Below are 72,089 nucleotides of genomic sequence, written 5' to 3' on the forward strand. Positions count from 1 at the left end.
TGAATATGGAAAATGTGGAGGAGGAGTAAAACCAAGGTGTTGCAATTATGGAGGAAATCACAGCATAGCTTATTGGGGATGTGAAGTGTTGAAAAAGAGATGGAGATGCAACAGATAAGAGTGATGGAAAAAATCTCATATGCTGAGGCAGTTAAGCTGGCTAGACAGGAAAAACAGAAAAAGAAGGGGAATGTAACAATAAGTGGCAACAAAAAACAGCAAGATAAGTTGAATGCATGGATAGAAAAAAAGAAATTGGTGACTGTGGCAGCAAGGGTGTGGTTGAGCATTGGCTGTGAACAGCGAGGAGTTGGGTTGAACCTGCAGGTAATGTGATGAATTACACCTGTGTCTAATTACTGGCTGTCTATTAACGTGTGTCTCTGTATGTGTTGCAGATAGCCAGTAATGAGAGAGAGAGCGCATCACCCTGTGTGTGTGTTTGTGTGCAGTATACCTACATAGCAATGAGAAAGTCACTGAAAAGTGAAAAATAAATTAAAGTGCACCTTGAATTGTCACATCTGTCTCCAGTTCCTCATTATCCCACCTCAAGGAATTGAGACGCTGGTGCCGAAATCCAGGAATTGAGGAACAAATACTGCCGTGGAGTCCAAACCAGTCAGGGAGCTTCTCCAGACCCTCACTGTCGACCTCCAATGCCAGCACCAAGAGCCGCTTGCAGTGTCCATCGAGCGGGGGCAGCAGTTCCAGGCCCTGTGTGAAGCCCAGGTGAAGGACTGGCAGGTAGTTCGGAGCTTGGTCCAGTGAGTGGGTGCTCCAGCAGCTGTTCCTGTGACCAGCATTCCTGTTCAAGATGGGGCTGCAGGATGACCCAGAAGCCTTTCTCAAGCTGGTCAAGCACGTTGTGGAGATGAGCTCATGGCCAACCTCACAGTGGGTGGTTCGTCTATTGCCACTTCTGTCGGGGGAAGCACAGTTCATGGCTCGACAACTCCCGGCCACCAGCATGCTGGAGTACCCAGACCTGAAATGAGCTATATTGTGTTGAGTCAGCTGCAGCCCCAAAAAACATGACCAGTGGTTCCATGTGCTAGCCTATGGCGAAGTCGGCCATCTGTTTGCGTTCATGCAGCAGCTCTGAGAAGCCTGCTGGTAGGCAAGTGTGATGTGGAGGACATCATTGATTCAGTGACACTGGAGTAGTTAGTCACCCAACTGCCGAGCGAGACCTTGATGTGGATCTAGTGTCACCATGCGGCGCCACTGGGGGAGGCAGTCCAGCTGGCAGAGGACCACCTAATGGCATTTCCAGGAGCAGTCACTCCTGCAGCTTATTTTCCTTGCTCTCTCGTGCTCTTTCTCTCTCTGCCCCTCTTCACCCCTCCTCTACCCCAGCCCCGCAAACACAAGGATCAATTCTCCTGATACCTGCTCCCTGCACATGTGTCTGTCCTTGTGCTTCCTCACCCCTTTGTCTTTCCATGTCTGTGCTGCTGCTAACCCCCTCTCTCTCTCTCCACAGTTGAACCTGTCCATGCCCACCAAAACCGGGAGAAAGTCCAGGCAGGCCTGCTGGAGCAGCAGGAAGACTGGGATTTCCTGGGATCAGCACTTCCACAAAGAGGTGGGGATTCTGATTCGCATTCCTCGTGCGTCGCAGGCTTCCAACGATCGAGCAGGAGTGTTCCGCATCTCTGTGAGTATTCAAGGGGGTACACATCAGGCTTTGGTGGATTCTGATTGTAATCAGACCTCCATGCATCAAAGCCTGATTCAATGTGGGGCACTGGGAAATACAACCCCAATTCCAAAAAAGTTGGGACAAAGTACAAATTGTAAATAAAAACGGAATGCAATAATTTACAAATCTCAAAAACTGATATTGTATTCACAATAGAACATAAACAACATATCAAATGTCGAAAGTGAGACATTTTGAAATTTCATGCCAAATATTGGCTCATTTGAAATTTCATGACAGCAACACATCTCAAAAAAGTTGGGACAGGGGCAATAAGAGGCTGGAAAAGTTAAAGGTACAAAAAAGGAACAGCTGGAGGACCAAATTGCAACTCATTAGGTCAATTTGGCAATAGGTCATTAACATGACTGGGTATAAAAAGAGCATCTTGGAGTGGCAGCAGCTCTCAGAAGTGAAGATGGGAAGAGGATCACCAATCCCCCTAATTCTGCACCGACAAATAATGGAGCAATATCAGAAAGGAGTTCGACAGTGTAAAATTGCAAAGAGTTTGAACACATCATCTACAGTGCATAATATCATCAAAAGATTCAGAGAATCTGGAAGAACCTCTGTCCGTAAGGGTCAAGGCCGAAAAACCATATTGGGTGCCCGTGATCTTCGGGCCCTTAGACGGCACTGCATCACATACAGGCATGCTTCTGTATTGGAAATCACAAAATGGGCTCAGGAATATTTCCAGAGAACATTATCTGTGAACACAATTCACCATGCCATCCGCCATTGCCAGCTAAAACTCTATAGTTCAAAGAAGAAGCCGTATCTAAACATGATCCACACTGTAAAAAAAGAATAGTTGAGAATACTTGAAATTTCAAGGCAACTGTCTGCATTAAGAATTTTGTTTTGCCAACGATGTGCCCATGATAATCCAAACTATGATAACACTGTTATCTTCATTAAGAATTCTTAATTAAGTCAATTTTCAATTCCTCATTCTGCCAACATAGATTTCTCTTTTTGCTGAACAGTGGCATTCACAGTAGTACAAAAAGGCAATTGAGGTTATCACAATTTTTTTTTTTTTTTTACCTTTATTTGGATAGGACAATGTAGAGACAGGAAATGAGTGGGAGAGAAAGACAGGGAGGGATCGGGAAATGACCCCAGGTCCCCAGATTTATCGTATGGCGCCTTATCCACCTGAGCCACGATGCCCCCAAGGTTATCACAATTTATCATTAAACTATACATGCCTTTTTTCATTGTTCTACACAATTACAAAACTTCAATAATGTACAATAAACTTCACACTTTTTTAAAAACTTTATTTTAATATTGAAGTTTTGTAATTGTGTAGAACAATGAAAAAAAGGCATGTATAGTTTAATGATAAATTGTGATAAATGCCATAAATCCGGGGACCCGGGTTTGATTCCGACCCAAGGTCATTTCCCGATCCCTCTTCGTCTCTCTCTCCCGCTCATTTCCTGTCTCTACACTGTCCTATCCAAATAAAGGTGAAAAAAGCCCCCCCAAAAATTGTGGTAACCTCAATTGCCTTTTTGTACTACTGTGAATGCCACTGTTCAGCAAAAAGAGAAATCTATGTTAGCAGAATGAGGAATTGAAAATTGACTTAATTAAGAATTCTTAATAAAGATAAGTGTTATCATAGTTTGGATTATCATGGGCACATCGTTGGCAAAACATAAAATTCTTAATGCAGACGGTTGCCTTGAAATTTCAAGTATTCTCAACTATTCTTTTTTTACAGTGCAGAAGCGCAGACGTCTTCTCTGGGCAAAGGCTCATTTAAAATGGACAACTGTTCATTTAAAGTGGAAAACTGTTCTGTGGTCAGACGAATCAAAATTTGAAGTTCTTTATGGAAATCAGGGACGCCGTGTCATTCGGACTAAAGAGGAGAAAGACGACCCAAGTTGTTATCAGCGCTCAGTTCAGAAGCCTGCATCTCTGATGGTACGGGGTCGCATTAGTGCATGTGGCATGGGCAGCTTACACATCTGGAAAGACACCATCAATGCTGAAAGGTATATCCAGGTTCTAGAGCAATATATGCTCCCATCCAGACGACGTCTCTTTCAGGGAAGACCTTGCATTTTCCAACATGACAATGCCAAACCACATACTGCATCAATTTACAGCATCATGGCTGCGTAAAAGAAGGGTCCGAGTACTGAACTGGCCAGCCTGCAGTCCAGATCTTTCACCCATAGAAAACGTTTGGCGTATCATAAAACGGAAGATACGACAAAAAAGACCTAAGACAGTTGAGCAACTAGAATCCTACATTAGACAAGAATGGGTTAACATTCCTATCCCTAAACTTGAGCAACTTGTCTCCTCAGTCCCCAGATGTTTACAGATTGTTGTAAAGAGAAAAGGGGGATGTCTCACAGTGGTAAACATGGCCCTGTCCCAACTTTTTTGAGATGTTGTCATGAAATTTAAAATCGCCTAATTTTTCTCTTTAAATGATACATTTTCTCAGTTTAAACATTTGATATGTCATCTATGTTCTATTCTGAATAAAATATGGAATTTTGAAACTTCCACATCATTGCATTCCATTTTTATTTACAATTTGTACTTTGTCCCAACTTTTTTAGAATTGGGGTTGTACACGATTGGTGAAGGTGTGTGTGTGTGTGTATGTATATGGGGATGTCCACAAATATCCGCTAATGCCCATCACTATTCATTTCCAAGGTGAAAAGCATTCACAGATTGCCTGGGGTCTAAAACACTAAAAAAGCAGTTAGTAGTGGATGGGTCCTGCATTACCATGTCACAGGGGAATCCCACTGCAACGCTGGCTTGGGAGGCAGTCCCGGGACCATCTGCATCAGCTCAGTGTCATGATGATATGGAGAGTGGGGAAGGCACTGCCCCTCCTCTCTCTCTCTCTCTCTCTCTCTCTCTCTCTCAAATCCCCAGAGGGATTTCCCACTGGAGCAGATGCATGTTGAGTCTCTGAGGCACACTTTTGACCAAGTGGAAGTAATTGATGGTCAAAAACTTCAGCTCAAAGTTGCGCTTTCCTTTCCATACTTTTCCATTATTAAGGAATATAGGCTATATTGAATGACACATGACACTCAGACTAAGGAAGAGACAACACAGTTGTTGGTCCTGAAGCGCCATAGGGAAATTTTATTTCATGTGGCTCATCATAATCCTATGGCTGGGCATCTAGGTCAGGACAAAACACTAACTCGTCTCATTTCTACTGGCCAAGGATTCACGCCAATGTCCTCAGATGGTCTGCAGCTTGTTGAGAATGGCAGCTAATAAACTCTCAGCCTTGCCAAAAGTGCCATTGTGCCCATTACCAATAATTGAGATCTCCTTCGAAAGAGTTGGCATGGATTTCGTGGGGCCATTAGATTGAACTTCACGTGGGTATCACTTTGTGGTAGTCATAGTGGATTATGCAACAGGATACCTGGAAGCAGTGCCTCTCCGCAATATCTCTGCATGTAGTGTTGCAGAAGCATTCTTCCAAATTTTCTCCCAAGTCAGGATTCCAAAAGAAATCCTGACTGATCAAGGTACTACTTTTATGTCACACACTACGTGAACTGTATGAGTTATTGGGGATTAAATCAATTCACATTAGTATTTATGATCTGCAAACGGATGGGTTGGTCAAACGATTTGATCAAACACTTAAATATGATTTGTAAGGTCATTTATGGGGACACTATAAACTGGGATAAGTGGCTAGATCCTCTGTTATTTGCAGTGCGTGAGGTCCCACAAGCCTCCACCAGGTTTTCCCTGTTTGAATTGCTGTATGGGTGCAAGGTCTGTGGCATCTCAGACATCATTAAAGAAAATTGGGAGGAGGGAACTTCACAAAGCAAAAATGAAATTCAGTACATTCTTGACCTGAGAGCAAAACTCTGCACACTGAGTCACATGACCCAAGAGAATTTGCTCCAGGTATAAGAATGTCAAGCTCGCCTGTACAACAGAGGGACTCTGCTCAGAGGATTTGCACCAGGAGATAAAGTGCTCATTCTACTGCCTACGTTGAGTTCAAAATTGTTCAAGTGGCAAGGGCCCTTTGAGGTCACACAGCGAATTGGGGAAGTTGACTATGAGTTTAGGTGCACAGATAGGTGATTAATGTCAAATTTACCACCTCAATCTCCCAAAACCATGGAGAGAGGAGGTTTCTGTAGCTCTGGTGTTGGTAGTTCTGGAGAGGGCAGAGCTGGGACCAGAGGTAAGTCCAAAAGGTGTGGCCCAATTCACCCCAGTCCCCTGTGGAGACCACCTCTCACTGTCCCAGAGTGCACAGGTTATCAGGTTGCAGGAGGAATTCTGCAGTATGCTCTCGCCCCTCCCTGGTTGCACTGACCATAGAAAGCACCACATAGGGACTCCCCCAGGCATGGTGTTGTGCAGCCACCCGCATTGGTTCCCCGAGCACAAGAAAAACGTGGTTCGGGATGAACTCAAGGCTATACTTGACATGGGAGTAATTGAGGAATCGCACAGTAACTGGGACAGTCTGGTGGTCTTGGTTCCCAAGATTGACAGAATGGTCCGATTCTGTGTGGACTATAGAAAAGTCAGCAGGGTGTCTAAGTTTGATGCATATCCGATGCCCTGCGTTGATGAACTGCTTGATCAGTTAGGTGTGGCTCAATTTTATTCAGCACTGGATTTAACAAAGGGATATTGGCAGATCCCTTTGATTCAACTGTCCCATGAAGAAACGGCCTCTTCTACTCTGTTTGGTTTTCATCAATTTGTCACCCTTCCATTTGGGTTGTTTGGGGCCCCAGCAACATTTCAGCATCTCATGGACCGAATCCTCCATCCCCACAATGTGTATGCCACTGCCTATTTAGATATTATTATTTATAGTAATTGGCAGTGGCATTTACAACATCTAAGGACTGACCTGAGGTTGTTGAGGCGTGCAGGGCTCACAGCTAACCTGAAGAAGTGTGCAATTGGACAGGTGATAGTACGGTATCTGGGTTTCCATTAGGGCTGAACGATATATCATTATCTTATCTAGATATGAACATTCAAGATATTAATATCGAAAAAGCAACGATATAGATGATATAGATTTCCCCTCCCCGCGCTTGCCCTGCATGTACAGCTCTGGCAGTCACAACAAACATCATATTTATGATTGCCCTTGAATGCACTGCTAAGGCCAGCCAACCACAAACCTTATTTCATGCTTGCTGTGGATCGACAGCTGAAGCCAACCAATGACAAACATATGAGGGCGGGAGTCAGGGAGACGGAGACCGACACACACTACAGATACAGTGGGGAAATAAGAAAGAAAGAAAATGAGTGCGGAAGATAATGTGGCCGGTGGCGGTGCAGAATCTGACTTGGTGCCAAAACATAAATCATCCTCCATTATTTGGAGGTATTTTGGATTCAAAAAGGACGATGTTAACCAGAGTGAGGTGTTGTGCAGGTCGTGCTTAGCAAAAATTGCGACGAAGTAAGGTAGCACAAACATGTTTCACCACCTGAAACAACACCATCACGTGCTGCACGAACAGTGTATGACAATGAGAGAAACACCAGGGACTTCTCAGTCATCCCAAAATAAGCCAAAGCAAAGTTTGATTGCTTATGCGTTCAGTAGCATTACACTGTACGAGTCGACGTCCACCAGACATAAAGAAATTACAGACGCTATAACATACCACATTGCAAAAGACATGGTACCTGTGTACACAGTCTTGAAAGAGGGCTTTAAAAAAATGGTTCGGACGCTGGACAAGTGTTATAAAATACCATCCCGAACACATTTTAATCAAGTGGCCATTCCGAAACTCTATAATGAGTGTAAAATGAATGTTGAATCCGAGCTCCGTGAAATTGATCATTTCGCCACAACCACGGACCTATTGGTAAAGCAGAGCTGCAGTAAAATGTTTGATTTGTAATTTATTTATTTGTAATTTATGTTAATGTTGATGACTGGCAGTGAGTTCTTAAAAATAAAACTGCACTTTCCACTTTTTTTGTATTATGATGTTTTTATTTTTCTGAAAAATGCTTGGTTTTCACCGAACCCGTAGTCATATCATATCGAATCGATATCGAGATATCTGGCATGAATATCGAGATATGAAATTTTGTCCATATCGTTCAGCCCTGGTTTCCATTTGGGTCATGGGCAGGTGTGTCCCCAAATTGATAAGACTGCAGCAAATGCAGCCTGCCCAAGACCTAAGACCAAAAAGGGGGTGAGGCGATTCCTGGGGCCGGTTGGCTATTATACGCGGTTCGTACCTAATTTTTTGGATGTCACCAGCCCACTGATTGACCTCACTAAAAAGGGGGCACCAGATCCGGTCCAGTGGTCAGAGCCATGTGAACGGGCTTTTGCTCAAAGTAAAGAGATTTTGTGTGGGGGCCCACTGTCGCGTTCTCTCTCCCTTTTGTTTTACAGACCATTGCATTAGACAGAGGGCTGGGGCAGTTTTGTCCTAGGTAGTGGAGGGGGAGGAGCACCCATTGCTGCACATCAGCCACAAGTTCTTGATGTGAGAGGCGAAGTACTGCACCATCAAAAGAGTGTTTGGCCATCAAATGGGCAGTCCTTACTCTCTGGTACTACTTGCTAGGATGCCCTTTCACCCTCTGTTCCAACCACGCCCTGCTTCAGTGGCTCAACAGCATGAAGGGTGCTACCGTGCGGATCACCCATTAGTATCTGGCCCTCCAGCCCTTCAAGTTTGAGGTAATGCACAGGTCAGGGGCACAGATGATGGTGGCAGATTACCGCTCCCACCAGGGGGAGTCAGCTGCAGGCCGGACGGCTCCCCAGCCTGAGTCGGGTGGTGGGGGTATGTGGAAGCGAGGGTGTGGTGTTAGCTGTGTCAGCTGTGAATGGTGAGGAGTCGGGTTGAACCAGCAGTTCACGTGATAAGTTACACCTGTGTCTAATTACTGGCTTAACATGTGTCTCTGTGTGTCTTGCAGAAATCATCATCTGAAATATATTACAGCATGTTAAAACATCTAAGTGGAGAAAGTCTGGAGAAGTGACTGATACTCTGTAACCATGTGTGGGATGAGAGAAGAATGTAGAGTAGCTGGAACGAGACTATAATTATTCCAATAAAGAAACCCAGGAAAGATGCCAACAAGACTGGAAATTACAGACTAATAGCTTTGACCTCACACATTTGTAAACTAATGTAGGACATGATAAATGAGAGGTTAATGTACATCTTGGAATATAGAAGTATGGTGGCAACATACCAAACCAGATGCAGGAAAGGTAGGAATACTACGAATCTGGTATTTTGCCTAGAGGATGAAATAAAGAAAGCTCAAATAAATACAGTGACCGTGATTGCAGTATTTTTTGATGTTGAGAAAGCCTATGATATGTGATGGAAAGAGGGGCTTCTAATTAAACTGCACTTAATGGGAATAGGTGGGAAAATGTTGAACTGGGTTCTGGACTTTCTCGATGGAAGAACCATTCCGGTGAAGATAGGGTCATAGTTATCAAGCCAATATGTTGTAGAAAATGGGATGCCTCAGGGGAGTGTAATAAGTCCATTTTTATTTTCTATTATGATTAATGATATTTGTAAATATTCCAGTAGATATTGGGAGATTGCTGTTTGCAGATGATGGGGCGTTGTGGAAAAGAGGGAGAAATGTTGAACACATTGTTAAGAAAATGCAAGATGGAATTAATCTAGTTGAGAAATGGGGGCAGCATGGGGATTTAAATTCTTGGTGAAAAAAAACAAAAACTGTTTTTTACAAGAAAGAAACTCATGGAAGTAAGTTAAAACTATATGGAAATGAATTGGAGAAAGGTGAGTTTTCGATTTTTGGGAGTTTATTTTGATCTGAGACTAACATGGAGGGAACATATTAGATATATTGTTAATAAATGTAAGAAAGTAATAAATGTCATGAGTTGTCTTGCAGGATTGGAATGGGGAGCTGATTTTGTATGTCTGAAATATTTATATAGCCTTAATGAGATCAACGTTAGACTATGGAAGTATCACATATGGATCAGCAGCAAAATATATGATAGCCAAGCTAGATATTATGCAAGCTCAGGCTCTAAGGGTGTGTCTAGTGGCAGTTAGAACCTCCCCAGTGTGTGCACTCCAAGTTGAAACAGGTGAAATGACTGTTGTCGTCATGATGGAAACGGCTAGTAGCCAACTACTGGGTCAATCTAAAGGGACATAGAGAGAGCCATCCTACAAAAAAGGTTCCTCAATCATGCTGGGAGATGGAGAGAACACAAAAAGAAAGCTTTGGCTGGACAGGAGATCAAATAGCTAAACATTTGGTAGTATATGCAGAGTTTTGTTCAACTGTGGTGTGACCTGTTAGACCTGTCTGGGTGTTACAAAACCCATGGGTGGATATGGAATTACTCGTTAATAAGAATGCTGATAGGGACCGTGTGTATATATAAAGACAGTATTCAGATTTTTTTACAGATGGATCAAAGGATTTGCAAACAGATGCAACAGGTTCTGCAGCTGCTGTGCCCAATTACCAGGTGGAAATTAGTAAGAGAACTTCTGACTGAGTGTACAGTGGAATTGTTTGCCATATTGTTGGCATTAGAATGGACTGATCACGTAGACTGCAGAAATATATTAATATGTAGTGATTCTGTGTCAGCACTTACAAGCATTAAGACAGATTCAACCAGAAGTCATCAAGACCTGCTTTATGAAATCTTGTTTACCAATTCAAGAATGGTTAATCAAGGGGAAACGACAACATTCATTTTGGTCCCAGTACATTCAGACATCCAGAGCAATGAGCTAGCAGACAAACTAGCAAAAGAAGCAGTCAAAAAAGAAACTGTTGAAGTTAGTATCAAATTGTCAAAATCAGTGGAGAAAGGTAAATCAACAGTGGCAACAGTAATGGGATAATGAAATAAAAGAGAGACATTTGCACTCAATCCAAAACGAAGGTATGTTGAGAAGTAGGGGATCAAACCAGAAAGAGCAAATAATAATAAGCAGCCTGAGGACTGGATACAGCAATCTTAACAGTTCACTTAACATCATGGGAAAACATCTAATGGGTTTCTGTGATCAATGCCATGAAGCTGAGACAGTTGAGCATATCTTTACATCATCCAAGAAATTTTAGTATAAGAGGCAAGAAATGATGACAGAGCTACAGAAAATAGGATGGGTCGAGGGCAGTATTTAAAAGTATATTAAAATGTGGAAACACTGCTGAGGGGAGGAAATGGTTATTTACATTTTTAAAAACAACTGGACTGGAAAGACCGCATTAAAATGAAGTGACGATGTCGAATAAAAGAACTGTAGATGGTAATAATGCAACATTGTGGATGCCAGCTGCAGTAAAACCTCAAAGAGAAGAAGAAGAACAGTGTTCACTAGCCACAGCTACTGCTAAAAGAAATGTACAGCATGTTTTAATTTCTACATCACAGCAGTATTCTGCAGCGGCACGGTGGTGTAGTGGTTAGCGCTGTCGCCTCACAGCAAAAAGGTCCGGGTTCGAGCCCCGTGACCGACGAGGGCCTTTCTGTGCGGAGTTTGCATGTTCTCCCCGTGTCCGCGTGGGTTTCCTCCGGGTGCTCCGGTTTCCCCCACAGTCCAAAGACATGCGGGTTAGGTTAACTGGTGACTCTAAATTGACCGTAGGTGTGAGTGTGAATGGTTGTCTGTGTCTATGTGTCAGCCCTGTGATGACCTGGCGACTTGTCCAGGGTGTACCCCGCCTTTCGCCCATAGTCAGCTGGGATAGGCTCCAGCTTGCCTGCGACCCTGTAGAAGGATAAAGCGGCTAGAGATAATGAGATGAGATGTTTTAATTTCTACATCACAACAGTATTCTGCGGCGGTACGGTGGTGTAGTGGTTAGTGCTGTCGCCTCACAGCAAGAAGGTCCGGGTTCGAGCCCCGTGACCGACTAGGGCCTTTCTGTGCGGAGTTTGCATGTTGTCCGTGTGGGTTTCTTCTGGGTGCTCCGGTTTCCCCCACAGTCCAAAGACATGCAGGTTAGGTTAGTAGGTGTGAATGTGAGTGTGAATGGTTGTCTATGTGTCAGCCCTGTGATAACCTGGCAACTTGTCCAGGGTGTACCCCACCTTTCGCCCGTAGTCAGCTGGGATAGGCTCCAGCTTGCCTGTGACCCTGTAGAAGGATAAAGCGGCTACAGGAGATGAGATGAGCGGTATTCTGCCACTTTGCATTATTTCTTCCATGGACTTTACATATTATTCCATTTTAAAATAACTGTTCTATAATAAATTTTATTGATTGAAATTAAGTGATATCAGGACATCAGGGAATGACATCAGTACAAAGAAAGGAAGACAAGGACACTTGGTGGTGGAATGAGGAAGTCCAAGAGAGTATTCTTCGGGTGCAAGTGACGTCAGGCTTAGTTTCCAAACCAGAAGTCCGCCATGTTGGATGATAACAACAACCAAGATAGCAGCACTTCACATGTGAGCTGCTGCTATGCATCATGATTTTCTTTTGATTTCATTGTCTTTGAAGAAAGACAATGCCTACTTTGTGTGCAGGATATAATTGCAGTAATAATGCTACTCATGCCAAAGAGAAATGGTTCTTCAGAATTCCCAAAATAATTAAAAACAGTGCCAAAACAGATGAACTGTCCAGAAAATGCCATGTGCTGTGGTTCAAAAACATACATCGTAAGGACTTAACTGAGGAAAAAGCTAATTACACCCACGTGTGTGGTGACCACTTTATATCTGGTAGAGTTCATTGCTAATTAAAGCTATGTTTTCTACTGATTAAATTGAACTTTTGAGCTTTAGCATGAACACTCTGCTTCTCATCTTGCAGGATCACTGGCAAACCTATGCAATAAAAAATCCAGATTGGGCACCAACACTCAAATTAGGACACGATAAGATCAACACGAAAACTCATCTCACAGTATCAAGAAGCAACAGGATAAATGAAAGATCTGCCAAGAAAGCCAGATTAGAAGCAGCACAAACCTTAGCAAGTTTGGATACACAAGGAGAACATTGCCAGGTGAGATATTAGCGATGCCATTTCAGTAACACAGTAACTTCATTTTACTTATATATGTTTTGTTTTATAGATGTACCAGAGTCAAATGAAATTGTGCCTGAAACCCTCCCAGCAGAGACGCACACTGAAAGTGGTTGCCAGACAGAGCTCACTAGGTTACAAATATCTCAAATGGAGCAGTGCAATAGAGATATGATTTGTGAATTGGTGGAACTTAGGAAAAATATATTGAAAACTGATTTAACTTTGCCAAAGTATGCCGTGCCTTGTGTAATTTATCTCCATTGATTGTTCCTTTTGGTTAGAGTGATTTTACTTTGTCAATAAAAAGAAAATAGAATTAGCATAAAATAATACTAATTGATGTTTTTATTGCATGCTTTTAGACTGTGTTTGTGCTCTGTCAAAGATATTTATTGTTTGAAATGTAAAGTTTTGTTGGATTAATGATATAAAAACAAGAATAATTAGAATATCAAAATGTGTTAATAAAATATACTACTTATGTACATGTTCTTGCATTCTGGATTTGTATATCATTCAACATGGTGATGGGTGCATACATCACACTGTTTTTGTCACATGGTTGCACACAAAGAATAAGGAAGAAGATGTTGGCAAAGCCTTTCTGTGCGGAGTTTGCATGTTCTCCCCGTGTCCGCGTGGGTTTCCTCCGGGTGCTCCGGTTTCCCCCACAGTCCAAAGACATGCAGGTTAGGTTAACTGGTGGCTCTAAATTGACCGTAGGTGTGAATGAGAGTGTGCATGGTTGTCTGTGTCTATGTGTCAGCCCTGTGATGACCTGGCGACTTGTCCAGGGTGTACCCCGCCTTTCGCCCATAGTCAGCTGGGATAGGCTCCAGCTTGCCTGCGACCCTGTAGAACAGGATAAAGCGGCTAGAGATAATGAGATGAGATGAGAAGTTGAAGGGACTACTTTTCTGTTATGCGTATCATACTTGATATGAGCGGTGAGCTTAGAGTAATAACGCATCCACACAGGAAAAACGCAGTGCGTCTGCAGAGAAATCCAGCAAAGGCTGCGTTAACTTGATTTCGGTGTTCATTGAATGTATATTGTAAAAGTGCAAAACACAGCAGTTATGTAATGCATTTTCATGTGCCTTTTCGTTATTTGATGTCTACTCATCTTATTCACACACACACACACACAGATTGTGTGTGAATGTATGCTCAGTATAATTGTCTGCACAATACAAAGGTGCGCATAAAGAGGGGTAACATTGTGTTACTTTGTGTTCAGTGTTTGTGTGATAGACTGTGGTCACGTGGTTTTCTGCGACACGAATGGCACGTGCCTCGAAGCGGGGTTTCGATTGACACGCCCCGTTATAGTCGAGACGCACCTCGAGCCGCGGCTTGGGACGCTCCATTATTAGTTTCATTCATAGGTTGAGAATGCAAAGGAATCAGTCAGGCGTGCACTTCACTGCTTTGTGGAAACTAATTGATTGAAATAAAACAAAATAAAACAACTGGAAGACACTCAACTCAGCTCAACACTTGAACGGTAATTCAACTTTTCTTGTCATTCTGTACCAGTGACCTCAGTTAGTGCTAGATCCTTAAAGTGCCATTCCACCATTGGATGTATTCTTTGGCATAAAATACAATATATTTTATGACAACATGACTAGACAGAGAAATCTTTTAGCTTCAAAATGATATATCAAACATAATTTTTTGACAACGACAAGTATATTAATTTTGCGACCAAAGTCACCTACCCTTTTAATTTCCGCGCGGTAGTGAAACGTGATGTCATCGGCAGGTTCCCCTTCTTGTGTACCACGTCACGTGTGACGTGGCACAGATTATCAGCAATGGCGGATAGAACGCGATTTCCACTTGTCGATTGCTGTGCCGATATTCACCATCGACCGTCTCCTTTGGGCATCACTTGCTATTTTCCTTCACTTCTTTCCCGAAGCTGACAATCGCGTTCTATCCGCCATTGCTGATAATCTGTGCCACGTCACATGTGACGTGGTACACAAGAAGGGGAACCTGCCGATGACATCACGTTTCACTACCGCGCGGAAATTAAAAGGGTAGGTGACTTTGGTCGCAAAATTAATATACTTGTTGTTGTCAAAAAATTATGTTTGATATATCATTTTGAAGCTAAAAGATTTCTCTGTCTAGTCATGTTGTCATAAAATATATTGTATTTTATGCCAAAAAAATACATCCAATGGTGGAATGGCACTTTAAGTTATGAGTGAACTTATCCAATGAGGTAGCGTTAGAAACGAACAAATAATTTGCGTTCTAACAAATAATTTCATCACACCTTCATACAAAATGGTGTAAACGATATATGTAGGTCTTTATACTTAAACCGAGATAATAAACATTAAAAACAGTATTGTGCATTTTACACACCTTTTTATTGATGTATGGGTCTGCAGTCAACGTTATCACATCCTTAGTGCAAAGTAATCAACTTCCACAAGGACGATAAACCATCATCTCATCTCATTATCCTGTTCTACAGGGTCACAGGCAAGCTGGAGCCTATCCCGCCAGGTCATCACAGGGCTGACACATAGACACAGACAACCATTCACACCTACGGTCAATTTAGAGTCACCAGTTAACCTAACCTGCATGTCTTTGGACTGTGGGGGAAACCGGAGCACCCGGAGGAAACCCACGCGGACACGGGGAGAACATGCAAACTCCACACAGAAAGGCCCTCGCCGGCCATGGGGCTTGAACCCGGACCTTCTTGCTGTGAGGCGACAGCGCTAACCACTACACCACCGTGCCGCTGATAAACCATCAGTTGATTTAAAAAAAAAACCACTCAGTGTTCTTTGTTATAGACTAAACTTTATGGTTAGAAAAATAATGAAATCATTTGTTAGGATATGGCACCTCTAATTAGTGCAGCTGAGATGCTCTGTCGCTACACAGGAGAGAGAGAGAGAGAGAGAGAGGAGACAAGAACAGGACGTGTATAGTAGGATGGAGTTATTTGGTAAAAGTTAATAGTTCTACACATTACAGATAGCAAAGCATGCAGGACAATGAGGGGAAAACTCGTCCAATGTTAACAATGGTGTTTCACCCTGCTAGACATCCATCCATTATCTGTAGCCGCTTATCCTGTACAGGGTCGCAGGCAAGCTGGAGCCTATCCCAGCTGACTATGGGCAAGAGGCAGGGTACACGCTGGACAAGTCACCAGGTTATTGCAGACACAGAGACAAGCAACTACTCACACCTACGGTCAATTTAGAGCCACCAATTAACCTAACTTGCGTGGCTTTGGACTGTGGGGAAAACTGGAACACCCAGAGGAAACCCACACAGACAACATGCAAACTTCACACAGAAAGGCCCTCGCTGGCCTCTGGGCTCAAACCCAGGACCTGCTTGCTGTGAGGCGACAGTGCTAAACACTACACCACCGTGCCGCCCCTGTTAGACATGTTCTTTTAAAATAATAACTTCACAGCGATGTGTTATTTTGGGAGGTGAGGGGCATTTAGCATTGTGTAGGCAAAAATGGAGCCAAAAGAAGTAAAAAAAAAAAAAGTCAAAGTCCTTCCCACCCCTACAGTACCTGGTATTCCTAGGCAGTCTCCCACTCAAGCACTAACCAACTCTAATGGTGGCACATCGGGCGGCGCCAATCTCCGTAGCCCTCGGCCATTACATAGCTAGGGTTACAGTGGGGGGCTAGTCCTCTGGTAACCACGAGAGTTTAACTCCCCATGCACATCTGTATTGCAGCATGTCTTGCCAGATGATAGTAGGTACCATTTTTATAATGGTCTTTGGCATGACCCAACCGTGAATAGAACTCACGATCTCCCAGTCAAGAGGCGGACACACTACCACTAGGCCACTAGTCGGTAGCCGAAAGAAGTACCGGTTCTTAATAATTAAGACATAGTCTTTTTGTTGCTATTGATTGTTTCAAGAATAAAAAGTACCATGATGGCATCAGGGATTTTATACACACACACACACACGGTGCCTTGCAAAAGTATTCCCCCCCCCCCCCCCCTTGGTGTTTGTCCTGTTTTGTCGCATTTCAAGCTGGAATTAAAATGGATTTTTGGAGGGTTAGTACCATTTGATTTACACAACATGCCTACAAATTTCAAGGTGCACATTGTGTTTTATTGGACACAAACAATAATTAAGATGAAAAAAACAGAAATCTGGAGTGTGTATAAGTATTCACCCCCCAAAGTCAATGCTTTGTCGAGCCAATGCTTTGTAATTTGCTACAATTACAGCTGCAAGTCTCTTGGGGTATGCCTCTATTAGCTTAGCATAGGGTGACCAGACGTCCCGGTTTTACCGGGACAGTCCCGATTTGGGGTTGTGTGTCCCGAGTCCCGACAAAAGTCTGTCGGGACACGGATATGTCCCAGTTTTCGCCACTCGCGATGTTTGCGACTGAGCAGCATGGGAATCATTAGCGGAGAAATGTCTGCATTTACTATTTTGATGAATTGACAGGAATCGCAAACTTTCCTGGTTACTGCCCCCTGGCCCTGTGGCATGGGTGTTTATTTAGCCACATTATTCCAGACAACAGAACGTGTTGCCATGCAACAATAAAATAAACATTAACTGGCGCAAATGTTCTTTGTCTAGCAGCTAGCAGCAGTAATGCCGCAGCAATTATGCCGAAAAGAAAATGTACCTTTTCCAGAGATTTACAGGGCACCTACCCCTTCCTCCGAGAGGTGCAGAACAATGCGCACGAAGCCTACTGCACACACTGTAAGTGCTTTGTTCTTGTACTGAGTTGGGTAGCCTATGTTGCAAATGATGTGCGCTCCTGTGGGGGCTTTCCTCGGGCTGTCACCCCTCTCCTCCTTTTATATCCTCCTTCTTTATATTCTCCTCCTGAGAATATTGTGTATATTCTCAAATCAGGCGGCACGGTGGTGTAGTGGTTAGCGCTGTCACCTCACAGCAAGAAGGTCCTGAGTTCGAACCCCGGGTCCGGCGAGGGCCTTTCTGTGTGGAGTTTGCATGTTCTCCCCGTGTCCGCGTGGGTTTCCTCCGGGTGCTCCGGTTTCCCCCACAGTCCAAAGACATGCAGGTTAGGTTAACTGGTGGCTCTAAATTGACCGTAGGTGTGAATGTGAGTGCGAATGGTTGTCTGTGTCTATGTGTCAGCCCTGTGATGACCTGGCGACTTGTCCAGGGTGTACCCCGCCTTTCGCCCGTAGTCAGCTGGGATAGGCTCCAGCTTGCCTGCGACCCTGTAGAAGGATAAAGCGGCTACAGATAATGAGATGAGATGAGATTCTCAAATCACTTGTTTCTTTTTTGTTTCTGTTTAACATACCATTCTGACAGTTTGGCCATATTGCTGTGTTGAACAGCTTGTTGCAGCTTCCATTAAAGTGTTCACTTTTGTACACATCTTGCTTTATTCATTCAGTTGTGGGGAATGGTTAGTAAGGTTGATTCTGACCTAGGCTATGTTGAGGTCACATATCTACTTTATAAGTCCATGCTATAGTGCATACAATTTTAGAGATATAGCCTACATGTGCATATGCATTCTTCTTGGTGTTCTCACAAACAGGTGAAATAAATCAGTTTAAATTTGGCCTATGGACATAGCCTGGCCTATTCTCAGCCATTACAAAATCTGTTGTCTGACCATAATTTAACTGATCTGTATACCACTATGCTACTAGATAACAAAATGCCTGTTTGTTTTATTTCATGTGAGATGTTGATAAATGTGAGCTTCAACAAAATGATAAGAGCACCTCTCTGAGTGTCACGTTTACATAAAAAAAAAGGTGTGCGTGCACGAGCATGGTCGCGCGCAAAAGTGTCCCGGTTTCAGACTAGGGAAATCTGGTCACCCTAGCTTAGCACATCTAGCGACTGGGATTTTTACCCATTCCTCAAGGCAAAACTGCTCCAACTCCTTCACGTTAGATGGGTTGCATTGGTGTACAGCAATTTTCAAGTTATGCCACAGATTCTCAATTGGATTGAGGTCTGGGCTTTGATTAGGCCATTCCAAGACATTTAAATGTTTCCCTTTAAACCATTCCAGTGTAGCTTTAGCAGTATGTTTAGAGTCATTGTCCTGTTAGACCATGAACCTTCGTCCCAGTCTCAAATCTCTGGCTGACTCAAACAGGTTTTCCTCCAGAATTGGTTTGTATTTCCTCCAGATTGCCCCTATAATCCAAAGACATGCAGTTAGGTTGACGTGGGGCGGCCTTGGACTGAGGTGCCTTTGAGCAAGGTACCGAACCCCTGAATGCTCCCCGGGCACTCTGGGCTGCCCACTGTTCTGGGTGTGTGTACGTGTGTTCACTGCTTCAGATGGGTTAAATGCAGAGGATGAATTTCACTGTGCTTGAAGTGTGCATGTGACGAATAAAGGTTTCTTCTTATTTATTGCCATCCAGCTTTCCTTCAGTCCTGACCAGCTTTCCTGTCCCTGCAGATGAAAAACATCCCCACAGCATGATGCTGCCACCACCATGCTTCATTGTAGAGATGGTGTTCTCAGGGTGTTGGGTTTGCGCCACACATGACATTTCCCATGATGGCCAAAAAGTTCAATTTTTGTCTCATTTGACCAGAGAATGCTCTTCCATGTGTTTGGGGAGTCTGACACATGCTGTTGGGCAAACTCCAAATGTGTTTTCTTCAGCAGTGTCTTTTTTTCTGGCCACTCTTCCATCAAGCCACACTCTGTGGGGTGTACAGCTTAAAGTGGTCCTATGGACAGATACTCCCATATCTGCTGTGGATCTTTGCAGCTCCTTCAGTGTTATCTTTGGTGTCTTTGTTGTATCTCTGATTAATGCCCTCCTTGCCTGGTCTATGAGTTTTGGTGGGCAGCCTTCTCTTGTCAGTTTTGTAGTGGTGCCATGTTCTTTCCATTTTGCTATAATGGATTTAATGGCGCTCCCTGGGATATTGAAAGTTTGGGATATTTTTTAGAACTCAACCCTAATCTATACTTCTCCACAACTTTGTCTCTGGCCTGTTTGGAGTGCTCCTTGGTTCTCATGTTGCTTGCTTAGTAGTGTTGCAAAGTCAGGGTCCTTCCAAAAAGGGTTCATTTATACAGACATCATGTGACAGATCATGTGACACTTTGCTTGCACACAGGTGGATCTTAACTAATTTTGTGAGTTATGAAGTGAATTGGTTGGACCAGCTCTTAGCTGAATAAGGGTGAATACCTATGCACACTCCAGATTTCTGTTTTTTCATCTTAATTATTGTTTGTGTGGGTGGCACGGTGGTGTAGTGGTTAGCGCTGTCGCCTCACAGCAAGAAGGTCCGGGTTCGAGCCCCATGGCCGGCAAGCGCCTTTCTGTGCGGAGTTTGCATGTTCTCCCCGTGTCCGCATGGGCTTCCTCCGGGTGCTCCGGTTTCCCCCACAGTCCAAAGACATGCAGGTTAGGTTAACTGGTGACTCTAAATTGACCGTAGGTGTGAATGTGAGTGTGAATGGTTGTGTGTCTATGTGTCAGCCCTGTGATGACCTGGCGACTTGTCCAGGGTGTACCCCGCCTTTCGCCCGTAGTCAGCTGGGATAGGCTCCAGCTTGCCTGTGACCCTGTAGAAGTATAAAGCGACTAGAGATAATGAGGTGAGATGAGATTGTGTCACAATAAAAAACAATGTGCACCTTTAAAGTGGGAGACATGTTGTGTAAATCAAATGGTGCTAACCATTTTAATTCCATTTTAATTCCAGCTTGTAATACGACAAAACAGGACAAACAACAAGGAGGACGAATACTTTTACAAGGGACTGTATATAACAAAGAGATACATATATACAGTACTGTGCAAAAGTCTTAGGCCCCCTTTTTTCATACAAACTTTGTTATAGATTTCTATGTTATGACTTCTACATTATTGAGTCCCAAATGTTCATTTTCCAGCACAAAATTAAATGTTACAGAAATAAAAATGTTTGTATCTGAGCAGCATATTGCATAAGAGACCATTTTTCTGATTAAAAAACAAAAAATAATGAAGGCTACTGGGTTTTGCTGCAAAATTAAGAAGCAAGTGTGACAGTCAAAGTGTCCAGAAGAATTGTGGCTGGTTCTGCAAGATGCTCAATAAAACCTACAGCTCATTTCCTGATAAAACTGAACTCATTGTACCTGAGACTATGATTTTTTTTAAAGCAACGGGTCTTCTCACACCAAATATTGACTTTGTTTCATTTATTATGGCTTACTGCTGTTTATAGTATTTTTTTAATGTTGAAACATTTTGTTTCATTGTTTTCAAGCCATTTATAGTCTACAGCATTTCTTTACATGTGCCTAAGACTTTCGCATAGTACTGTGTGTAAGTGTGTATATATGACACAAGTGTTTTACTGAGAAAAACGCCACTCGTTTTCATACGAACTACGTCCAGGACACTGAGTAACATATTTATCACCCATTTCCTCACTAGTGAGGAAATTGATGAATTGCTTTGATAAATTTGGATACTTTTTGCTTGTGAAGGTGTCTATATAATAAACAGAAAATTACACATTGGCTTGAAGAGCTGAAGTTTATCTTCTCATGTTGAAAAGCTCATATTTTTCATACGAAATACACTGCGGATCTGAGCGACATATTTCTCAATATTTCACTCCGATGACATGTTTTGCTGACTTAACACACGGTGTCAAAATGATGAACCAGTTCAAAATTAAAAAAAAATTTTCATTAAAGCTAGACAGCCTTTCGATTTCATAAAATTGGTGAAATTTAGTTTCTTCTGAAACTTGGTCATTGTGATATGTTTATTTCTGTAATATCTCATCTCATTATCTCTAGCCGCTTTATCCTGTTCTACAGGGTCGCAGGCCAGCTGGAGCCTATCCCAGCTGACTACGGGCGAAAGGCGGGGTACGCCCTGGATAAGTCGCCAGGTCATCACAGGGTTGACACATACAACCATTCACACCTACGGTCAATTTAGAGTCACCAGTTAACCTAACCTGCATGTCTTTGGACTGTGGGGGAAACCGGAGCACCCGGAGGAAACCCACGCGGACACGGGGAGAACATGCAAACTCCACACAGAAAGGTCCTCGCCGGCCACGGGGCTCGAACCCGGACCTTCTTGCTGTGAGGCAACAGCGCTAACCACTACACCACCGTGCCGCTTCTGTAATATCTAAAAAAAAAAAAAAAAAGACAAGCCATTCTGTGGCTGGGAAGTTGTTTAATTTGAGGGGATTCCTTAGCAAATAATATGCATGAAATCACTCACAAAACTCAGAAGGAAGTGTGACAGTCAAAGTGTCCAGAAGAACTGCGCCTGATTCTGTAAGATGCCCAGTAAAACCTACAGCTCAGTTCCTTATAAAACTGCACTGACTGTACCTGAGACTGCTATTTTTTTAAGCAAAGGGTTATCACACCAAATGTTGACTTTTTTCATGCATTACTGCTTACTGATCTTTATGGTATTTTTTTTAAATGTAGAAACATTTAATTTCATTATTTTTGAAGGCATCTTTGCTCTACAGCATTTTGTTGCATGTGCCTAAGACTTTTGTACGTACTGTATGTAACTATATTTAATTTTGGGAGGTGAGGGGTTAATTGTAATTATATCTAATTACAAAGATGACAGGAAAGACCCAACTGTCTGTTCAATGTTCTTGATGACTTGGGGGGAAAAAATGTACCCAAGACTGGTTTGGGGTGAATCTCTTCTCACAAAATGCATCTGGGTTGAGTAATGTTTTGCTTTCTCATTCCAAACAGGAGGCTCATCTTCTTTACCGTTCAGGATCTGCAGTCTGGATATAATGAGGCTAACAGGTGCGTACACTTCCTACTTGTGTGCTTGTATTTAGAGTTTAGGTACACAGCTGTGGGACAGAGAACACAATGTATATCTTTGTTGTATCCATAAGCTGTTTGGCTTTTGGACAATTAAAAGGGTAGACAGTGATACAAGTACAGTAGCGCCAAAGACCAACCAGCTGACCAGGACCAAATGTAAAAGAACCACTTCTAACAGAAAATCCATAACAGAATACATGTTCAGAATCAACACAGACTAATCCAGGGATTCTCCAGACCTGATTTGGACATTATAGATTTTCCATGACCTCAAGCCTTGACCATCATGCATGGTTTTGTTCTTTTTTTAAATTTTTTATTTTTATTCCAGATTCATAATATAGGACTACTGTTACATTTGAACATTTTTTTTAATTTCAGTAACATTCGTATGTGTAACACAAGTCACTAAAACCAAGCTGACTTACCAGTCCACTGGGAAGTGTTTTGGTGTGATAGGAAAATTCACGCTGTGGTGGTGTGATACAGTCCAAAATAAAGCAGAGGTTTTATACCTGACACATGATTAAAAGCGATGTCCACCAGACAGTATGTCGGCGCTAAAACGTCGCCTTCTGTCATGTTTTCATATCAAACTGAAAAATGTTTTATTTTACCGTGATGTGAAACACACTAACAAGCTCTGTTTCTCTCAAAACTTTCCACTGCTATCATGATTGTTATCATGTTCTACATCTCAAATAAAAAATTCTGACCTTACATTTAAAAATATTTACTAAAATTCAAACCGGAATTGGAATAATAATTAAAAATAGATTCACATTATTACTTAGTAACAGTCTGGAGTCATGCATTAGTCTGAGGTTTGAGAAACAGCAGTACTTTATTCAGTGGAGATGGACGGGCAGGAAAATTTGTGCCTGTCAGGATGATGGAAGAGACTAAAATATCACAGAACACAGTAATTTAAACATGGTTTGTCTGAATGTGACTCCCAGTAACACCAGTGACACCCTTTGTTTGCAGACCTCACCCTACTGACTCTACCCTCGGGCAGTGAAAGAAAATTAACGTGTAATTAACCTTTCAAGGAACATGCCAACAATACCATCAACATGATGTGGTGCAACAGAAGAGAACACACCTTGAGAGATATTTGAATACACATTCAAATGCTGAAGGAACTGGTTAGACGATAGCGATTTTATTGCAACGTTTTCTTAAAATGTTCAGGTAGTCACTGAACGTAGGTCCTGCTCAGTGTTGCAGTGGATCTGGAGCCCATCCCAGGATCATGAAATGGAATGATACCAAAATGGGATGCCAGACCACCCCACACACGTACAACCTCATTTACATCTCAGTGCAATTTAAAGCCAATCCAGTCCACCTACCAGCATGTTTTTGAAAGGTTGGAAGAACAAAGAGAACCAGTAACCTGAGCTCAGGGATCCTGGAGCTGTCAAGTGCCAACACTCTATTCACTGCACCACCCAAAAAAATTTAATGATGAAAAAATTTGTAAAGACAGATTTGTTTTAAATTTTACTCATTTTCATTCGATCTCTTTTTTATTATAATTGGCCAGCAGTTTGTTCGCATACATAGATACTGTTATGCATATTGTAGAAATGTCTTAGAGTATCTCATCATCTCTAGCCACTTTATCCTGTACTACAGGGTCGCAGGCAAGCTGGAGCCTATCCCAGCTGGCTACGAGTGAAAGGTGGGGTACACCCTGGACAAGTCACCAGGTCATCACAGGGCTGACACACAGACAACCATTCACACCTACGGTCAATTTAGAGTCACCAGTTAACCTAACCTGCATGTCTTTGGACTGTGGGGGAAACCAGAGCACCTGGAGGAAACCCACGCGGACACAGGGAGAACACGCAAACTCCACACAGAAAGGCTCTCGCCAGCCACGGGGCTCAAACCCGGACCTTCTTGCTGTGAGGCGACAGCGCTAACCACTACACCACCGTGCTGCCCATCTTAGAGTATCATGATGTAATATTTTCATCATATCAGCCACCCCTAATTTAAAACACAAAATAAAACCATTTAAAAAATCCAAATCAGCCAGTTAGCAGCCACATTCAGCCAACTAAACTGATATCTATTCAAAACAGGAAGAACACACAGTAGAACACCGTGTGCCTGTCTAATGGCCTCAGATTCCATGGCATTTGTGTGTCAAGATTTTCCATCATGTTTATGCAAACCCTTTTCTAATTATAACCTGCTGTCTTATTCTGTTGTACTGAGGTTTGCAAAAATACAATAACTAGCACTGCAATCCAAAGTGACCCAAATGCATCAGTTTTCATTCCTTGATCCTTTTTCTATATAAATCACATTAGTCCTGTTTGTACACAAACAACATGACTTCAGTGGCGCCTCCAGAAATATTTCATAGGGGTGGCCAGATGGGGACACTTAAAATCTTGGGGTGGCACACCAAAACTAAAAGCCATAATTTCAGGATATCATTATACTGTTGTAGTAAACCGGCCAGTAGAAAACTATCAGAAAGACTTAAGGAAATGCCTACTGATATACTTTGGTTTATTGTGTTATATTTAATGTTACTAATGATCTAATGTGCACAGACTAATAACAGTACAGTTAACATTTTGAGTTCCACAATAATTATGTTTCATTGTGTAATGAATATATAAGGCATAAGGTGTACATTTATTGTAAACAAAACAACTACTGGAGACAGAAACAATCATATATTTGCTTTATTTAACAGGAATTTCCCAACAGGGATCAATAGTCTCTGATTCTGATTAGGCAATACAGTATGCTTCAGAACAGTTTTATTCGCCTGTTGCTGTGTTTTTTGGCAAATACATTCACAAAGTCATCAAGGTTTATGGCCTTAGCCCTTCTTGATTCTACACTAAGCACCCCCAAATTGCTTAAACGCTCATCGGTCATTGTACTTCTCAAGGCAGTTTTGATTAACTTTAGCATAGAAAAACTGCGCTCACAGGATGCAGTGCTCACAGGTAACGCGAGAGCAATTTTGCACAGTTTAAACATCTGATGGAAGACCTCCTTACATGACTCCAGAAATGCGGCGAGCTCTATTAATGCCTTTGGTGTTTCCTGACCACTACTTTGCTTCCTCTCAAGAATGCGCTTAAGCTGGGGGATCTCATATTGGAGATCATCAGTACTGCAGTTGTATTTTGAGGCAAATGGAAACACTACATCTTTCTCACAAAATGTGGCGCTGCATGGATTCAAGGCCTGTATCCCTTTCATTATGACACAATTTTCTTTAGAAAATTGTCTCTTCACCTCAGAGAGAAGCACATCAATAACAGGAATGAATGAACCTGTCCGAAATGACTCCTTCTCTGTGCTGACTTGTCTTTGAACTATTGGAGTGGACAGGTAATGCCCTTCAAGCCTAGAGCTTGGTCTGACCTGATGGCCTGGAGGTGTAGCACTGATGTTGCATTGCTCGGTAAGAGTCAGAGTATTGTCCCAGATGTCATTAAAGAGAGAGCCCTCTCTGTAACTCTCTAATGTGTCAACAAGAGAGTCAGCAAGTGTGACAGCTGTGCTCAAATCAAGTTGTGGGGACTGTAAAATATCTGACAGATAGTTTATCTCACCAAGAACAGTGGTGAATGTTACAAGGAGGCTACCAATAAACATGAATCAAAAAGCTTTAAATGACTATGTCATGATTTGTAATTTAATGGAAACACACACTAAACAAAACATACATTTCTTCAGATGACGTTACTATCTAGGTTAGCCATCAATTTCATTATTAAGGCCACACAGTCATAATTTCACCTGTTGGTCCAGGAACAGGTCGAACAGCTGCTTTTGTTGAGTCCTGCCTGGCTTCTGGCTCTGTTATTGATGCTGTGTATCCTGCTCTGTCTTTTCCTCTACTCCGTCCTCCTCCTCCTCCTTCTCCTTCTCCTCCTCACTAAGCCTCTGTTGCTCCCCGCCGTCTCTTTCTCTCCTGTTCTAATATTCTTCGTAAAATAAGAAGAGATGTCTGTGGACTTTCTCTTCATTGTCTGAAAATGACTGACATAACATACAATCAGCAGCTAACGTTAGCTACGTAACTCAGTTATACATGTCAAAAATCCATCAAAAAGCTGCTGTAACAGCACTATTTAGCACTTAAAAAGCACACGTTACGACGCATACTTCCCCCTCTTCTTTTACTAAAGAATATTTTGACTTATTTACTTACTGGTAGTCTTCTCCGTCTTCTCTCTTAACTCCTTTTGAGGTCATTATTTACCTGTGTAGGTACAAGCGGCGGTCACGCGCACACGCTGAGCCGTTGCTGTAGGAGTGCGTAAAAGCGGCGGGGGGGAGGGGAGGGGCTGCTGTGAGTGAGGGAAGATGATCTTCCCTCACTCACCGAAGATCAAGAGCGTCTTGCCTGGCTGGCTGTGCATTTGGGATGAACTGCATAACTGAGGCTACTACAATCTATACTGGCCAGTGGGGTGGCCAGTAAATTTGTAGGGGTGGCCACAGCCCCCCCTGGCCACCCCCTGGTGGCGCCACTGCATGATTTCAAGAATGCAGCAGTCCCACTTGTTATGGTTGATGTGAGCTTTGAAAGTTTGTCATGATAAGATTTTGAGTGTGCAGCCACATTGTGTTAAGCTTCTATGGAAAAGCGATAGGATTTGTGTCGCCAAGCTCAAGCCTGTCACATGTCAGGTTCATGGTTTAATGGTGACTTTCTCTTTGTACCTCACAGGACCACTGCGTGCAGTCATTGCCATATTCCTCGTCGGCTTGACTTGTTTTCTGGCATATTCCATACGAGGAGGAGATGGAGATTCGGTCATGAAAATGTTCTTTCGTGGTGAGCAAAAGAAAAATATAACTAGCTTTTATGAACTTGTCAACAACATTGTGTCTCTGACTCATTGCTAATCACATTGCAGTACAGGAAATGTTGCAGAACTCTTTGGTATACCAGTGCAGAAAAGCTCAAATTTAACCCTTAATGATTTAACCACGGGGGTGGTTGGGTTCTACTACTACTACTACTACTAATAATAATAATAATAATAATAACAACAATAACAACAATAATAATAGTAGGTTCCTGGGTACCACAAAAACTTTTGCTTGTGAGTTCAAATCACAATGATGGCCCAGCCATCAATCTTGATGGCTGGGAGCAAAATAGTCCATGCTTTCTGGGTAGGGAAGGATGGCAAATCACAGTGATATGAGCCAATAAATGGGCCTCTTTCAGCTCATGCATGCAGAAGAGGCCATATAGCAGTTTTCTCTAATGCCCCTTTTCCACCAAAGCAGTTCCAGGGCTGGTTCGGGGCCAGTGCTTAGTTTGGAACTGGGTTTTCTGTTTCCACTGACAAAGAACTGGCTCTGGGGCCAGAAAAACCGGTTCCAGGCTAGCACCAACTCTTTGCTGGGCCAGAGGAAAGAACCGCTTATGTCAGCGGGGGGGCGGAGTTGTTAAGACCGACAACAATAACAAGACCGCGAAAGATCGCCATTTTTAAGCGACGAGAAGCAGCAGCTGTACAAACGCGAAGTCATTTATTATCATTATTGTTGTTGTTGCTGCTGCTTCTTCCGCGTTGTTTTTGCTTTGATATTCTCGCCAAGGTTTATGCAAACGTAGCGACATAACTGACGTATACAGTGACGTAACTGACGTATACAGCAACGTAATGATGTGGCTTCTCTTAGCACCGCGAGCTATGGAAAAGCAAACTGGTTCTCCGCTGGCTCGCAAGTTGAACGAGTTGTGAACCAGCACCAGCACTGGCCCCGAACCAGCCCTGGAACTGATTTGGTGTAAAAGGGGTACAAGTGTGTTCCATTCCATTCCATTCCATTACATTACATGGCATTTAACAGATGCTCTTATCCAGAGCGACATACAACAAGACTGCCCTATGATGCAGCAGGAACATATATCTCATAGGAAGCATGTGTTAGCTTTCACCCTCCCTGTTTGGTATAATAATAGCAAATCGCTCTTAAAGGTAGTGGTTTAAAAAAAAAACCCTCTGACTTTAATTAACTTGACTACTTGACTCCCAAACAAAGCGTACGTGTCTCAGTGCCCTGTGCTCACATAACCGATGTACTCATGCATGGCTATTTCTGTGCATGCTTGCATACCTGTTCCACACTCATGAACAGCTTTACATGCATGTAATTCACAGCATTCATGCTCTTGTTTTTAATGATTTAACAATTTCCCAGCTTGGGATCGATCGATCAATCAATCAATCAATCAATCAATCAATCAATCAATCAATCAATCAATCAATCAATCAATCAATCATATTCAGTTTGAACTGCTCGATCAGCTCAGGTGGGCTGTGATCAGGGACTCGTAATCTCTCTTGTTGCCTTTGCATGTGTTCAGTATGTTAGATATTTTACTAAATGATTTCATTTACAATTTTTGAAAAATTCTTTGCTATTTTCCTCATGAGATTTCCTCTTTGGAATTTTCATACAATTCTGCTAGTGTACTACTTAATACTGTTTGCAGTATTTTATTAATGTGTATATCTTTGTGCTTTCACTGTTCATTTCTGACTTGCTGTCATCCACAGAAGCACAAGAGCAGCCCACTCCAGGTACAAACTTTACTAGTTAGGAACATTATATATTTGGTGTTAAAGTTTGGTTTAACGGTGCTTTCTGTCTCATTTGTTCTAGAACCATGGCCTCACAGGTACAAGTGTGGCCTCTCAACCCCATGTCCTCCTCAATACTTTACGTTCCGTTTAATGTCTGGAGTTGCAAATGTTATCGGACCCAAACTCTGTCTGGAGGATAAAATGTAAATATATTTGTGTCTGCTTTGCGTTTCTATCCTTCCATGCTCAGAGTGTATCTCATTTCCATCATTACTGGCTTCATAATTCCATTATGTTATTGTCTTGAGTCTCCTTTCTCCTACTTTTTATCTCTAAAAATTACTATAAGACTTAGCGTGTATGTAAATAGTTTGTGCGAGAATTAATTCTAACAGTTATTAAATTAAAGGATAAAACACTACAGGGCATGGTGCTATAGATCATCAACCGTTAGATGGCGTGATGTGAGAGTTTTTGTGGTTATTTTTCTATAACAGCATGTGTTTCACTGCACCAATCTAACAGTGCCATGTCATACCTTTTATCCATTTAGAGTTATATTTAAGGTGATGGAACACCCAGAATATTAAACAAGCTAGTTTTTGTGATCACGAATATTATAGTAGCTTTAAACAGGAAAATTTTCTATGCAGCAAAACTTCAAATTCAAACTTTTTATCTGCACCGACACTAGGGAATCCTTCCAAAAATGTTAACGTCTCCTCACAGAAAACCTATCAACAGTTAGACACATTTTATTTCTATAGATATTTATATGGGTCTCTTTGACAATTCCCTATGAATGAGATATTGCTATAGAAATGACAATACTATAATATAAAGCTGCAGTTTGCCTAGCAGGAAATGTTTATGAATTAAAACTTATTTGAACAAAATGTTTGAAGACCACATTTATGAAGCAAACAATCTGATATTCTCTGGTGTTCTTTCAGTCTTGTCAGCAGTGTAATGAACAATGTTGGCAGAGGACTTAACATCGCCTTGGTAAATGGTAAGACTAAAGCTGCACCTTTTTATACATGTATAATAATGATGATGGTGGAGAATATCATATGTCAGATATATGATTACATTTTATGTGAAGAGAGTCTATGTAACATTTTCCACAATTAAAGCCTGCTTTAATGCTGCATTACTTGAGAGCTTAGTCCTGGGTATGACTTTAAACTGCAACCAGTGGTGATTCTCAGGTCCAGGAGGACTTGAGTGTTGGGCAAACTGGAGTTACCCCTTAATCGCCATTGCTCCCAGGTTCACTTTGACTCAGAGTGGTAGCACCTGCCTGGGTTCCAGCTATGGGTTAAATAGTACATCACCAATAAGGCGCTGGCAGCAGGGTGCTTTTTGGTGCAGTGTGGCAGATGAACCCAACAGGGTCAATGGCACACCTTCAGATGACATATGGAAGAGACACTCAAATGGCCAACAGATGGCATCACTCAGCAAGTCAGTTGTCACTGTGGGGCAACTTCCATACCCATCAGGTCTGTGACACTTTTGTGCACCACTTGGCATCAGGTCTGAAGGTCCAGAGAGACAACATGATGGGGGCATGACATTGTTTGTCTATCTTACTGTGCAAGGCACTTCATTAGGAGAGGAGAATAGGAAAACCCTGTAGCGATTGGAGTAAATGTGATGGCAGCAGGTCTGAGAAGCTGGAAGTTGCTAGCAGGAACTTTACACACAGGCAGCTCGCATTTGATGGTTGCAGCCTAGCTGAAGCTCTGGGTAACAGTGGGCTGAGGCAGCATTTGTGGGTATCCAGGCAGCCCTGTTTAGGGAGAGCACTGCCTGTCCTGGAAAGGGAAGCCCCTAGAAAAGGTGGGGTAAAGAAAGCTTCCCCAGTCCTTCCTTGGCTGGCTCACCGCGGCCAGTCAGTCTCCATAATAGCAGTAGAAAGATGAAGAATATGAGATTGATAGTTGGGACTTGGAATGTCTACACCATGTTGGACAATGATAAAAGACCTGTACACAGAACAGCTCTAATACGATACGATACGATACGATACGATAATACTTTATTGTCAGTTTACACTGAAATTTGGTTTGCATCCCTGAACAAGACTCGCTTGAGGACAACACACACATATAACATCACAGTAACAGTACAATAACCCGCCACCATAGTCAGGGGTAAAGGCAAGACGGAGGACACATACCTTCATACAGACATACATAAAAACAGCCATACATAATATGAGGGAAATTTTCACCATGTGTAATACATTGGATTAAACGCTCGCTGGTGCATGCTGCAGATTCAGTAAAAGAATTGATTGGTGTATAAAAGAATGTTTAAGTCTATTGCGGTTGAAGAAGGGAACTCTGAAGCGCCTATTTGAAGGTAATAATTGATATTCTTGGTGTAAGATGTGCGTAGCATCAGTGGAGATGCATGTGGCCAGTCTGAGCATACTCTTATTGTGAGCTTCCTGAAATAGGTGTGCTATGGGCTGCCCAATGATCTTAGAGCATATTTTTATTTGATGCTGGAGTTTAGCTTTATCCTTGACAGAGAGGCTGCTATACCAAGCTGTACTACAGTAAAGCATAACGCTCTGGATCACAGATGTAAAGAACAAAAAAATTATTTGGTCGCTGACACCAAAAGATCTTAGTCTTCGCAAGAAATATATACGTTGTTGTATTTTTTTACATGTGAATTCTATATGGTCAGTCCATGTCAGATTCTGGTCAATCATGACACCAAGGTATTTATAGGATGGGACTTGAGCAATGTCTGAGTTATGGATTTTAACTTTGGAAAGTTGGAGAGGAGGTTTTCCAAAGATGACCTCCTCTGTCTTCACTGTGTTAATGATAAGGTAATTAATATCACACCATTATTACATAATTACAAAGGAACTAGATCACTATAGCATCAACATTGCTGCACTCCAAGAGACAAGGCTTGAAGGCCAAGGACAAGTGCAAGAGAGTGAATACACCTTCTTCTGGAGTGGGAATATGGATAGAAGAAAAACACAGGAGTCGCTTTTGCCATTTCAAATAAGATAGCTGGCAAACTGCCATCGCTACCAGTGGGAATATCTGAGAGAATCATACACTACCGTTCAAAAGTTTGGGGCCACCCAGACAATTTTGTGTTTTCCATGAAAAGTCACACTTTTATTTACCACCATAAGTTGTAAAATGAATAGAAAATATAGTCAAGACATTTTTCTGGCCATTTTGAGCATTTAATCGACCCCACAAATGTGATGCTCCAGAAACTCAATCTGCTCAAAGGAAGGTCAGTTTTATAGCTTCTCTAAAGAGTTAAACTGTTTTCAGCTGTGCTAACATGATTGTACAAGGGTTTTCTAATCATCCATTAGCCTTCTGAGGCAATGAGCAAACACATTGTACCATTAGAACACTGGAGTGATAGTTGCTGGAAATGGGCCTCTATACACCTATGTAGATATTGCACCAAAAACCAGACATTTAGTAGAATTTAGCTAGAATAGTCATTTACCACATTAGCAATGTATAGAGTGTATTTCTGATTAGTTTAAAGTGATCTTCATTGAAAAGAACAGTGCTTTTCTTTCAAAAATAAGGACATTTCAAAGTGACCCCAAACTTTTGAACGGTAGTGTAAGTTTATGTGTACCCACAGAGAATGATTACTACCTAAACCTGATCAATGTGTATGCACCTACCATGACCTATCCTGATGAAGAAAAAGAAGACATCTATAACAAATTAGCTGATGTGGTAGACAGGGTACCTCAAGTAGAGAAGCTTCTGTTCCTAGGAGATTTCAGTTCAAGAGTAGGAAATTATCATGTAACATATGAAGGTACTATTGGGAAATTTGGCAAGGGCAATAGGAACACCAGTGGTAAACTCATACTCAACTTTTGTACTCAACATGAACTATGTATCACTAACACCTACTTTTGCCAACCAGACAAAAATTACTTCACTTGGTGTCACCCAAGATCTAAACACTTACATATCCTTGATTATGTCGTGACTCACAGATCCAACATGAAAGAGACTCTGTCAACAAAGGTAATGTGAGGAGCTGAATGCTCAACAGACCACTATATGTTCCAATCAAAGCTGATACTCAGGCTTGTATTTCCTAGATGCAAGAGGGCAGCCTTCACAAGAAATAAGAACCTAGACATAGAATGATGAGACACATATATAGTTGAAGAATGATAAGACACAATGCAAACTCAAAATAGCTATTAAAACTGGAAAATGCAAGTTTCCAGTTGTGATCAAGAAGACACAGAAAATGTTGAGGACATGTGGCAATGGCTAAAAGATATTGTGTACACAGCTGCAAGTGATCTATTTGGACGGCAGAAGAAAAGTACACCAGACTGGTTTCAAGAACAGGCTGATTCTATCCAAGCTTTGTTAGAAGAAAAATGCAAAATTTATAACCTACATCTAAAAGAGAACTCTTGTAGAAGCATGGAAGCTTTCAAAGATATTAAAGCAAAAGTGCAATGAGAAATGAGACCCATGAAAGACAGATGATGCTGCAAGAAAGCTGAAGAACTACAGGAACTGGCAGACAGGAAGGACTACCACAGATTATTTGCTGGACTGAAGACTCTCTATGGAATGAGAAACAACGTTGTGACACCAGTGAAAAGTGCTGATGGAAGTATATGCCACACAAATTTGGAAGACATAAAAAGAAGGTTGAAGGAGCATTTCTTCAATCTCCTAAACCAGCAAGGGTCAGCCGATCCTGAGGCATGTCACTGGCTTGAGAGGAGACCAACAAGAGAAGATCTGTGTGTACCCATCACATCAGATGAGCTTGAGAAAGCACTCAAGGATACAAGATGTGGCAAAGCACTCAGCCAAGACGGCATCCCAGCTGATGTGTTGAAGCGAGGCAGCTCCAGCCTACCAGCTGCACTCTTAACCCTTTGATGCAAAACATGGGTCAAAAGTGACCCGGCTGAGTTTTTATCTTCTATATCTTTGCAATAAATTAATTCCATCATTCAGTATTCAAGGTATTCCTCAATTAACTTGTTTTTGATCATCATACATCCTTATTTTATTTTTTCCTTTCTTACTTTTTGAATAAAAACCCTTTTTGTAGCACTACCCTTCTAATGCACAACATGGGTCAAAAACGACCTGCATTCATTTTCCAGGTTATTTCATGTATGGCTGAGTCTATGATATACTTTTGAAATAAATTCATTTTGTCATTTACTTTTCCAAATATGCAGTAAATATCTTGTTTTTGTTTATCACAAATCATCATTTTTATTTTTCCTTTCTTAAGTTGTGAACAAGCACATCTTTTGTAATTCTACATCAAGTTTACACACATGGGTCAGAAACGACCCGCTTGCATTTACTACAGCGTTTGGTGGGAACTGTGAATTGTGCTTGTGTCAGACATTTCACAGCTCAGCACAGCGCCCTTTGCCCATCTAATACATGCAAGTAATGTTTTTCAATTGTTCTAACGTTACCTTAGAAAAAAATTGATTATGTTTAGCTTACCTTGAGAGTGAGTAGATTACTTGTCAGAAAGTTACAAGTAATTACTATTAGCTACCTAGCTGTTGACATATTCTACTTTAGTTAGCTAAGTTTATTGTAGTTGGCTTAGCTAACTACATAGTTAATAAATAAATAACTGGCCCCATTCACTGCTAAAGTAATTACTTGAAACAAATTATTATTATAGTATTAAGACATTTAATTTTAAATCACACTTGGATGACCCATGTGTAGTAATATAAAAAGTATTTTTGCTCATAAAGTAGGAAAGAAAAAATTAAATTAATGATTTGTGGTAATTAAAAACGATATTTAAAGAATACTTGGAATATTCAATCATAAAATAAATTGATTTCAAAAGATAGAGCAAAGAAAAACTCAGTCAGCATGAAATAACCTGGAAAATGAATGCGGGTCATTTTTGACCCATGTTGTGCATTAGAAGGGGTGTGCATATGTTTTGCATCAAAGGGTTAAAACTGTACAATGCATGTTGGGAGAACATGTGTTCTCCTCAAGACTTTAACAATGCACTAATTGTGATCATCTACAAAAATAAAGGAGAAAGGACTGAATGTGGAAACCACCATGGCATATCTCTGCTTTCCACTGCAGGCAAGATTCTAGCCAAGATAGTTCTAAACCAAATTAAAACTATCTCAGAAGATGTACTTCCAGAAAGTCAGTGCAGATTCAGGACTAGCAGCTCGATCTCAGATATTATCTTTACCCTGACACAACTCCAAGAGAAAGCCATTGAGCAACATCAACCTGTTGTCTACAAGTCTTTGTAGACTTCTCAAAGGCCTTTGACACCACTGACCGAGAGATGCTTTGGAAGGTACTAGAAGTGTATGGATGCCTGGAAAGACTGATATGGCTCATTAAGCTCTTCCATGAGAACATGTCTGGGAAGGTTTTGATTGGAGGAGACATTAGTGAAGCTTTTGATGTCAATCATGGTGTTAAACAGGGATGTGTTCTTGCCCCGACATTGTTTATACTCTCTCTTACAGCAATCCTAGAGACTTTGGGCACTAACTTGGATAAAGAAGTCTACATCAGGACTCGATCGGAAGGCAAACTCTTCAATCTTGCTAGATTCAAGTCCTCAACCAAAACTCAGCAGATTTGTACATGAGAACTGCTTGTATGCAGATGACTCTGCATTTGTAGCAACAGATTTGGACAACATGCAGGAAATCGTCGATCACTTTGTCACAGCTGCAGCCTTCTTTGGATTGAAAATTAATACCATAAAAACAGAACTCCTGTACCAACCCTCACCTGAGCCAAAGGCAATGCCAAACAATGTTGTTTTGGTCAATGAAATGCCTCTTAGAAGTTCTCATCTCATCTCATTATCTCTAGCCGCTTTATCCTGTTCTACAGGGTCGCAGGCAAGCTGGAGCCTATCCCAGCTGACTACGGGCGAAAGGCGGGGTACACCCTGGACAAGTCGCCAGGTCATCACAGGGCTGACACATAGACACAGACAACCATTCACACTCACACCTACGGTCAATTTAGAGTCACCAGTTAACCTAACCTGCATGTCTTTGGACTGTGGGGGAAACCGGAGCACCCGGAGGAAACCCACGCGGACACGGGGAGAACATGCAAACTCCGCACAGAAAGGCCCTCGCCGGCCACGGGGCTCGAACCCGGACCTTCTTGCTGTGAGGCGACAGCGCTAACCACTACACCACCGTGGCGCCCCTCTTAGAAGTTATGAGAGTTTAATCTACTTAGGCAATGCAGTTACCAACACAAACTCATCAGACTTAGAGGTAGACTGCCAGATTCAAGCTGCCACCAAAGCCTTCGGTGCATTACAAAAGCAGTTATGGTTTGATTGATTGATTGATGTTTTTGACCATTCTTGATATAAAAAATATGAAACAGCAAACTGCATCATAAGTTATACATAAATAAATAGTCAGGGATGACACAATAAAGCCCACAGGCTTATTTCCATTGTGGTCCCTATAGAGCAGGAGACAAAGGCAAGTAGCAGCAGACCACACGTCACATAGAAACAGAATTACAGTTACATAATACATAAATACAAATTGCCAAATGCCTAAGATTGGTGTCTAAGCCATTTTTTCAAGTCCTGTTTAAAACTGTCTATGCTTCTAACTGATTTGAGTGAACCAGGTAACCTGTTCTAAAGGGTAGTTCCAACACAAAGAAAATACCCTACCCAAGTTCGTCTTAACTCTGGGCGGTACAAAATCTGTTAAGCTTCCTCTAGTGGAATAGTGGTGAACTTCATTTACTCTATTAAAATAATTTCTAAAATAATTGGGCACGCCCCCATAAACAATCCTATGTACCATACATAGCTGCATCTGAGATACACGATCCTCTACCTTCAGCCATCCCAACTTGGTCTCACTTTGACATCAAAAGAACCACCAAGTTGAAAGTATTCAGTGCCGCAGTCTTACTATCTCTGTCTGACGCCACCAAATTCATGACGCTCTACCATAAACACTTCAAGAAACTGACCAGACTACAACTCCGACATCTGCGTCAAATGCTCAAAATAAGATGGCAGGACAAGGTCCCCAACGTAGAAGTCCTAAGGCAAGCCAAAACAGTAAGCATGGAAGCCCTTATTACAGCCTCCCAACTTTGTTGGGCTGGACACATCTGGTGCATGCCTGACACGCAACTACCCTAAGCTGGTTTCTATGGAGAACTGAGCCCAGGAAAGAGGAGACAAGGAGGACAGAAACTGAGGTACAAAGACGTTTTGAAGAGGAACATGAAGAATGCCACAGTTATCGATCAGACGTGGAAAAGGGATGCTGCAGATAGAGCAACATGGCGAAGCATAGTTAAAAGCTCAGTGTCTACAATTGAAGACAAGCATCAAAGGGAGTATACGAGAGCTCACAAAACCAGACATTCCACAGCAGCTCAATCAGGTCATTCATGCCACCACTGCGGATGACTCTGTTAGGCACCACTGCGGACAGCTCTGTCAGACATTCACCAGATGTGTCCAGCCCAGCAAATTTGGGAGGCTGTGATAAGGGCTTCCACACTTACTGTTTTGGCTCACCTGAGGACTTCTACGTTGGGGACCTTGTCCTGCCATCTTATTTTGAGGATTTGACACAGGTAAGACAAACAATGTCATGCCCCCATTGTGTTGTCTCTCTGGACCTCCAGACCTGATGCCAAGTGGTGCACAAAAGTGCCACATACCTGACGGGTATGGAAGTTGCCCCACAGTGACAACTGACTTGCCAAGTGATGCCATCCATTGACCATTTGAGTGGATCTTCTGCATGCCATTTGGTGGTGTGCCATTGACCCTGTTAGGTTCATCTGCCACACTGCACCAAAAAGCACCCTGCTGCCAGCGCCTTATTGGTGATGTACTATTTAACCCATAGCTGAAACCCAGGCAGGTGCTACCACTCCGGGTCAGAGTGGACTTGGGAGCAATGGTGATTAAGGGGTAACTCCACTTTCCCTAATACCCAAGTCCTCCCGGACCTGAGATTCACCACCGGTTGCAGTTTAAAGTCATACCCAGGACATACAATTAAACACTGGAGCGTCCATCATACAAATCCTTGTGTATGATGGTATTGTAGAAACTATCACGTATGTGAATGAGTGTATTAATATAAACCTATGATTCTCAGAGCTGCTGGTATAGAAATTTAATCCACACCAATCAGAATGGATGTACTATAGGGAATATTTTTGTACGGTCATTATACAGTGCCCTCCACAATTATCAGCACTCCTTATGAATATTATTAAAAAGGGTTAGTAAAAAAATCCATCTTTTGGTGAAACAGCTTCATCTCACACTGAAAAAAAAAATAAGAAAAGTCCAACCTTGAATTGAAATAAATTTATTCAGAGGAAAAACAAATCCGTCATCAAAAAATAATTATTTATCAAAACCACATGTGCCACTATTATTGGCACCTCTGCATTTAATATGTTGTACAACCTTTTGCTGGTAAAACTGCACTGAGTCTTCTCCTATAACATTTTATAAGGTTTGAGAATGCAGAGCAGGGCATCTGAGACCATTCCTCTTTACACAATCTCTCCAGATCATCCGGGGTCCTCGGCCCTCTCTTGTGCACTCTCCTCTTCAGCTCACCCCACAGGTTTTCAATGGGGTTCAGGTCAGGGGAATGAGATGGTCATGGCAGAAGCTTGATTCTGTGCTCAGCTCATCATTTTTGTGTTGATTTGGGCATATGCTTCAGATCATTGTCCTGCTGGAAGATCCAGTGATGACCCAGTTTTAATTTCCTGGCAGAGGCAGCCAGATTTTGATTTAAAATGTCCTAGTATTTCATGGAATCCATGATGCCATGTACCCTAACAAGGTTTCCAGGGCATTTGGAAGAAAATCAGCCCTAAAACATCACAGACGTTTCACCATATTTTACAGTTGGGATCAGGTTTTTTTCCTGATAGTCATCCTTTTTATGCCAAACCCACCTTGAGTGTTTATTGCCAAAAAGCTCTATTTTTGTTACATCAGACCATAGAACATGGTTCCAATCAAAGTTGTAGTAGCATTTCTCAAACTTACGTTTGTGATTAACTGACAGAAAAGGCTTTTTTTTTTTTCCCCGGCAGACCTTCCAAATAATCTGTTGTCATGGAGGTGGCATCTGATGGTGGTTTTGGAGACTTGGAAACCTCAAAATTTTACACTGTAAAAAATGATTTGTTGTTTTAACTTAAAAAAGTTAGTGTCCGGACTGCCTTAAAATTTTGAGTTCATTGAAATTCATATAGTGAGTTAAATTGTTTGCCTCACTGTGTTACCTTACTATATTAATTTCAATGAGCTCAAAATTTTAAGGCAGCCCGGACACTAACTTTTCTAAGTTAAAACAACAAATCATTTTTTACAGTGTACTTTTTCAAGTAATTCACCAACAGTGACTCTTGGGGATTTTTTTTTTGCCTCTCTTACCCTCCTCCTCACTATACGTGGGGGGGGATTTAAACTTGGGTCCTCTTCCAGGCAAGTTTATTACAGTTCCAGTTGGTGTGCACTTTTTTGTTATTGCCCTAACAGGAGAAATTGACATTTTCAGGCAAGTACGGTAGCTATTTTTTTATAGCCATTCCCTGACTTATGAAGGTCACTACACTTCTCCTTCATTTGGTTTGTGTGTTCTCTTATCTTTCCCATGCTGATGGATGACTAAGGGAATTTGTACTCTGTGTAACCTCATAGTTGTACCCCAGTTAATCAGGAAGTCTTGGATTACAGCTTGAAAGTTCCTATACACTCCAATTAACTCAGAAATGTATCATTTCAATGGTGCATGCTTCAGTTACATTGCATTCACTATAATTTCCAGGGGTGGCAATAACAGTGGCACACGTGTTTTTGTTGAAAATAATTATTTCTTGAGGGAATTTTTTTTTCTCTGAATAAGTTTTTCAATTAAAAGTTGGATTTTTCTTGTTTTTTCAGTGTGAGATGAAGCAACTTCACCAAAAGGTGGACTTTTTCTAACCCTTTTTACTCATCTTTACAAGGGGTACCAATAATTGTGGAGGGCACTGTGTGTTGTTCAGTATATTAAGCCATCAGCCCTAACCCCTTTTTAACAGGATGGATGATGATGATGATGATGATGATGATGATGATGGTTTAACTTTTTATTCCATTTGTCAGGGGTCACTGGAGAGCATTTGGAAACAAAATCATTTGACATGAGTAATGGAGGTTGGTTTCTTCAAGTTGTATTTGTATTCATCACAGTCTGAATGCTGGTATAACCATACTTGTTGTTTTCCACAGATGTGTCTGAGTTGGTGAAGTTTCTGCAAGATATCCGTGAAGGAACCCTCGTGTTTGTGGCATCTCTTGATGATCCAGCCACCAAGTAAGAGCATTCATGCTGTATCTCCTTAAATCACTACTCCCTCTTGTGATGACTAAATCAATAACAAAATGAGAGGCTACCCCATAATGTTATAAATGTACTGCTAGCAAATCCCTGTCTGGCTTTTAATGAGCACATATGTTCATCTGATTTAATGGCTAACTGATTTGTGACTTTCAGGTTGAATGATGAGGCACGGCAGTTGTTTGAGGAGCTGGGCAGCACAGCAATAAAAGAGCTCGCTTTCAGAGACACCTGGGTGTTTGTGGGAGCCAAAGGAATACAAAATAAGAGCCCATTTGAGCAGGTAGGACCAGCAGTTAAGAAAAAACACAACTATAAAAAAAATTGCAGCCAATTAAAAACAACTGAGAAAGTGACTCAAATAAATTTTGTATTTAATTCACACAAAGACCAATATTCATTTATAATGGTTGTTTTTGTTTTGCAAGAATTAATTTAATTCCAGGGTGGCACGGTGGTGTAGTGGTTAGCACTATCGCCTCACAGCAAGAAGGTCCTGGGTTTGAGCCCAGCGGCCAACGAGGGCCTTTCTGTGTGCAGTTTGCATGCTCTCCCCGTGTCCACGTGGGTTTCCTCCAGGTGCTCTGGTTTCCCCTATAGTCCAAAGGCATGTAGGTTAGGCTAATTGGTGGCTCTAAATTGACCGTAGGTGTGAATGTGAGTGTGAATGGTTGTTTGTATCTCTGTGTCAGCCCTATGATGACCTGGCGACTTGTCCAGGGTGTACCCCGCCTCTTGCCCATAGTCAGCTGGGATAGGCTCTAGCTTGCCTGCGACCCTGTAGGACAGGATAAGCGGCTACAGATAATGGATGGATGGATAGTTTAATTCCAGTTTAATCAACTGGGGCTTCACCCTGTATTCTTCTCCTGCTACAACCCATTTTTTTTTCTTTTTCTTAATTTATTCTTTTTTTAATGTAACATATATGACAAATCAAGCTAAAACGTTTTATTTAAATATTCCATGAATGATATCAACCTGTTGTTGATTATTGATTATTTTCCTATAACCACACACCCCATCATGTTTTAAAATGTCCTTATACCAGTTAAAAGTGATGTCACTCAATGGGAAGTATGCACTACAGTATGTACTTATTCATTCCTTTCTAGATGGATACAAAATAGCTAAAAAGAAATAGCTGCACAATATTTATTCTGTTATTAGAACTATAACATACACCAATCAGCCATAACATTATGACTACTGACAGGTGAAGTGAATAACATTGATTATCTCATTACAATGGCACCTGTCAAGGGGTGGGATATATTAGGCAGCATGAGAACAGTCAATTCTTGAAGTTGTTGTGTTGGAAGCAGATAAAATGGGCAAATGCAAGGATCTGATCAACTTTGACAAGGGCCAAATTGTGATGGCAAGATGACTGGGTCTGAGCATCTCCAAAAATGGCACATCCTGTGGGATGTTCCCAGTATGCAGTGGTTAGCACCTACCAAAAGTGGTCCAAGTAAGGACAATCGGTGAAGAGCTACTGTAGCTCTTCCCACAGAAGAGCTAATGCTAGCACAAACTGCTGAAAAAAGTTAATGCTGGCTAAAGGTGTCAGCATTAACATTTTCAGCAATTTGTGCTACTGTACTGTGGCTCTTTGAATGAGATACTTAAATAATATTGGTTGGCGTTGAGTGGTATATCAGATATTTCATTCAGCTAGCATGATATTGAACGAGTCAAAGACGAGTTCAATATCATTCTAGCTGAATGAAATATACCTGATATACCACGAAAAAAAGCCAACCAATATTATTATTATACATACACATTTGATGGAGCAGTTATAGATTTTACAAAAAGTTAAGAACAGGTGGGTTACTTACCAATATCTTTACTGCAAGCACTGCCAGCAAACAAAGAAATGCTTCTGCACATGAGCAGCAGAAAACTTTCTTATTGAATATTTGCATCAGCTCCAACGTGTGACGTCATGTTGTCTTGACAAACATACAATATTGTAAACCATATTAAACACTCATTTTCCATTGGGTAGAATGACGTAATACACATAGGATAAGCGATATGCTAACAATATTGCATGTGTCAGAATGCAGGCACTTACAGATGCAGGCACAGGGAAGACTGCGGTAGCGCAAACTGTCGGAGGTGTCCAAATCGGTGTTTAGGAAGCGAAGTCAGTAAACTAGTGAGGGTTGGGTGATCAACAAACAGGACAACATAGAACGAGTGATAAGGCGAGGTCGAGACAAAACAGAAACAAGGTCAATACACTGGAAAGGCTATCGGAAAACAAACGGCTCAGTAAGAATGGGAGAGAACACCAAACAATACTTCACAATGGGCTGGTTGGGGAGTGAGGCTTACAGTGGTGCTTGAAAGTTTGTGAACCCTTTAGAATTTTCGATATTTCTGCGTAAATATGACCTAAAACATCAAAATTTCACACAAGTCCTAAAAGTAGATAAAGAAAACCCAGTTAAACAAATGAGACAAAAAATATTATACTTGGTCATTTATTTATTGAGGAAAATGATCCAATATTACATATCTGTGAGTAGCAAAAGTATGTGAACCTTTGCTTTCAATATCTGGTGTGACTCCCTTGTGTAGCAATAACTGCAACTAAACGTTTCCGGTAACTGTTGATCAGTCCTGCACACCGGCTTGGAGGAATTTTAGCCCATTTCTCTGTACAGAACAGCTTCAACTCTGGGATGTTGGTGGGTTTCCTCACATGAATTGCTTGCTTCAGGTCCTTCCACAACATTTCGATTGGATTAAGGTCAGGACTTTGACTTGGTCATTCCAAAACATTAACTTTATTCTTTTTTAACTATTCTTTGTTAGAATGACTTGTGTGCTTAGGGTCGTTGTCTTGCTGCATGACCCACCTTCTCTTGAGATTCAGTTCATGGACAGATGTCCTGACATTTTCCTTTAGAATTCACTGGTATAATACAGAATTCATTGTTCCATCAATGATGGCAAGCCGTCCTGGCCCAGATGCAGCAAAACAGGCCCAAACCATGATACTACCACCATCATGTTTCACAGATGGGATAAGGTTCTTATGATGGAATTCAGTGTTCTTCTTTCTCCAAACATAACACTTCTCATTTAAACCAAAAAGTTCTATTTTGGTCTCATCCATCCACAAAACATTTTTCCAATAGCCTTCTGGCTTATCCACGTGATCTTTAGCAAACTGCAGACGAGCAGCAATGTTCTTTTTGGAGAGCAGTGGCGTTCTCCTTGCAACCCTGCCATGCACACCATTGTTGTTCAGTGTTCTCCTGATGGTGGACTCATAAACATTAACATTAGCCAATGTGAGAGAGGCCTTCAGTTGCTTAAAAGTTACCCTGGGGTCCTTTGTGACCTCACCGACTATTACATGCCTTGCTCTTGGAGTGATCTTTGTTGGTCGACCACTCCTGGGGAGGGTAACAATGGTCTTGAATTTCCTCCATTTGTACACAATCTGTCTGACTGTGGATTGGTGGAGTCCAAACTCTTTAGAGATGGTTTTGTAACCTTTTCCAGCCTGATGAGCATCAACAATGCTTTTTCTGAGGTCCTCAGAAATCTCTTTTGTCCGTGCCATGATACACTTCCACAAATGTGTTGTGAAGATCAGACTTTGATAGATCCCTGTTCTTTAAATAAAACAGGGTGCCCACTCACACCTGATTATCATCCCATTGATTGAAAACACCTGACTCTAATTTCACCTTCAAATTAACTGCTAATCCTAGAGGTTCACACACTTTTGCCACTCACAGATGGGTCATTCCATGCCAAATCAACAAGAGGTTATGCTCGACCATCTCAGATTTCAATGAAATTTGGAGGGCTCAGAGATACTATTAAAAGAAGTTAATCCCCAAAACTTGAGCTTCCTATCACCAGTAGTTTCAGAAATACAGGCATTTGAATTTTTCGAATATTTTTGTTTTTTGCTCAAAACATACATATTTCAAAGTGCAATATAATCTTTATTATGCAAGATAGAAACCTAAAATTTTGCACAGACTCAATGTCTTGTACTACAAGCTTCAACTTATAATTTCAATGGTCATTGTATATTAGATGGTGATTTTAACAAGGAAATTAAAAAGACAAATTTGCATTTTTTGCATTTTTAATTCATTCTGGAAGCTTGCCTGTGGCAGTAATGCTTAAACTAAGAATGTTATTCAAATCTACACAGAAATATCTACCAATTTCAGTTTTACCAAGTCTCCACTATTCCTAGTTTGTCTTTAATAGCGTTTTGAAATTTGCCGATTTCTAAAACATGCCATTTTCAGTAGCAAGAAATCCAATGTGGGATAGCAGTTAGGAACTTGTAAATGTTTTTCATTAGTCCCCAAGACCCATATTTTATATTTCCAAATTTTTGTTCTGTGTCTCTCAAGTATTTTTAAACTACAGGGGTTTAAAAAATCCATTTTCACCAAATTCGAATTACTGATATATTTTCATATAACTGATATTTGAGGGTTAATAAATGCTTCAATAAGGCTCAAGTAGGTTAGGAGACATGTTTCTTCCTCAATTTTAAATAAAATTTCAATTAATGCTCAGTATTAATTATTTGTAAATTGATTTTAATCTAAGATTGTGTAACATTAGCAATCAATGACCAGCTATTGTGTACCAGTCAACAGCCAGCCTTATCAATATCAACACAGCACAATAGGTGACCTTTGATACCAGAACAGGTGGCTCATATCTTATAGTTTTAGAGTCTGTAAACTGCATACTTGTTCAGATAACATTATATTGGTTGGATTATATTAAATACATTGTAATACAGAGCACTGAGAAAATTGACCAATGTTATTAACTGAATGTGTTTCTTTGCAAGGATTGGATATTTTGAATAGTTGACTAGGGAATTTAATTGTAGTTGCTTTCAATTTGAGATCAGTATAAATGAGTTTGTTCTTAGACATCTAGAAATAGCTGAACTTCCTCCCTGTTCTATAGGAATTGGACTAAAGAAAGATTCTGACTGCCATAAACTAACATATACAACAGAAATTGTAAGTTAAATACACTCTCTCAGTATAGTTTGGAGCAAATTTCCTAACTGCTATCCCACATTGGATTTCTTGCTACTGAAAATGGCATGTTTTAGAAATCGGCGAATTTCAAAACCCTATTACAGACAAACTAGGAATAGTGGAGACTTGGTAAAACTGAAATTGGTAGATATTTCTGTGTAGATTTGAATAACATTCTTAGTTTAAGCATTACTGCCACAGGCAAGCTTCCAGAATGAATTAAAAATGCAAATTTCTCTTTTTAATTTCCTTGTTAAAATCACCATCTAATATACAATGACCATTGAAATTCTAAGTTGAAGCTTGTAGTACAAGACATTGAGTCTCTCTGTGCAAAATTTTAGGTTTCTATCTTGCATAATAAAGATTATATTACACTTTGAAATATGTATGTTTTGAGCAAAATGCAAAAAATTAAAAAAAATTCAAATGCCTGTATCTCTGAAACTGTTGGGGATAGGAAGCTCAAATTTTGGGGATTAACTTCTTTTAATAGTATGTCTGAGCCCTCCAAATTTCATTGAAATCTGAGATGGTCGAGCATAAATTTCTCAGATATTTGTTGATTTGGCATGGAATGACCCAGATATGTAATTGTGGCAGTTCGGAGTTGGTGGGTGGAGCACAGAGGACGGCAGGACAGAGATAAGGTTTGACAGAATGTTTTTATTTCTACACTTTTCAGTCTAACAATCAATGTGGACTTTTCAGACACACACTCTCAGCGTCTGGGTCAGGAAGAGCTTCCCTCCGCTCTCGCTCTCCCTCCTTATATAGGGCGCGGTCACTGGGAAGACACACAAACAGGTTAATTGCTCTCAGGTGTAGTGATTCTGCCACTTACCTTCCCTGACTCCGCCCTCCTGTCACAGACCGGCGCTTGACCACGCCCCCGCTGCCACATACCCCCGTCCGGCCTGCAGCCGACTCCCCCCCCTTGACAGGAGAGGAAGTCTGCCACGACCATCTGCGCCCCCGGCCTGTGGACCACCTTAAAATTGAAGGGTTGGAGTGCCAGATACCAACGGGTGATCCGCGCGTTGGCATCCTTCATGCCACTGTGGTGGAGCCACTGGAGGGCCGCGTGGTCCGAACAGAGGGTGAAAGGGCATCCCAGCAGGTAGTAGCGGAGGGCGAGGACCGCCCACTTGATCGCCAGACACTCTTTCTCGATAGTGCTGTAGCGCCCCTCACGCACTGACAGCTTCCTGCTAATGTACAGGATGGGGTGGTCCTCCCCTCCACCTCCTGGGACAAAACCGCCCCCAGCCCTCTGTCCGACGCATCAGTCTGCAACATAAAAGGGAGAGAAAAGTCAGGGGAGTGTAATAGTGGCCCCCCACACAGTGCAGCCTTTACCTCAGAAAAAGCCCGCTGGCATTGCTCCGTCCACTGGACCGGATCTGGTGCCCCCTTTTTAGTGAGATCAGTCAGCGGGCTGGTGACGTCCGAATAATTAGGTATAAACCTACTGTACGATAATAGCCAGCCAGCCCCAGGAACTGTCTCACCCCCTTTTGGGTCTTGGGCCTCAGGCAGGCCGCAATTGCTGCAGTCTTGTTAATTTGGGGACGCACCTGCCCGTTGCCCAAGTGGAAGCCCAGATACCGTACTTCCACCCGCCCAATCGCACACTTCTTTGGGTTGGCTGTGAGATCCGCTCGCCTCAGCGACCTAAGGACGGTCCTTAGGTGTTCAAGGTGCATCAGCCAGTCATTACTATATATGATGATGTCATCAAGATAGGCAGCCGCATAGGTGGCGTGGGGCGGAGGACCCAGTCCATTAGCCGCTGAAACGTAGCGGGCACCCCAAACAGCCCAAACGGAAGTGTGACGAATTGGTGTAAACCAAACGGTGTGGAAAAGGCCGTTTTTTCTTGGGATAGTGGAGTCAAGGGGATCTGCCAATATCCCTTCGTTAAATCCAGTGTCGAATAAAAGCGAGCCATGCCTAGTCGATCGAGCAGCTCGTCAATACGAGGCATTGGGTACGCGTCGAATTTAGACACTGCGTTGACTTTTCTATAGTCCACACAGAACCGGACCGACCCGTCGGCCTTGGGTACCAAGACCACCGGGCTGCTCCAGTCACTGTGGGACTCCTCGACGATGCCCATTTCGAGCATGGTCTGAAGTTCTTCCCGAACTACCTTTTTTTTGTGTTCGGGTAGCCTGTAAGGGCGGCTACGCACTACCACCCCCGGGGGCATCTCTATGTGGTGCTCTATGAGGTTAGTGCGACCGGGCAGGGGCAAGAACACATCTGAAAACTCGGTCTGCAACTGGGCGACCTCCGTGAGTTGGGTTGGGGAGAGGTGGTCTCCACAGGGGACCGGAGAGGTACGTGATGCCAATGCCCCTTTTTGAACCTCCGGCCCCAGCTCCGCCTTCTCCGGAACCACCGACACCAAGGCCACGGGGACCTCCTCGTTCCAGAGCTTAAGCAGATTGAGGTGGTAAATCTGTAGCGCCCCACCCCTGTCCGTTCGCCTCACCTCATAGTCAACGTCCCTGACTTGCCGTGTGACCTCAAAGGGTCCTTGCCACCTGGCGATCAATTTGGAGCTCGACGTGGGCAACAGTACGAGTACCTTATCTCCCAGAGTGAACTCTCTAAGGTGCGCACCCTTGTTGTACAGGTGGGCTTGCCGTTCCTGGGCCTGCCGGAAATTCTCCTGAGTTAGGTGGGTGAGCGTGTGGAGTTTTGCGCGCAGGTCCATAACGTATTGAATTTCATTTTTGCTTTGTGAAGGTCCCTCCTCCCAATTTTCCCGCAGCACGTCTAGGATGCCGCGCGGCTTACGCCCATATAATAATTCGAACGGGGAGAACCCCGTGGAGGCTTGGGGGACCTCTCGCACTGAGAACAACAAGGGCTCGAGCCACTTATCCCAATTAAGTGCGTCCTCACTTACGAATTTTTTAATAATATTTTTGAGGGTGCTGTTGAACCGTTCCACTAAACCGTCCGTTTGTGGGTGATACACGCTGGTGCGGATCGGCTTAATCCCCAATAACCCATACAGTTCGCGCAGTGTCCGTGACATAAATGTAGTGCCTTGATCAGTCAGAATCTCTTTCGGGATTCCAACTCGGGAGATGACGCGGAAGAGCGCCTCTGCAATACTGCGTGCTGAGATATTGCGCAGAGGCACTGCTTCCAGGTATCGCATTGCATAGTCCACCAGAACTAATATAAAGCGGTACCCTCGTGCTGACCGATCTAATGGCCTGACGAGATCCATCCCAATTGTCTCAAACGGGGTCTTGATTAATGGAAGAGGGCACAAAGGCGCTTTTGGAATGGCCGCTGGATTCACTAACTGGCATTCGCGGCATGCCGTACACCACCTACGAACATCGCCGCAAATCCCCGGCCAATAGAATCGGGCCATTATTCGGGCTAGTGTTTTATCCTGCCCTAAGTGTCCAGCCATGGGATTAAAGTGAGCCGCCTGGAATACCAATTCCCGGCGGCTCTTCAGAATTAAAAGCTGCGTAACTCACTTTTTAGTTTGAGTGTCCTGCGTCACTCGGTATAACCTATCCTTCATAATTGCGAAGTAGGGGAAGGACGGGGTGGCATTTGGGTGGAGCGTTTGACCATTGATAACTCTCACTTGGTCAAACGCATGTCGCAGAGTCTCGTCTCGCGATTGTTCTAATGGGAAATCCGCGAGGGATTCCCCAGTAGAGAGAGGAGGAGCCGGCGGCTCCTCACTCTGACGCGGAGATGACGTAGACGGTAGAGCCCTGCACTCCCGCGGGAGTCCCGCGGGACTCGCGGGACCCGCCGCAAAGCAGTGCGGCGCGGGACAAATTTTGAAAGCTCATTGCGGGCGCGGGCGGGACCGGAAGTGCACATATGCGCGCGCGGGCGGGAGCAGGAGTGCACATATGTGGCGCGGGCGGGAGCGGTGATAAACTGCAGTCCCGCTAACTAAAAATGTGTTTGAAATAAAAATGTATAAATTATTAATTTATGTCTATCATATATAATTTTTATATAATAATAATATGTAATATGCAAATTTGGCCGTCCAATCAGAGGCGGCCAAATTTGCATATTAAAGGAAGGATTTCTGGGATAGCATTGAGTCAAGCCTATCGTCACTGTGTAACATGTCTCTCTGACTAAAATTGTATACTAACGCAAGCAGTAAATCAATTCACTTCTATTACTAACTCTGCTTTGCAATAAAACACACACACACACACACACACACACACACACACACACACCATTGCTACAAAGCAAGCCCATTCACTTTTTTATGCTGATCAGAGAATTGCAATGGTTTCTTCTATGATAAAAATGTGTGATTCGCGATTAAATATTTTAATTGTTTGATAGCACTAATTATTATTATTGTTATTAGAGAGAGTACATGCTGAATTCCAAAACAAGGTAAATAATAACAACATGAGCTGTAGATATTTATGCTGAAATCCACTCAAAGTAGGGGGCGGGGCACTATCACGCTGTCAAGACAAGAACTTTCCTGAGAAATAATGCGAATGTCTGCATCATGCGGGATTTGCGGGCGGGAGCGGGACAAAATATGGCAGGCGCGGGCGGGAGCGGGACTGAAAATCATAATTTTTTTGTGGGCGCGGGCGGGAGCAGGACTGAAAATCATAATTCTTTGCGGGCATGGGCGGGAGTGGGACTGCACAATGCGGGTGCGGGACTGAAAAATCCGACCCGCGCAGACCTCTAGTAGACGGCTCTGCGACAGCTGCTCCCGCCAAAGCGACACCGGGACCTCCCCCTGTCAAATGGCAGGACCCACTCTTTACTAGGTGTGTCATTAAACCCCGAAATCCCGGCCAATCAGTCCCCAAAATTAAAGAGTGGGTAAAGCGAGGATTAACCGCCGCCTTCACTATAAATTTTTCCCCTCTGAAAATAATGTGGACCGACACCAAAGGGAAGTGGTGAACATCCCCGTGCACACACAACACCTTCACCCCCTGTGCTCCCCCCAGTGCCTCATTTTGAACCAGGCTTTGGTGAGTGGTCTGGTTACAACCAGAATCCACCAATGCCTGATATGTATCCCCTTGGATACTCACCGGTATGCGATACGCTCCAGCCCGATCGAGGGCGGCCTCTGGCGCGTTGGGGATCCGAACCACCGCGCCCACTTCCATTGCCGTGCACTGCTGTTGAAGGTGGCCCGGCTCCCCGCAGCACCAGCAAACCAGCCCGGGCTTTCCCTCTGCACTGGTGATCTGGGGCTCACTCACCTGAGGTGGGGGAGAGACAGACACAGAAGGGAGAAACGGGAGTGCACCGCGGGTGCGGCGGGCCAGCTGGGGTGGTGCCGGCCCCCGCCTCCGCGGTGGGGGAATGGGGCGAGGACAGGACACAGGAGGAGGGGGAGAGAGAGAGAGAAGAGGAGAGAAGAGAAGATGCCATCTGCTGTCCTGCCGCCGGGACAGCCGCCAAATGGTCCTCCGCCAGCTAGACTGCCTGATCCAGCGACGCCGGGCGATGGCACCGGACCCACTCCGCAGTTCCTGCTGGCAAGCGAGCGACGAACTGTTCCAGCACCACCTGGTCGATGATTCCCTCGGCGTCGCGGTTGTTGGCCCTCAGCCACCACCAGCAGGCGTCCCGGAGCTGCTGGCCGAACGCGAACGGCCGGCCGACTTCCTCCAAGCGCAGCGCGCGGAAGCGCTGGCGCTGCTGTTCTGAGGTGCGCCCCACGCGCTGGAGGACGGCCCGGCGGAGGTCCGCGTAGGCCAGCCAGCGGTCGGCGGGGAGCTGTAGCGCAGCCAGCTGTGCCTCTCCCGTGAGCAGGGGGAGAAGGCGTGCCGCGCGCTGCTCCATCGGCCACCCCGAGGCTTTGGCGACTTGCTTGAAGAGCGTGATGAACGCCTCGGGGTCGTCCTGCGGGCCCATCTTGGTGACGGTGAGGGGAGATGGGCCCGCGGTAGGAGCGCTGGTGGACCCCACCGACGCGAGGAGGTGCCGGAATGCCTGTCGATCTTCTTGTTGGGCCAACACCAGGGCCTCGAACCGCTGTTCTTGCTCCTTTCGGAGGGTGAGTAGCACCTGGTGCTGGCTTTGCTGGGCCGTGGCGAGGGCGTGGACCAGTTCAGCGAACGGGGAGGACTCCATGGGGCTGTGAGGCTGCTGTGCTCCAGATCCCGGGTTTCGGCACCACTGTGGCAGTTCAGAGTTGGTGGGTGGAGCACAGAGGACGGCAGGACAGAGATAAGGTTTGACAGAATGTTTTTATTTCTATACTTTTCAGTCTAACAATCAATGTGGACTTTTCAGACACACACTCTCAGCGTCTGGGTCAGGAAGAGCTTCCCTCCGCTCTCACTCTCCCTCCTTATATAGGGCGTGGTCACTGGGAAGACACACAAACAGGTTAATTGCTCTCAGGTGTAGTGATTCTGCCACTTACCTTCCCTGACTCCACCCTCCTGTCATAGACCGGCGCTTGACCACGCCCCCGCTGCCACAGTAATATTGGATCATTTTCCTTAATAAATAAATGACCAAGTATAATATTTTTGTCTCATTTGTTTAACTGGGTTCTCTTTATCTACTGTTAGGACTTGTATGAAAATCTGATGGTGTTTTAGGTCATATTTATGCAGAAATATAGAAAATTCTAAAGGGTTCACAAACTTTCAAGCACCACTGTCCAGTGACAGAGGGCTCTGTGGTTCTTGGTTGTTGTAGTTCAGGGTGGCCATGTTTGAATGCTGTTCTCTGAGCCGTTACTGACAACATGCTGTCAAACCAAATGAATGAAACCCTCTAGAAGGGAATAGAATACATGTTTTTATTCCATGGAAAAAGTGTCCTGTATGTATAATAATCAGTGTTATTCACTTCACCTGTTAGTGGTCATAAGGTTATGGCTTATCAGAGGGGTGGGATTAAAGAAGTTTTTACTTCAGCCCACTCCTTTTCGGACATGTAAACTCAAAACTGCTTAGTGCATCCTTGTTTGTATTTTTGTCTTGTTTTCTTTTGTTTTGATTTTGATATATTATTATTACCTATATTATTTAAGGTTTATTTTCTAATTTAGTGGCTTTTTACGTGTTTTTGTTGCAAATGCTGGTTTGTTTTTCTTGTTATCTGCTTATTTATTCATTGTTTGTTTACATGTTTGAAATAAACTATCATCATCATCAGTCTATAACTTCAAATGAAAACTGAATGAAAAATTAAAACTGAATGAAATTTCTAACTCTTTACTGTCCCCACAAAGGTTTAAAAATGTAGATGACTTTTTTAAATACAATAAAATATTCATTTAGCATGTTTACATTGAATCTGTGTCACAAAATACCTTTCTGTTTCCCTTTTTCTCTCAGCAAATGAAGAACAACCAAAGTAGTAATTTCTACGAGGGCTGGCCGCAGGCTTTGGTGCTGGATGGCTGCATTCCTGTACGTGCCCCCCTAAACAATGAATCTTTCATTTGGTCATCAACCATCATACAAGGAAATGCACAATGAACTTCACTACTGACTAAACCGGTTCAATCAGACACATGGATCACTGAACAGTTTCTTATTAATAAAAGACTTTTTTTTTTAAGAATTCCAGCTGGTAATACAAAGTGAGCCTCAACACAAATGTAACACTTCTAGGACTGTAAAAGGAAAAACTTTCATTTTTTCCATTAAATATGTAGAATACTGGTTATTATGTATCAAGAATAAAATATATCAGTCATGACTGTACCTAACTGTTGCATCCTAGCCATAAACCCTCACATTTTTATATGTAAAGTGTTGATTTTATATGTCATTAAAACATGTGTCTGTTGACCAAAGGCACATTGTCCTTCATGGATAAACTTATCGTATTGAAAAACATGCCTGTAACTGGTGTACGAGAGTGCTAGTGTTATACAATTATGAATGCTTGTTTTTGTCTTAGATTTCTAATACATCTTTGCCATAATTTAAATAAAGTATGGTACATAGTTGCTGTGAAAGTCATACCAAGCTTATGATTAGCATTTTGGATTTTTTTTGTTGTATGTTTATTTCCACATGTAACAGTTTCCCTGATGTGGGTGGAGTACAGAAGTATGGCAGGTGGGAGATAATGTTTACACCCATGATTATTTAAGCTTTTCAGCTTCACTTGCTCACTCTAGGACACACGCACGTACACACACACAGAGTCGTGGTCTCAGGGGCTCTCTTCCCTGCTCTCCCCCTCCTTGTATGCTCCACCATCACTGCAACAAACACACACACACACATTAATTGACAACAGGTGTAACGACTTGACCACTCACCTTCCCTGACCCTGCCTTCCATTCACAAACTGATGCTTGGCCACGTCCCCGCTGCCATATACCCCCACTGCCCAACTCAGCCTGGGGAGCCATACAGCCTGCAGCAGACTCCCCCCCCCCCCCGATGGGACAGGAAGTCCGCCACCACCACCTGCGTCCCCAGCCTGTGGACCACCTCGAATTTAAATGGCTGGAGGGCGAGATACCAATGGGTGGTCTGCGTGTTGCCATCCTTCATGTAGTGGAGTCACTGGAGGGGTGTGTGGTCTGAACAGAGGGTGAAAGGGTGCCACAGCAGGTATTATCAGAGGGCGAGGACCACAAACTTGATGGCCAGACACTCCTTTTCAATGGTGCTGTACTTGCTTTCATGCATTGAGAGCTTGCAGCTGATGTACAGCACAGGAAGCTCCTCACCCTCCACCTTCTGGGACAAAACAGCCCCCAGCCCTCTATCCGATGCGTCCGTCTGTAAAATAAAGGGGAGAGAGAAGTCAGGGGAGTGTAAAAGTGGCCCCTCACACAGTGCAACTTTTACTCTAGTGAAAGCCTGTTGGCACTGCTCCGTCCACTGGACCGGATCTGGTGCTCCCTTTTTAGTGAGATCAGTTAGCAGGCTGGTGACATCCAAATAATTAGGTATGAACCTACGATAGTAGCCAGCCAGCTCCAGGAACTGTTTCACCCCCTTTTTGGTCTTGGGCCTCGGGCAGGCCGCAATCGCTGCAGTCTTGTTAATTTGGGGACACACCTGTCCATGACTCAAGTAGAAACCAAGATATCATACTTCCACCCACCCAATTGTACACTTTTTCAGGTTAGCTGTGAGACCTGCATGCCTCAGTGACTCTAGGATGACCCTAAGGTGTTCCAGGTGCCGCGGCCAATCACTGCTATAATGATGTCGTCGAGGTACGCTGCCGCATAGGTGGCGTGAGGGCAGAGGATCTTGTCCATGAACCGCTCCCGGTGTGAACTCTCTAAGGTGCATGCCCCTGTCATACAGCCTGACTTGATGTTCTTGTGCTTGCCGTAAATTCTCCTGGGTTAAGTGTGTGAGGGTGTGGAGTTTTGTGCACAGGTTGAGAACATACTGAATTTCGTTCTTGCTACGTGAAGGTCCCTCCTCACAATTTTCCCATAGCACATCCAAAATGCCAAGCAGCTTACGTCCATATAATAACTCAAACGGTGAAAAACCTGTGGAGGCTTGTGGGACCTCTTGTACTGCATATAACAGGGGCTCGAGCCATTTATCCCAATTACATGCATCCTCACTTACAAATTTCCGAATTAAGTTTTTGAGTGTCTGATTAAACCATTCCATTAAGCCATCCATTTGTGGGTGACAGACACTGGTGTAGATAGACTTAATTCCCAATAACCCATACAGTTCACACAGTGTGCATGACATCATAAATGTAGTGCTTTGGTCTGTCAGGATTTCTTTCAGAATCCCAACCTAGGAGATAATATGAAAGAGCACTTCCGCAATACTGCGTGCTGAGATATTGCGGAGAGGCACCACTTCTGGATATTGCATTGCATAGTCCACCAGAACTAAAATAAAGCGATATCCCTGTGCTGACCAACCTAATGGCCCAACGAGATCCATACCAATTCTCTCAAAAGGGGTCTTGATTAGAGGGAGAGGGCGCAAAGGCACTTTTGGAGTGGCCATGGGATTTACTAATTAGCACTTGCGGCATGCTGCATACCACCGACGGACATCCCTGCAAATCCCTGGCCAATAGAACCAGGCCATTATTTGGGCTAGTGTTTTATCCTGTCCTAAGTGTCCAGCCATGGGATTGAAGTGAGCTGCATGGAATACGAGTTCCCTACAGCTCTTTGGGATTGGCAACTGGGTTATCTGTTCAGCGGTTTGAGTGTCCTGCGTCACTCGGTACAACCTATCCTTAATAATAGCGAAATATGGGAAGGCCGGTGTCACGCTTGGCTGGAGAGTTTGACCATTGATTACTCTCACTTGATCAAACGCATGATGCAGAGTCTCATCTCGTGACTGCTCTAATGGGAAATCCTCAAGGGAATCCCAGAGAGAGGGAGGAGGGGTGAGCTGCTCCTCACTCCTCGTATTGCCCTGGTGTGGTGCTGACATAGACAGCTCTGTGACAGCTTCCCCAGTTAATGCCACACTGGGATCTTCCCGTGACGTATTAATGCAGGACCCACCTCTTACTATGTGTTCCATCAGTTCTTTGAACTCTGGCCAATCAATCCCCAAAATCAGCAAGTGGGTGAGACAAGGATTAACTGCTGCCTTTATTCTATACTTTTCTCCCTGAAATAGAATGTGGATGGACACTAATGGGTAGTTGTGAACATCTCCATGCACACACAGAACATTCACCACTTGTGTTCTCCCCAATGCCTCACCTTGCACCAGGCTTTGGTGGAGGTCTGATTACAGCTGGAATCCACCAATGCATGATACATATCCCCTTGCACACTTACCAGTATATGATATGCTCCAGCCCGATCGGGGGGCAGTCTCTGGCACATCGGGGATCCGGACCACCACTCCCACCTCCATCACAGAGCACTGACTCTGAAGATGTCCCGGCTCCCTGCAGCACCAGCATACTAGCCCAGGCTTCCTCTCTGCACCGGTGTTATGGGCATCACTCACCTGAGGGGGAGAAGACACAGACACGGAAGGGAAAAACAGGAGGACACCATAGGTGGGGGGGAGCCAGCCCATGCCTCTGCAGTGGGGGAACAGGGTGGGGAAAGGAAGAAGAGAGGAAGGGGGAAGGAGAGAGAAAAAGCGAGGAGGTGACATGTCCTCCTGCCATCAGAACTGCCGCCAGATGGTCCTCTGCCAGTTCGATGGCTTGTTCCAGCAACACCGGACGATGACACTGGACCCATTCCGCCATTCCTCCCGGAAGTCACACGATGAACTGCTCCAGTGTCACCAGGTCAATGATTCCTTCGGCATCATGGTCATCCGCCCTCAACCACCACTGGCAGGCATCCCGGAGCTGTTGGCCAAATGCGAACGGCCGGCTGACCTCCTCCAACTTCAGCGTCCGGAAGTGCTGATGCTGTTGTTCCGGGGAGCGGCCAACATGCTGCAGGATGGCTTGCTTCAAGTCAGCGTATATGATCTGGCTGTTGGCAGGGAGCTGCTGCATGGCGAGCTGCACCTCGTCAGTCAACAGCGGAAGTAGGCGCGCTGCACGCTGCTCAACCGGCCATCCCTACACTTCAGCCGCTTGCTCAAAGAGCACTAGGAAGGTTTCCAGATCATCTTGCAGGCCCATTTTCATAAGGGTGAGGTGGGGAGGGTCCGCTGTGGTGGCGGTCGAGGACCCCGCCAACGCAAGCAGGTGCCAGAATGCCTGGCGATCTTCCTGCTGGGCCAGCACCAAGACTTCATTGTTCCTGCTTCTTCCAGAAGGCGGTCAGCACTTGATGCTGGTTCTGCTGAGTGGTAGCAAGGGCAGGGATGAGGTCCTTGAACAGCGAGGACTCCATGGGGCTGGCTCCCTTTAGTATTCCCAGGTTTCAGCACCACTGTAACAGTTTCCCTAATGTGGGTGGAGTACAGAAGTACGGCAGGCAGGAGATAATGTTTACACACATTTATTTAAGCTTTTCAGCTTCACTTGCTCACTCTAGGGCACACACACATACACACATACACAGTCATGTTCTGGTCCCAGGGGTTCTCTTCTCTGCTCTCCCCCTCCTTTTATGCTCCACCATCACTGCAACAAATACATATACACACACATTAATACTTTTATTTGGATCTAAATACAAGGAAATTTCTTATTACAGATCCAAATACTGATGGAAGTAATTTCATAGAATTAGTAAGAACAGGTCAATCACAAAATGTCATGTGCTATCCATTGCTATGCATTAACTAGGACAGGTCAATCACAAAGTATCCCATACTATACATTACACTGTATTGATAGTTAGGGGTAAACATGTAAAAATAGGCATGGTTAAGGGTACACATGGCATCTCCTTCTCCAGATTGATATGCTGCCTATTATGGCAGAGATTGAACAATACTTGGCAAGTTTTTTTGAATTGTCCTTATTCAGTCCACAGAATTGCAGCCCACACAGGGAAAATCTATGTACATGTCCCAGGCTGCCAAACACTAGAACAACAAGTTTACACCTATAGCCCTGGTTTGTGACTGTACCCAAAAGTGGCTGGTATTTTAAAAGCTTGGAGTAGTAACAAGTGTCCATGTATAAGTCAAAACAACAACCTATTTCCACAAAAATAACATTCTTATTGTCAGCATCTATAATGGTGATGTCAGGGGTGTTTGGAATGTTCTTAAAGGGGGTATCTTCATGATTAACGCTAAACCAATCCATTTTTACTGCACAGTGGTTATGGATTTTTATTGAAAGTCGGTACACCTCTTTGATGTCTTTTGTTACCAGGTCCACCAACCTGTCATGCCGTGCTATATAGAGACCTTTATAAAAGTTGCATCCATTTAAAATGTGTGCAACTGTCTCATTATGATGAGTAGTGAGATGAAGAATGCAATGTGGATGATGTCTAGATGGATACCAGATGGCCAGATTAGATTTAGTCAGTAGCACTTGAAGACGGGCTTTGATGGTAAAAATGAGGACATCCTCACCGACTGAGGTGTTGGAGTATAGAGTATGAGACAGGGAGTGATTTGCGTATGGTAAACACGCCAGTTTCCCTTGTAGCCTGAGGCCTGTCCAATGTTCTGCGCTCTGAGATCGCCAAATTTTGAGTATGGCTGCTCTCACGCTTTCAAGTGGTAGCTCTTGTAATGTGTCGTAGAGTTTGTAAGTGACGCAGGAGTAGGTAAGTGGGTCTGTTACAACGTTTTGAAGCACTACTGGTGCGCTGTCTGGTCTCGCCCACTTCAGGTTTAATCCCATATGATTACATAAATCGTTTAGATCAAGCCAATCAGATCTCACCCCGAATCCCGCAGCTTTGATGTTTAGTTTGCCATTGTTTTTAATTTGAAACCCCAAAAACTGCTCTTCACCCTCCCTGGCAACTGGAACTTTGCGCCTGTTAAGATGTTGTATAAGAGATGCACAAGCCATCTCTCTCACTGTCAGGTCGCTATTATGTAACATGTTCAGGAGGTGGCTGGTTCTCGTGGCTGTGTATACCCACTCAACATTTGCAATACCCAGACCACCATCCTTTCATGACTGAAAGATGATGTCTCTAGTTGAGTGCGTATTAAGGCCAAGACACTTCCTTACCATTTGTAACGTTTTATTGTTTAGATCTATGAGTGTCTTCTGTGGAATATGGACATTGGCGAATAAATGCTGAATTTTCGCCAAGGCAATTTCTCTGGTGGCCTGAAGCTTCATGATGATGGGTAAAGGGCTGGAGTCAATGAGATCCAGCCTATTTAAATATTCGCTGGTAAGCTCCGCCAATTGTTCTTGCCAGTCACCTGCCACATTAAACTTGTGACCGGGGTATGGATATGTTTCATAGTGTGAATAAACTCATATTGGTTTTTGAAATATTGTAAATGTTGGTGGCTTGTCTGATTTTGCTGAGTACCAGCAGTTGCCTCTGCTGCGCCTTTCATAAAAGACAGCACACTTGGCTTGTTTCACCTCCAGTTTGGACCACTGCAGAACACCATTGCAGGCACAGTGGTGTAGTGGTTAGCACTGTCACCTAACAGCAAGAAGGTCTGGGTTCGAGCCCTGTGGCCGGCGAGGGCCTTTCTGTGCGGAGTTTGCATGTTCTCCCCGTGTCCGTGTGGGTTTCCTCCGGGTGCTCCAGTTTCCCCCACAGTCCAAAGACATGCAGGTTAGGTTAACTGGTGACTCTAAATTGACCGTAGGTGTGAATGGTTGTCTGTGTCTATGTGTCAGCCCTGTGATGACCTGGCGACTTGTCCAGGGTGTACCCCACCTTTTGCCCGTAGTCAGCTGGGATAGGCTCCAGCTTGTCTGCGACCCTGTAGAACAGGATAAAGCGGCTAGAGATAATGAGATGAGATGATATATATATACACACACACTGGCTATTACATGCTGACTATTACACGCCTTGCTCTTGGAGTGATCTTTGTTGGTCGACCATTCCTGGGGAGGGTAACAAGGGTCTTGAATGTCTTCCATTTGTACACAATCTGTCTGACTGTGTAACCATATATATAATGTGGTGTAAGTGGTTAGCACCTCACAGCAAGATGATTCAGGGTTCAAGCCCAGCAGCTGACGGGGGCCTTTCTGTGTGGAGTTTGCATGTTCTCCTCGTGTCTGCATGGGTTTCCTCTGGGTGCTCTGCTTTCCTCCACAGTCCAAAGACCTACAGTTAGGTTAACATGGGATGGCCTTGGGTTGAAGTGCCCAAGAGTGGTGGTGCACATGCAGGGCCGCTGACAGCTTTGGCTGGGCCCGGGACAAAATGCTCTGAATGGGCCCCCCCTAACACCCCCCCCCCCCCCCCCCCACCCCCCCCCGGGCCAACCCACACACACACCCACCTCTCTTATCCCAGTCTCTACTCACTCCAACCCTTAAATGACAGGGTGAAAAAAGCCCAAAACCAGCAACCTCACACACATTGTGATCCTGTGAAGTAATCCCCAATTTCACTGAATCTTTCCCCCCTGTACTGTAACGGAATAAGCGGTTACTGTTATTTTGTATCCTTTAACCGAACGCCATTAAATGTATTCCGTTACACCCCAAGCCTGCATGCGACAGCCCCCACAATGCCTTCCTAAACTCGTGGATAGTCTACTATAATCACGTGATTGGGGTGCTCTTGAAGGAGCAGCGATGGACGGGGGATTTCGGGCAGGGCTGGAGGCGAACATAGTTGTGGCAGTTCTCGTGTATGGGCGGAGCACCGAAGACGGCAGGACAGAGCTCAGGTTGATAACTGTTTTATTGTCACACTTTTCAGCGAACACTTTAATCAAACACACGGACAGCCACACACACAACCGGCATCGGGTTCGGGGCAGAGACTCTCTGCTCTCCCTCTTTAAATAGGGTGCGGTCACTGGGAAGACACACACAAACACAGGTTAATTAACGTCAGGTGTAGTGATTCTGCCACTTACCTTCCCTGACTCCGCCATCCTGTCACAGACCGGCGCTTGACCACGCCCCCGCTGCCACATAAGTATACTGTGCATGCGTACTGTCCAGTGTGAAAAGCAGAGAAGAACACACCGCTCGAGAAACGGCGGGATATGATTGCGAGCTAATGTGAATATTCTTAGCTTCAATCAGATATATGAAACACAATGTTATTAAGCCGTTGTGGTTATGAAATGATTCAATGCCCTGTGTGTTTGATATGGTGTTCAGTGTGACTTGCTCTCCCCTCGTTTGTAACATGAATTGCGTGCCGCGCGTGCCTTGGTTGGGGTTACTTTACGGGGCTGGAAAAAGTTGGCTGTGTCTTACATGGCTCAGCTGCCCCACTGCCTTTGCTAGTACCTGCTGCATCATCCCAATCTTTTTTAAAATATTTATGCAGTAAGCCCCTGAGTCTCTTGGTTTCTTCCTCTCTTTTTCTCTTTTCTTTTCTGTGCTCCTGACTTGTGCATGTTGGCAAATGGCACGCACGCTGATTGTCGAAGCGCTATGATCGAACGATCGTTTTTTTCCCCTTAATCAAAGAGTCAGACCAAACCATTTTTGCATTAGGGGTGGTAGGGGGTTCTTGACGCCTTTTTCAAAGACAATAAAGGCAAAAGATCTAGAAATCATTTATTGAATGCAAATATAGCACATTTCTCCCCCAAATCAACACATTTTGAAATGAAATAAAATAATTGCAACTTCATGAGAGCCCAGTTCTGGGCCCCCCCCCATTCCTGGGCCCAGGACAACATACCCGTTTGTCCCCCCCTGTCGGCGGGCCTGTGCACATGTATGCAGCAGCTTTGCTCTCCTATGCCCTATGCTGAACTAAATTTCATTGTACAGTGGCAATAAAGGCATTATATATATATATATATATATATATATATATATATATATATATATATATATACTGTATATATATATATATATATATATATATATATATATATATATATATATATATATATATCACAAAGACTTATAGCAAATATAACAAGCTAAGCAATATCTAACTTATTTTTCCTGTTTCCATAAACTGTTCTTATTGCAACAGAAGCCTTTTTTTTTTTTTGAAGACAGGAAGAGGAAATTGTCAGTTTCCCACCTTGGCAATCAATGGACAGTCCAGGATGTTCTCTTTAGGGTACAGCAGGAATTAACAGGGTAATGAAGAGACACAAATGAACAAATGGGTATCATGAGGATATATAAACATTTCAGAGATATAATTTCATATGTTTTACTGCTACTAGCAGAAATGAGTTATAAAATATTTCTTACCCTTCAGTGTTGGTTTTCTTCTGTACTTTTTTCTTAATCTGTTCATACTGAATTTTTGAAAATATCTGTTTGGTGATTCAAGTTTCAAGATTATACTGAATGTTTTATAAACCCTGTTATTGCTGTAAGAAATAGAAGGTTACTTTGGATAACATAATGAGCTTAGTCATTTTTACGTCCAAACCCCATTTCTGGAAAAGGAGCATCGACCAGTAGCTCAGTCATTGCAAGTAAAGATGAGTCATGGCTCACCAATTTGTACTAAACTTAGGGAGATAATTATCAACTATTTCAAAAAAGAACAGTTCTCAAAGCAAGACTGTAAAATATTTCCAATAAGTCTATCATATTGTGAAAAGATTCAGGGAATCATGTAGGTCAAGGCCGGAAAACACTGTTGAAGATATGTGACCTTCGAGCCCTCAGATGGCATTGCGTGAGAAACTGTAATTCAAAATTCAAGTGAGCTTTATTGTTAATACATCCATATACAAGTATACATTGCACTGAAATACAGTGGATATAAAACGTGTACGGGCGGCACGGTGGTGTAGTGGTTAGTGCTGTCGCCTCACAGCAAGAAGGTCCTGGGTTCGAGCCCCGGGGCCGGCGAGGGCCTTTCTGTGTGGAGTTTGCATGTTCTCCCCGTCTCCGGGTGCTCTGGTTTCCCCCACAATCCAAAGACATGCAGGTTAGGTTAACTGGTGACTCTAAATTGACTGTAGGTGTGAATGTGAGTGTGAATGGTTGTCTGTGTCTATGTGTCAGCCCTGTGATGACCTGGCGACTTGTCCAGGGTGTACCCCGCCTTTCGCCCGTAGTCAGCTGGGATAGGCTCCAGCTTGCCTGCGACCCTGTAGAACAGGATAAAGCGGCTAGAGATAATGAGATGAGATGAGATAAAACGTGTACACACCCTGTTAAAATGATAGGTTTTTCTAATGTAAAAAAAATGAGACCACAATAAATAATTTCAAAACTTTCCCCACCTTTAATTTGACCAATAACCTGTAGAATTCAATTGAAAAACAAACAAATCTGTTGGGGAAAAAACATAAAAAATAAAAAGCATACAATAAGCTGGTTGCATAAGTGTGCACGCCCTTAAACTAATACTTTGTTGAAGCACCCTTTGATTCAATTACAGCATTCAGTCTTTTTGGGTAGGAGTCTATTTGCCCACTCTTCCTTGCAAAAGCGCTCCAAATCTGTCAGATTGCAATGGCATCTCTTGTGCACAGTCCTCTTCAGGTCACCCCACAGATTTTCAATTGGATTTAGGTCTGGGCTCTGGCTGGGCCATTCCAAAACTTTAATTTTCTTCTGGTGAAGCCATTCTTTTGTTGATTTTGATGTATGCTTGGAGTCATTGTCGTGCTGAAAGATGCAATTCCTCCTCATCTTCAGCTTTCTAGCAGACACCTGAAAGTTTTGGGCCAAAATTGGCTGGCATTTAGAACTGTTCTTAATTCCCTCCACCTTGACTAAAGCCCCTGTTCCAGTTGAAGAAAAACAACCCCAAAACATGATGTTGTCACCACCATGCTTCACCATGGATATGGTGTTCTTTTGGTGATGTGCAGTGTTGTTTTTGCACCAAACATACCTTTTGGAATTGTGGCCAAAAACTTCAACCTTGGTTTCATCAGACCATAAAACATTTTCCCACATGTTTTTAGGAGAGTTGATGTATTTTTTTTGTAAAATTTAGCTGGGCCTGGATGTTTTTCTTTGTAAGAAAAGGCTTCCGTCTTGCGACCCTACCCCTTGGTCCAGACATATGGAGAATATGGGAGATTGTAGTCACATGTAGTACACAACCAGTACTTGCCAGAAATTCCTGCAGCTCCTTCAGTGTTGCTGTAGACCCCTTGGCAGCCTCCCTGACCAGTTTTTGTCTTGTCTTTTCATCAGTTTTGGAGGGACATCCAGTTCTTCAAGTTGTAAAGTGTTTATTGTCACATGTCCTCTTGTATAATGAAATTCTTAGTTTGTCGTCCACTGTGAATACCAAATTACAACAATAAATAGGTGGAAGAAATAATACAAAGTAAAGGCAATATAGTGCAAAATAAAAGCAAAAAAAAACCCAGTATAGTACAAAATAAAGGTAAGGTAGTGCAAAATAGGCAGTATAATACAAAAATAAGGCAATGATAGAACGTGGCAGTGAAAAAGGGCAGTAGTGTGCAAACATGTGCAAACAAATGTAATCAGATGTAAACAGTCAAGGACAGTTTCAGAAACTTCCTCAGCCTCCTCAGAAAGTACAGCCACTGTTGAGCCTTCCTAACCAGCTGTGTGGTGTTAGGTGTCCACGTGAGGTCCTCCCTGATGTGAACACCCAGGTATTTGAAGCTGCTCATCCTCTCCACCTCAAGTTCCCAGATGAACAGTGGCCGATGAGGTCTCCTCTCCTTCCTCGTGTCCACTATCATCTCCTTCATCTTGTCCATGTTGAGGGTGAGGTTGTTGTCCTCACACCATGACACCAGACTAGCCACCTCCCTCCTGTAGGCCACTTCGTCTCTGCCAGTGATGCATCCTATCACTGTGGTGTTGTCTGCAAAGTTCAGGATGATGTTGTCCTTGTGGGAGATGACACAGTCATGGGTGAACAGAGTGTAGAGGATGGGGCTGAGGACGCATCCCTGTGGGGTGCCAATGTTTGTGATAATGCTGGCTGAAGTCCTATTACCAATCCTGACAGTCTGGGGCCTGCCAGTCAGGAAGTCGAGGAGCCAGTCACAGAGGGTGGGGTGCAAACCAAGTATGGACAGTTTATGGGTAAGTTTGTGGGGGATGACTGTGTTGAAGGCAGAGCTGTAGTCAACAAAGAGTATTCTGATGTAGGAGTCTTTGTTTTCCAGGTGGGAGAGGGTATAATGGAGGGCAGCAGCGATGGCGTCTGAGGTGGACCTGTTGGGTCTGTAGGCATATTGCAGGGGGTCCAGGGTGTCTGGTATACTGCTCTGAATGTGGGCCAGTATCACTCTCTCAAAGCACTTTGAGATCAGTGGAGTGAGTGTTATCGGCCTGTAATCATTCAGGCAGGTGGGTGGGCTCTTTTTGGGAAGAGGGACGATGGTTGTGGTCTTGAAGCAGGAGGGAACATGCTCTGGCTGAGGGAAAGGTTGAAAATAGCAGTGAAAACATCAGCCAGCTCATTGGCACATACTCTGAGGGCCCACCCAGGGATGTTGTCTGGTCCTCCTGCCTTCCTGGGGTTGATCTTCCTCAGAGCTTTGTGTACCTGGCCTGATGAGACTGTTGGGGGGGGGGAGGTTGGGTGGTCCAGGTGTGTGTGTGCCTCCTCTCTGTGCTGTAGCTGGAGGTCTCAAAGTGGGTGTAGAAAGTGTTGAGGTCATCCGGCAGGCTGTCTGTGGAGCTGATGGTGCTGGTGGTGGTCCTGTAAACTGTGATGTGCTGCAGGCCTTGCCACATCCACCCGGGGTCAGCAGTAGAATAGAAGCTGTCCAGCTTCTTTCTCTGTACTGCCTCTTGGCTGCTGTAATGGCTTTCCTCAGTCCATACTTCACCGCTTTGTACTCCATTTCATTGCCTGATCTAAATGAAAGAGAGCGAGCATGTAGCATGCGTCGTACCTGACAGTTTACCCAGGGCTTTTGGTTGGGGAACTTCCTGATCTGTATGGTGGGCAAGATGTTGCAGACACATGTGCTGATGTACCCAGTCACATATTCAGCATAGTCCTGTATGCTGACAGAAGAGTCCTCCAAAGTGGCTGTAGCTTTAAACACATCCCAGTCTGTCCGAGCAAAACAGTCCTGAAGGCTGATCTCAGTCTCTGGGCTCCAGAGTTTGACTTGTTTGGTGACAGGGTTTGTTTGTAATGTCTTGGTAATGTCACTGTTATCCCATATTTTCTCCACTCCAGTCTTCACTGTGCTCCATGGTATATCTACTTCCATGGAAATTTTTTGTACCCTTCTCCTAACTGATACCTTTCAACAATGAGATCCCTTTGATGCTTTGTAAGCTGTCTGTAAACCATGGCTTTTGCTGGAGGATGCAACTGAGTAAATGTCTGAACTTTATTTGGGGTTAATTATAGTCATTTTAATTGATGGCAGGTGTGTACACAAAAAGACTGAATGCTGTAATTAAAGTATTAGTTTAGGAGTGTGCACACTTGTGCGACCAGCTTATTGTATGTTTTTTTTCTTTATGTTTTTCCCCTTAACAGGTTTGTTTGTTTTTCAATTTAATTGTACAGGTTATAGGTCACATTAAAGGTGGGAAAAGTTTTGAAATTATTTTTTGGGCTTTTTTCACCTTTATTGGATAGGACAGTGTAGAGACAGGAAATGAGCAGGAGAGAGAGAGACGGGGAGGGATGGGGAAATGACCTCAGGTCAGAATCGAACCCAGGTCCCTGGATTTATGGTGTGGCACCTTATCCACAACGCCCCCAAGTTTTGAAATTATTTATCATGGTCTAATTTTTTTACATCAGAAAAAAGCTATCATTTTAACGGGGTGTGTACACTTTTTATATCCACTATACCATTTCTCTCAGGCTGTCCATGGTGCATTTATAGAGAAATAGAAAGATTACAAAACAAGGTGGGCGGCACGGTGGTGTAGTGGTTAGCGCTGTCGCCTCACAGCAAGAAGGTCCGGGTTCGAGCCCCGTGGCCGGTGAGGGCCTTTCTGTGTGGAGTTTGCATGTTCTCCCTGTGTCCGCATGGGTTTCCTCCGGGTGCTCCGGTTTCCCCCACAGTTCAAAGACATGCAGGTTAGGTTAACTGGTGACTCTAAATTGACTGTAGGTGTGAATGTGAGTGTGAATGGTTGTCTGTGTCTATGTGTCAGCCCTGTGATGACCTGGTGACTTGTCCAGGGTGTACCCCGCCTTTCGCCCGTAGTCAGCTGGGATAGGCTCCAGCTTGCCTGCGACCCTGTAGAAGGATAAAGCGGCTAGAGATAATGAGATGAGACAAAACAAGGTATATTAATAACTCTATCTATGGCTATCTAAGGCTACATCCACACGACAACGGCAACGAGATGTTATTTAAAAATATATCGCGTCCAAATGGGCAACGATCAGTAAAATATCAGGTCCATATGGCAACGCAACGCTTGCTGAAAACGATGCAATACACATGCCACACCTCTAGGGGCGCTGTAAGACGGTCCCTTCAGAGACACCAGAACAATAGAAGAAGTAAGGACGCATGCGCATAAACTATTATGCGCGAGACTTCATATTAGCCACAAAGTCAGGAAAATCTGTTCGTAAAATTACATTATAATGACCAAATACAATGAAAAGTATTTTTCCAGTCTCACCTGTGAAAGGTAATCCCATGTGATCTCGTCTGGATGGCAAACCTGTTGGTACAGTTAAATGCAGCTAATCTTTATTCTCCGCTTTGACCTATCCAATATGGCGGCGAGGATGACGTATGATTCTACGTGGAAGGCGGCGTCTTTAATGGTCCGGAATAAATTGAATGCTACACGTTGATGGATTAATTTGTTGTTTCTCACCTGTGAAAGGTAATCCCATGTGATCTCGTTTGGACGGTAAACCTGTTGGTACAGTTAAACGCAGCACATGAATCTTTATTCTCCGCTTTGACCTATCCAATATGGCGTCGAGGATGACGTATGATTCTACGCGGAAGGCGGTGTCTTTAATGGTCTGGAATAAATTGAATGTTACACGTTGATGGATTAATTTGCTCTTCTACACCCTTTTTGAGGAATGTATTGTAGGACTTAAACCAACATCTGAAGAGGTGAGATCGCTCCTTTTTTCCCTATTTTTGCTGGCGGGATTGACTCTGCCCTAAGGGCAGAGTCTCTCTCTCTCTCTCTCTCTCTCTCTCTCTCTCTCTCACTTTGCACCATTACACAATAAATATTCACAGTGAAAATATTTTGTAAGCGCGTTTCATGAACCAAGTTATAGGATTTGTTGACAACTCGCATCGAGTTCGTTACACTTCTACCCGGCGTGAAGCACTCAGTCATGTGGTTGTGATGTCATCGTAAACAAATCCGTTCTACTCATCCAGATGACTTCACAACGGCAACGTTGCCAGATCTTTCCACTCTGGAACCCGTTCTCAAAAAGATTGTGTTTTGGGCACCCAAAACGCCGGTGCCATGTGGACGCCAGGCCTAAATGATAAGCAATTGTATCGGAGTCACCTGAATCCGTTGCCGTGTGGACAGAGCCTCAGTTTGAACTGTTTGACAACTGTCAGTTCTTCGGGGGGTAACACTGAGTTGAGGAATCTGACTGCCTGGGGGAAGAAGTAGTTGCAGTGTCTGGCAGTGACAGTTCAGATGCTTTGGTACCTTCTGCCACACAGCAGGGGGAGAACAGTGCATCTGATGAGTGGGATTTGTCCTGCACCATGCTGTTGGCATGGCAGATGATATGTTTCTTGTAGAGTTGGGAGATTCATAGGAGAGGGACCCCAATGATCCTCGCTGCTGTCCTCATTATCCGCTGCAGAGACTTTTGTTCAGCAATGTTGCAGTTCCTGAACCAGACAGTAATGTAACACCAGAGAACACTCTCAATGGTCCCTCAGTGTGAAGATGGGAGGCTGGCTGCCTTCAGCTTTCACAGACAGTGCCAATGCTTTGAGCTTTCTTAGTAATGGCAGAGGTGTTCAGAGGCTAGGAGAGGTTGTAATGCTACTTTGATACATATAGCTCAGGAGTACTTTGGAAAATCGTTGTCACTTCACACAGTTTGCTACTGCATCAAGAAATATAGCCTGAAACTCTATTCTACAAAGAGAAATACATACAACAATTCTATGCAGAAACATTGCTGGGTTCTCTGGGCCCAAGCTCATCTCAGACAGAACAAAAGACAGTGTGCTGTGGTTAGATGAGTTCACGATTCAGCTTGGTTTTGGGGTAAATCAGACATCAAGTTCCCATGCCAAAGACAAAATGGACCATCCAGACTGTTTTCAGTGAAATGTGCAAAAGCCAACAACTGTCATGGAGTGGGGGTGTATTAATGCCCACGGCATGGGTGATTTGCATATGTGTGAAGGTACCTTTGATGCAGAAACATGTATTGGGATTTTAGAGAGACATCGTCTGCCATTAAGGTGACATCATTTTTGTGTTTGATATTCTTGAACCACAGGTTCTACATGTTGCAACCATTTGTCTTCTCTGAAAATTATTATATAATTGCTGATTTGCAGAAAAAAAATTGCATGTTCAAGAAAAGGACAGTTGGTTCATTGCAAAATATTATATGTATAATTTTTAATCTTTGGGATTGAAAATGTATCAAGTTTTTCCATGTCAAAAGCACTTGAGTACAAGTGAAGTCACAAGTCAATGAAATCACAAGTCATTGATGTCTTCTTTAATTATGTCAATTTGAGTCACAAGTTTTCATTAATCATTTCAAAAATGAATTATATCAAGTTGAGTCACAAGACTTCTTTTAATTAAGTCAAGTCAGTCTTCTTTAATTATGTCAAGTCGAGTCACAAGTCTTCTTTCATTATGTCAAGCTGAGTCACAAGTCTTCTTTAATTATGTCAAGTTGGGTAACATCTCTTCATTAGTTATGTCAAGTTGAGTCCAACGTCTTCGTTAATTATGTCAAGCTGAGTCACAAGTCTTCTTTAGTTTCCTCCAGGTGCTCTGGTTTCCCCCACAGTCCAAAGACATGCAGTTAGGTTAACATGGGACGGCCTTGGGCTAAAGTGCCCAAGAGTGGCGGCACGCACGTACGCAGCAGCTTTGCTTTCCTATGATGAACTAAATTTCATTGTACATTTGTGCAGTGACAATAAAGGCATTCTATTCTATTCTATTCTATTCTATTCTATTCTATTCTATTCTATTCTATTCTATTCTTTAATTATGTCAAGTCAGGTCACATGTCTTATTTAATTATGTCAAGCTGAGTCACAAGTCTTCTTTAAATATGTCAAGTTAAGTCACGTGTCTTCTTTAATTATGCCAAACTGAGTCACAAGTCTTCTGTAATTATGTTAAGCTGAGTCACACATCTTTAGTTATGTCAAATTGAGTTACAAGTCTTATTTAGTTATGTCAAGCTGAGTCACAAGTCTTCTTTAGTTATGTCAAGCTGAGTCACAAGTCTTCTTTAGTTATGTCAAGCTGAGTCACAATCCTTCTTTAGTTCTATCAAGTTGAGTCACAAATCTTCTTTAGTTCTGTCAAACTGAGTCACAAGTCTTTTTTAGTTATGTCAAGCTGAGTGTGAGGAATCCCTAGAGACAGTGGCAGACACAGACACACAACAATAGTTGTGAGATGCAAAACAGGTGGGATTTTTATTCTTTTCTTAGCTGAGTGATGTTGTGCAGTGAGCTTGGCAGGGGGACTGTAGTGGCTCCAGAGGTCTGAAGCAGGGGGAGATGTCCTATGGTGAGGGATGCAGGGCTGGAGTCCTGTGTGGCTTGCTGGCAGCCTTTCCTCCTTCCCAGTGAGAGAGTCTGTCATCAGAGTTCGTATCTGGCATGGGGAAAACACACAGATCATTACTAGGGCATTAGAAGGATGTACTCATTCGTTCTGTCATGCGCAGCCCTTATATACGCTGATGTGAGCTCTGGGAGGGTGAATGTGTGTGCTATAATTAGCACCTGCCGGTTGCGCAGTAATATACCGCTCCATCCCCTCATGTGTGTGTGGTGCTGTCTTCGGCCAGTGGTGCTGAACCGCTGCTGCTCACTTTGGCGCATTGAATGGGGTGCTGTCTTCTTCAGCACCACGGTGCAGTGAGGAACATTTGCAGAGGGGGAGACGGCTCTTAGCCTGCCATCACAACACCCCCCACTCCAAGTTGCCCATCAAAGCAATTTGGGCCAGAGCATGTGCCATCTGGAGAGGCCGTCTGCATTCCCATTGCGAGCCCCTGCTCAGTGCTGTACTCAGAACAAAAAGCCATGGAGGGAGGGTTCACCGAAGATGGCGGAAAGAGTAGAAGCATAGTCAATTAGAGCACTCAGGTTGGTTAAATTAATTCCCCAAAATAACGGCAACTTGACAGACAAATTGAGGAATAAGTGGGGTAAGCAAACAAAGAAGCCGGAAAAGCAACAAAAAGCAAGATCAAGTGGAAGAACAACCTGAATTGGAAGAAATCTCCCAACGCGAGGTCAGCGAAAGCGAGGAAGACACAGCCAGGAAAATGGACCAATAAGACCACACTGAGATGCTCCGAGCTGGGCTAGCCACTATTCGCAAAGACATTAGAGAACTTAAACAGGAATTAAGACACGAGCTAACCAACTTCAAAGACAAGCTGAAGTAGAACATAAGTTCACAGAAAATAACGAGCTACAAGCACAGAAAGCATGGGCGTCGCCACCACTGAATGTGAAGGGGACGTGTCTAAAATATTAGTTCACCTAGCGCCGTTTCTATTGCTTCGTGAAAGAATCCATTCCACTTGATCGATAAGAGAATACACATACCACTGAAAATCCACTCTGGGTTTTCCGGGCGTTACCGACAACAACTCACCGCACGCAGTTTTCTGGAAAGTAACATGGGAAATCAGTGTATGGGGAAGGAATAGTAGAAAGGAAAGCAATGGAGAGAGATGGATGTTATTCCAGGTGGATTGTGAAGGAAAGGGGGATAAAAGTTATGAAGTGGTAGAAATTGTGGTGGCACCAATGTAAGGAGTTATATCTATAAATCTATTTGTTATACTAATCTGTAAATGTTACTGTAGTACCACCATT

General features: G+C 43.4%; 1 protein-coding gene across 1 annotated transcript; it reads left to right on the forward strand.

The window, feature by feature from the left end:
* The first annotated feature begins 14,094 nt into the window (after nt 1-14,094).
* On the forward strand, nt 14,095-53,476 carry LOC132896522 (protein FAM3A-like). The gene is made up of 10 exons (XM_060937423.1): nt 14,095-14,263; nt 22,499-22,555; nt 27,300-27,407; nt 29,149-29,172; nt 29,255-29,378; nt 30,129-30,187; nt 40,378-40,428; nt 40,504-40,588; nt 40,769-40,895; nt 53,013-53,476. The coding sequence occupies exons 2-10, from the start codon at nt 22,543-22,545 to the stop codon at nt 53,154-53,156; spliced, it is 735 nt and encodes a 244-aa protein (XP_060793406.1). The 5' UTR covers nt 14,095-14,263; nt 22,499-22,542; the 3' UTR covers nt 53,157-53,476.
* Nucleotides 53,477-72,089: the final 18,613 nt, after the last annotated feature.

The sequence above is a fragment of the Neoarius graeffei genome, chromosome 13 (assembly GCF_027579695.1).
Source record: "Neoarius graeffei isolate fNeoGra1 chromosome 13, fNeoGra1.pri, whole genome shotgun sequence".
NCBI lineage: Eukaryota > Metazoa > Chordata > Actinopteri > Siluriformes > Ariidae > Neoarius > Neoarius graeffei.

Coding starts and splice junctions, on each gene's coding strand:
- LOC132896522 (XM_060937423.1), top strand. Junction 27,408..29,148: donor CATGAAAATGTTCTTTCGTG/GTGAGCAAAAGA, acceptor TGTCATCCACAG/AAGCACAAGAGCAGCCCACT. Junction 30,188..40,377: donor TAACATCGCCTTGGTAAATG/GTAAGACTAAAG, acceptor TCCATTTGTCAG/GGGTCACTGGAGAGCATTTG.